We start from the raw sequence: 72,089 nt of genomic DNA on the forward strand, positions 1-72,089 counted from the left end.
TTCCAAAGACAAAGACTATAAACCTGAATACTAACAATTTCACAACCGAATTAATTAAGATTTGCCAAGAAACTACATAAAGATGTCAAAGAGGGGCCGATAAATTAAGTTTATACCTACGTACCACCTTGGTCGCGCCATTAGCCGCGTACCTTCTGTCACGGAGCTTAATCGTCGTTGGCTATCAATTATTTGCTAGGAATCCATTTTCAGGACATTTATTACAGCAGGTTTTGTAGAACTTTAAATTCTAATAAAGCCCATTTTTTTATTGAGAATGTAAACAATTGGGAACTAAATGTAACTTATACTAATAGCTTTAATCATGCAACCATATATGAAACAACCACACAGAAATGCAGCCAGTATTCTTGCCACGTGGCAAGAAGCTGCATTTCTGTGTGGCCAGCCAGGCTGATTAGTTTTCGAAAAAAATGAGCCAGCCCTTCTACCACCAGTCGAGGCAACTAGGTGCGGTGAAATAATTCGGAGAAATTGTTTTGGCACTGCGACTCCATGGCCCATAGGTCTCTACGGCAAAATGAAACATATATACTCTCGGTCAGAGGTCGGCATATGTGTGCCACTTACCGGCCTTATTTATTTCTGCTGCGTTAACAGTTTAGTTGCTTAATTTTTAACCGACTTCAAAAAAAGGAGAAGGTTCTAAATTCGAGCTCTTAATTATTGGTACTGCGACTCTATGGCCCAAGGGTCTCTACGGCAAAAGGAACATATTATATAACTCTCGGTCAAAAGTCGGCATATTTGTGCCACTTACCGGCTTTACTTAGCTATTTCTGCTGCGTTGACAGTTTAGTTGTTTAATTTTTAACCGACTTCAAAAAAAGGAGAAGGATCTCAATTCGAGTTTTCAATTATATCTTCATTTATCAAGTTGTAAAGTTTATCGGTCATCTCCTCCCGATGAAGTCGGGTTTACTGGTATTGGTACTCTTCTCGAGGTCTTGCCTCATTGTCCGGGTAAGACGCGTGGGAACTTTCTCCCACAGTTAGGTTCATCCAACACATTCCTTTAATTACTTTAAAGCTATTGTTTTAGCGTTCTCAAACTATGACTATGTGGCGGCACTACTGACTTTTAACTTTTCTGTGTTACGCTGCTAATAGAGATGATGACAGATGAGAAACAGAGGCTTTAGCATGCGGGGTTTATTCTTTATGGGGTTTATTCGTTTGTACCAAAATCTCCAAGCCATCTTAGACCTGCCAAACGGAACTGGATTCGGAACTTAACTTAACTTAACTTATCTGGAGTAGTAGTGATACTTTTCAGAACTGATAGTAGGTTTACTACAAATAGATAAATATTCTAACAATGATGGAATGATAAATTGATATGAGACAAACTGTAAGGGGTTCTTTTAGACTAAAACCTAATCTAGAACAAAATAAAACAAAAAAATCAACAATAGACGCGTTTATTGATTGTGTGACAATATCCTTACTCTTACTAGTGCCACGAAGTGAGATGATAACAGTACAAATATCTATTTAAGTATTGCATTGTTTCCAAATATATTACAAGATTTTTTAAAGAATTTATCTCTGAAAAGTATAATTTAAGTAATTATGAAAACACTTTAGCTCAAACATAGGCTACGGGAAAGGAAACTGCAGTAAAAATGGCGGATTACATCGACAATACGTATGTGCCAATCTCAATTGCCCTTTACCATAGCCTGAGTTTACTTACCCTTATATTTTAATGTTACAGAAAGTTTAAGAAATATCCAAATTTTTATATCACACTTAACATGTCATAGCAGCAACAAATTATCTGCCAAAACTACTTTGAAATCGTGTTTATTGATATGACAGAAAAAAATTGTTTTAACCAATGCGAAACATCTTAAGCTTACCCTTAAATACTGGACTTATTAAGTGTTTAATTATTAATATAATTTTATAAGAAAACTTTATAATAAGTATCCTACAGGACCTCCGACTTTATCTATCAATGATATGCTCGAAGTATTCAAAATATTTATTTACAATAACGTTAAAATAACAAATTTAACAAAATATTTGAATTTGCATCTGTCATGCAAGTTATAATAATGTAACGACTTTAAAGCCCCGAATTTATATTAATTTTTATCCCAATTTTACCCAACTCTCGAATATATTAAAATTGCTTTGGTAAGTTTTTTGACTAAAAAGAGATTACAAAAAAATTCTCTTTATTTAATTTTTGCCAATAAAGTTTAACAATAATTTACAAATGCACCTACTCGACCCAATTCATCCAAAATGTTAAAACTATGTATTTATATTATTTTTTACAATTCCCTACCTACATGTAGAATTCAACACGCAGCCAAATCTTTTTCTATCACAATAATTATATCTAGGAACGCTTTAAATTGCTAACCTATTTAATTTACAGAACTAGCAGTTTTACAATTGTCATGACACCTATGAATCAATATGCACTGGGATATATTTTATTTATTACTTAACACAGTACGGAAGATTAATTTAAAAGTCTATTGCTAAATGGGAAAAGTCACCGTTACGTACTCAAAAGTCTTTTATTTTAAACCATTTTTTGTGTCGCTCATTCAAAAGGCTGGGGCCAAAGTGGTGGAGGCGGCGGCAGCTGGAAGGGCGAGGGCTATGTGGTGATCGCCAACGCTGAGGGACGATGCGGGCCGTGGGGCGTGTGCGGGGAAGTACCCGACGGTGACCCCACTCCAGGGGAGCAGGTTACCTTCCCCATAAATGATCGAATATCATCAAAACACGCGTCCTGCTCAGTATCAGCCGAACTAGGGGAATCGCCGCCTTCCGCCTCATGCTTCTTTAAATGTCGGTCAAGATTCGTTTGCTGTCCGAAGCACCGGTCACACAGTGGACACCGAAAGGGCCGTTCTTTATTGTGAATGTTTCGCACATGGCGCTGTAAGTTCGAAGATATCGAGAACGACCGCTCACAATACTTGCATTTGTACGGCTGTTCTCCCGTGTGGGTTCGGAGATGTCTGGTCAAGTTGGCGCTGCGCGGAAAGACTTTTCCGCAGAATTTGCACGCGTACCGATCTCGAAGTTTTCCCGAACCTGCGCTCAGTTCACGAAACTTTGCGTACGCGCTCGGTTGTCTATCCGGACCGTCAGTACCGAGAAGTGGGGATAAAAAATTGAACGGGCTCGGCACGTACGGGGAATGCGAAGAGCTCAAAAGAGAGTCAGAAGCCGTGTGAAACTGAGGAAAGCGTGGGCGGTACATCGCCTCGATGAGGCTATTATTGTGTTGAGGATGCACTGGCATAGGAAATGCTAAAGGTGATACCATAGGAGATTCTTCTCTCTTTGGTTCTACCGCTTCTACGTCTACGTCAGTCGTATCGTTTTCAGGAGTTTTACTGTCTCTATCTATGGGACTTTCTGGGGGCGAGTACGATTTCACTGATAAATTACGAAAAGAGTTAACATCATCGTTCTCCACATCTGATTCTTTATCGTTGTTCTTTCGTGTGACTGATAAATCAAGTGGTTGATCAATTTGATCCTTCCTTGAATCTTCTTCGACGTCTGAATATACAGATTTTTTATCAGTTTCTCCTCGTAAAGTTTTTGATAAATCTTTAGGCAGCCTCGGTGAAATGGATTTCATTCCTACTTCGTCACTACTCAACTTCATGGATAAGTTGAACGGAGAGTTATGTTTCATTTCTTCCCTCGAAAATCTGAAGGGAGCAACGGCGGTCGGCATTGGCATGACTGGCGATGGTCTTTGTTTTGAAGAAGCTTCTTCAGCGGAGGGCGGTGATTGTTTTACATAGAGATTTTGTGGTGTTGCCACTCTTTCGACATTAGTATCTCTCTTTTTTATTTCAATATCAACGTCCATGGATTTCTTCATGTCCTCAAGCGAGTTCGTACTGTCCATGCTTTTTACTGACATCCTCCCTTCCTGTTGCTTTGCAACTAAATTAGCATTCATAGCCATGTCGTGCTCCATTGCTAGTCTGGCTCCTTGAACATTGAATAGCAAAGGACTTAAGAATTCAGGGGGACAAGCAGCTGCAGCAGCAGAAAATAATGCTGGATAGTGAGCAAACGTGTTGTAGGGCAAAGGCAACGCTGGTCCTCTATACATCGGGAATGGATTTGTATTATTTGGTGTATTCATGACGTTGGATAACGATGGTATCTGTGGTAGTCCTTGTGGCAATTGTCCTCGTAGGTTGACGTTCGCAGCCGTTGCTGTATCACAAAATCGCTTATGCTTCGTAAGAGACGCATAGGAAGTGAATGACTGCCCGCATTTTCCACACTCTACCAAAGCTCTGCACGCCGAATGCATTCGCTTGTGACGGCATAAATTTGAAAACTGAGTGTAAGCCTGGAAAAAGAAAAAGCACTGTTATAGATTGGTTACTTAAAAAAAATCAAAACTAAGTCTGCAGATTTTTTAAAGATCATGTCTATTAAAAAATAACCAAAGTTTAAATAACAGTCGAGGATCTAATGAAATCTAATGAAATTTTCAATAAACAGTATAAATAAATAAATAAATTTCGTTTTGATCAAGTCATTACAGACGTCGTTACAGTCTTAGATCCGAATAAAAAATCTTTACCTTACTGGATTACAAGTATTTTCATTATCAATAACAGTCGATGGACTTCCATTGCTTGACATAGGCCTTTTGCATCCACCTCGCGTCGATGTCCTCGGACCACCTAGCGGGGGGTCAACCGTCACTGTGCTTTCGGGTACGAGGTCACCGCTCCAGTAGCTTGAGACCCAATGGAGCACGCGTGGCTGCGGGCGCCTACGTGCTGCGACGGACGTGGCGCTGGCGGTTGGATGTGGTATAGCACATATACTCACTTTGAAGCACACCTTGCACTGGAAGGGCTTGACGCTGGAGTGGATGTGCGTGTGCTGCTTGAGCCCGGAGGAGGTGGCGAAGGTCTTGCCGCACTCGGGGCACGCGTGGCTGCGGGCGCCTACGTGCTGCGGCGGACGTGGCGCTGGCGGTCGGATGTGGTATAGCACATATACTCACTTTGAAGCACACCTTGCACTGGAAGGGCTTGACGCTGGAGTGGATGTACGTGTGCTGCTTGAGCCCGGAGGAGGTGGCGAAGGTCTTGCCGCACTCGGGGCACGCGTGGCTGCGGGCGCCTACGTGCTGCGGCGGACGTGGCGCTGGCGGTCGGATGTGGTATAGCACATATACTCACTTTGAAGCACACCTTGCACTGGAAGGGCTTGACGCTGGAGTGGATGTGCGTGTGCTGCTTGAGCCCGGAGGAGGTGGCGAAGGTCTTGCCGCACTCGGGGCACGCGTGGCTGCGGGCGCCTACGTGCTGCGGCGGACGTGGCACTGGCGGTCGGATGTGGTATAGCACATATACTCACTTTGAAGCACACCTTGCACTGGAAGGGCTTGACGCTGGAGTGGATGTGCGTGTGCTGCTTGAGCCCGGAGGAGGTGGCGAAGGTCTTGCCGCACTCGGGGCACGCGTGGCTGCGGGCGCCTACGTGCTGCGCGCGGATGTGGCGCTGGAGGTTGGAAGGATCGGTAAATACCTGAAATCATCAGGTTTCGAAATACGTGGTAAATTTTATACTATTTCAAAATCAACTAAAACATAAAACATGCGGCTCCTGGTCTTGACAGAATCGAGACCAGGAGCCGCAGCAGATAAAGCTGAAACCGGTATGTAGCCGTTTAATTATTTACTTAATTAGTATTTTATACACTTTTTTTGTTATGATATTTTAATCTTAATATTTAAATGCTAAAGGTCATCACAAAATCTCAAAAACCGCTTGACGTACAAACGGTACAAAAATTAAATTTGGCAGGGAGGTAGTTTATAGTTAGTCTTAAAGGCGGGCAGTCGCGGGCGGGCTAGTATATGATAACCTTATGTGGCTCCTCATGGGGTCCTGGGGTCATACTAACATAGGCTATTTTATCCCGAAATAATCCATGATTAACACGGCATTTGTGAAAAACTGAATTTTACGTGCATGAAGTAGCGGGCGTCCACTAATCTATATATGTATACTTAATGTTATAAAGCTGAACAGATTGTTTTTTTGAACGCGATAATGTCAGGACCTACTGATCCGAGTTGAAAAATTCTTTCAGTGTTAGATAGCCCATTTATCAAGGAATGCTATAGGTTATATTTTATCCCCGTATTCTTACGGAAACGGGAACCACGCAGGTGAAACCGTGCAGCGTCAGCTAGTCTACACTAATATTATAAAGCTGAAGAGTTTGTTTGTTTGAACGCGATAATCTCAGGAACTGCTGATCCGATTTGAAAAATTCTTTAAGTGTTAGATAGCCCATTTATCAAGGAAGGCTATAGGCTATATCTTATCCCCGTATTCTTACGCAAACGGGAACTACGCGAGTGAAACCGTGCGGCGTCAGCTAGTCTATACTAATATTATAAAGCTGAAGAGTTTGTTTATTTGAACGCGATAATCTCAGAAACTACTGATTCGATTTGAAAAATTCTTTAAGTGTTAGATAGCCCATTTATCAAGGAATGCTATAGGCTATATTTTATCCCCGTATTCCTACGGGAACGGGAACCAGCTAGTATAGATATAAAATCGCACCTTCGGACAGTTCTCGCAGGGATATTTCCGTATGTCGGTGTGCGTGAGCGCGCGGTGCCGCAGCAGCAGCGCGCGGGTGCTGTACGCTCGGTTGCACAGCTCGCAGTGAAACGCCGCCGCGGGCTGCGCGTGCGCCTGCACCAAGTGACGGTCGAGTCTGGAATAAAAAAGAATAAGAAAGAAATATAATATGGTATAAGAAATGAAATAAGAAATCAGTTGTCTGTAAAGTCGGTTTACTGGCAATAGTTGAACGTGACGTCATGAGAAAATACTGCATTTTTCGAAAGAAAATGTTCGTTTTTCTATAATACTGCTTAATAATCTTCACAGACCAGAATATACTTTATCTTGTTGTTGGCAACCCTAGAGCGAGGGAACGACGCATGACGTCATCTTTTTTCGGAACGGCTTCATCAAATTATAAGACGTTGTCAAAAGTGTGCGTCAACTCCGACGCACGAATGGATACTCTTTCAGATCGATTGTCTAAATAGGTGTATGTTGCCCCGCAGCATACACTATGTACGTCTTAATAGTAACGCCTGAAAAGTGAAAGGTGCGCAACCGAGAAGCAGCAGGCCGCGGCGTGCAAGCCCGCCAACAACACGCTGTTGGCGGCAGCGCACGATGAAAGGTGCGCAGAATAACTTGCGCAGAAAAACGTAACGCTGTCATTCGTTCATCGAATTTTACTGCTCATATTTTTTTCATAGGGGGGGCTATATATGAAAAATCGATTCTTAAGGAGTAAAATCCAAAAATTGCTTTAAAAGTTTGATCTATAGAATTAGTACTGTTTTATTTTGTTGAAAATTAAATGGAGTTCCAATAGAGGACAACGGATACACACGGCAAGTAATCAAAAACTATACTCAAGCGTACATATATAAAGTGGAATGGAACTTATAGAATCATCATAAACAACCCATATTCGGGCTCTGAGCACAAATCTCCTCTCAGAATGGGAGGGGTTAGGTTAGAGACACGTAGAGAATTAAGAAAATTCTCAGGTATGCAGGTTTCCTCACGATGTTTTTCACCGTTTGAGACACGTGATATTTAATTTATTAAAATGCACACAACTGAAAAGTTGGAGGTGTATGCCCCAGACCGGATTCGAACTTCCAAAATCGAAGCCAGAAGTCATATCCACTGGGCTTCTTCTTCTTTCCGTTGTACGTAATCCACTGGGCTATCACGACTTTAGGAACTTCTAGAATCAGGACTCTATTTTACGATAATGAGGGTCGCAATATGGGCATTGCCATTATTCTATTTTCCAGTAAAACAGGACCTCGGATGGAGAAGACAGGGTTTTCTAGAAATCTTTCTCCATAAAAAAGACGTTTAGAATATTTTGTAGCATCGTCGCTACTAGGATTTTTTGTTTTTCGCTGAAGTGTCACAATTTTTACAGTATTAGGGTACATCATATCTATCGCTCCACAAATCGCAATAGCTCCGTATAGCTACAGGAATAAGGGATTTATGCAAACACGATCATCTAGTTCTATTGTAATTTCTTGCAAACTAAATTGTGCAATTTGATTTAATATTCACCGAGCAACATGAGATTCCGTCAATATCCATAATAGAAAGTGAAAGATAAGCTTAACGAACTGGTATCGGCAAAGCTGCATTAAACGTCTCGGATGCAAGTACAGGAAGACAAAATAATATCTATATCTAGACCCAAGATCGCCTACGCAGACGACTTATAGCCACCCGGTTCATACATAATTCAAACGTGTTTTGATTCCACGCAGCAAATGTTCCAATTCATTTTTGCCATAAATCCTACGTGTTTTACATGTCAATGTAATATCATACACAAATTCGCGCTATTACTCATAGCTATTCTGGCATCTTCTGCTAACTGCCTCTTTGGTTAGCCTAATAAGTCTTCGCATTAAAAGATCCGATATATACGAGCTCTAGGCTTTTCTTTCTTCCAAAAAAAAAACATTTTCACTGCAAGTTCTCAGCCCGAAGTTAGGAAGTTGACGTTACCCCATTGCCTCGGAGAGCACGTCATTAAGCCTTCGGCCATTATCATTGTCATTGACACTTGATAAAGCCTGGTTCTTTGTCTAGCTTGCTAAGCCCGCCTACACTGGAGCAGCGTGACGGCTCTAAACTCCTTATCCCCGCCCTAATAACGAAGGAATCCTGGTCTGTTAAATTAAGCTAATGATGATCATATCAAACTCCAACAAAGGATCAACTATAGAACATAGTCAACCAATTTATACAGGGTGCTCAGGTGTATTTCCCAGAACTTCAAAGTGTTGACGAGACCACTTACAAAGTAATTCAAATAATTCTGACTATCCATGTAACACATACCTTTATCTATGCTTATGCTTGCATTTTAATATATTTTAATACGTATAAGGGGGAACATTTTAAGAACTATTTAAAAAAGATATATTATTATTTATTCCGAAAATATTAATTTTAGAACATTTTTTAATTATTTTTCAGTAAAGAATATAACCCCAGAGTTATGGGAAATACTCCCCAGCACCCGGTATATTACTTTGACTGATAACTGATCCAAGCGCTGTACCTATTATGTCTCATTAAAATTGTATAGAAGTTCGCAAGAGTCGCGGAGCTGGTTTGTCTTTTCGCTTTCCTGTCGTGTCGTGAGATGAATACAGCGTTCGTTTGGCACTAACTGGTCAAGTGGTCCGCACCCCTCACCGCCTCTGGCTACGGTACACCTGTTGCGTGTTACATAAGAAAAACTGTAACTGACCGGATTACACCGCATCTACTGAACTCCTAGTACGAGTTTTGACGTTTGGAAAAGTTTTACGGCTCTAAAAACTGTCTAAGTGGACTTTTTTTATAGAACTATGGCACAATTGTACAAGTATGATAAATTTATTTATAACTAAACTGAAGATTTATGTTTAAACATTTACAAAATATTAAATAAAAAAGCAATATATATTTCGCGCCAACGTTCTGAGTTATACTGAAAATAGAATAATATCAACACGAAGACTCTACTTGCCTCAAGAAAATCACCACTGAAACAAAGTTATCACTGATACAAAAAGCAAATTTAGACAACTAGAACTAATATATAAAACACTGATTTATTGTAGAACTAATCCTCCTTTAACTTTACTAGGAGCTTGATTACCTTAGAAGGACCAAATAGAGAGAAGAGAAATGCAAATAAACTAATTAATATCGAATCGACATATTACTCATTTATCATTTCGATACTCAAAACCATCTCCGAAATAATGTCGTTTCATCTACGTAAACTAAAGCTCGCACTGTTAAGATTTCGTACTAGGGGATACGGATTTATTGAAGACTTTAGAGAAAGGCCATACAATGTTGGCCTGTTCGTTATCCCCGTACCTACTTGTAGCATAGTACTTGTCAATGTGATAAGACTAAGCGTTTTCACTCTCTGCCGCGCCGTATCTTTTAATTAATCTCAGAAATAAAATAACGTCAGTAATGGTTCTATCGGCCGCATGTTACTTCTCGATTGTGTAGTTTTAGTCCTGTACCGAGTAATCCAGATAGCACAGTATACATTAGCTTATTAGGCTCGGATTTTTTAATGTAATACAAAAGGAAATTGCCACAGTTTGCGCATAACTTCTTAGTAGATCGCTTAAATATAGTATAGCATGTTAGGCTTGGTATTTTTATTTCATAGAGAAGACAGTTGCCAGCGACGTAGTTTGTGCATAACTTCTTAGTTCGTAGATCGCCTAAATATTGTGTTACTTTGCATTAGGTTGCATTATGTAAAATACTAAAAATTCTCTGCATTAGGTTGCATTATGTAAAATCTAATCTCTGTTAATTACGAGAGTCATATCAAAATAGGATTTGTCATTATGAAAATTGACAGACAGGCAGATAGAAAAAGAATTAAATATTGCGCGACAGATTACAGTCAAACTATAATCTTATTATATTGAAATTAATTACCAGGTCTGGAGTCAGCTGTTGTTTCAAAACCATTGGTAATTAATAAACATTAGGGTGTATAAAGTTAAAAGGTATAGATTAGAGTACAAACACTGTTTTACGTTTCAGTTAAATAAAGGGTAAGACTTGGGCAAGCTATGGATTAATTATACTAAAGACAGTTTCTTTAGTTAAGTCAAACCAAGTTCTAATGTAAATTAGGGCTAGAGCATACAGGAGAATAGTCAATTATAAGATGTTAATCATTGGAGTGATCTACGTGTTCTGCGATTGATAACATCCAGTGAACAGCTTTCGTTCAAATTCGATCCATTTAACTCCACCCACATGTACTACTGAGATCAGATGCAGCGATAAAATGTAACACTTTCACACAATATTGAGAATTAAAAAAATTACTAAGCTTTGAAAAGTTTTTGTTTCCCTTTTTAGGGAGTGTGAAAATCGACAGATCAGAGCAGGTTCAAATTTCGCTTGTTCACTATTTTTCACTATTACCTATCGGTAAATTGTAGTAAATTATTTCTTACTACAATGGAGATATGTATATGGACATAACATAATATAACTTATTTCCGCACTTTTCCCCGTTGGAAACCCAGGCTTTTTATTTGTCAAAAAATTTTTGTTTTCTGTTCTGTCACATGAAAAAAACTTGTATAAAGTCATATCTGTAATACTCGTAAAATGAACTTATCCGAGGTTCATAATCAAGAGCTGTAAATTTAATAATATTTAATACAATTTTGCACCCAGCCCATTTCCAATATATCAAACCAAATAATTCTTGACTATGATTAATAAACTAATTCAGTGCCTATTTGAATCTTTTGTAAAGTACCTAATTCCACTTTCGCAGTTTTAAAAACCAAACGTCAAAATCTGTTTGAGAATCTCAAAAGTAACATTTTAGCGCCACTGTGGACTAATGACGTACTACTGTAGGCTCCGAGCTTACATTTTAATTATCCATTGTACACTATTTGCTCACAATCAGAATCGATTCTGAACCCATTTGCAACCCAATTGTAATTCATCAGTTGTTAAATAAATTGACTGTTGAATAATTTTGTTGTTGAGACTTTTATTAAATTTCTGCATGCACAATATTCTTGTCTTCTAAAATAAACATTAATATTAAAGTACCTATTTCTACCTACACGCCTGAATTTATTTTATGCGAAATTGTACTGAAACGCTGGTAGAGTTAGAACTGTCCATTGCAGATACGTACTATTAGAGTGCCACTTCTAATGTAGGTTGGCAATCATTTTGGAAATCCAAATTTTGTACAAAGCATTCATAAATAACAACGGAACTGAAAGCATAATTATGCGACTATTGGTACAGACAATACTCTACTACCACAGAAAGAAGTCTACTCTACTACGGAAAGAGTTTGTACTAGTACAGACTCTTTCCTACGCCTCCTCCTATATCTTTGTATATGGTCATCATTTTGTTTCGCTAAGTATTCATATGCTCCAGGTAGGTACTTCAAATCATTTTCTTTACAGTATTCAAAATCTCCAGTCAACCGTATTGCACCGTACCCTAATGGACTCAAGTTGGGAATCTAATTCAGAAAATCTTAGTTATAAAATAACTCTAAAATATTATGAGAAGCGAGATAAATAAATTGCTGTTCTATTAATGAAAATTCTCAAAAGCTGATTTTACGCGCTTTAAACGGTTTTACTGGAATTATGACAAATTATGTTACACCAATAAATAAATTATTTATAAATAAAAACAAGATCAAACAAAAAGTCCGACACGAACGTTGCTCTAAATATTTTAAAATCAATTTTATAAGACAAGGCAATTCATTATGTGTAAATTCGATCATACCGATCGAACGTGAAATATCTTCACGGTAAAAATCCTGTACATTTTATTATTAAAATATGTATTAAATGTCAATGCGTGAAAAAGATACTTTAAATTCAATATTATATTCAATTAATATGAGCTAAACTGGATCTATTTATGAGTATGTATTTTTAACTTATTATTATTGATGAACAAGTGATATTTTTTTGGTGGAACCTTGATATATCTAATTCTGGTCATCATAGACGAAACGGAAAAACATTAATCACATAGCTATATGCATATTAATATAGTCGTTTAACGAGTTAGTATAAGTATTGTAAAATCTTACTCCTTCTTTTTTTAGCATTTTTGTTTACTAGCAAACACTCCGGTCTTCGTCCGCGTGAAAACTTTCACGCTATTTAGAAAGAATTAAATAAGTTCCCACTCATATCCTTACCCTTACAACTGTAACAGTTACATTTCCAAAAACCCTGACCTTGTCTATGTCACAAAAAATAATAAAACATGAAAAAATTGTGAATTCAAGATAACTGTTTTTTTTTCAGTGTTTACAGTGTTCACACGATAATAAAACACAATCAAACTTTATTTTTTGTCTGTCTATTTATGTGTATATCTCTGGAATTAATTAACCGATTTATACCGGTAAATTGCTATTGAATTGTCAGATAGAGGAGGTTATAGACTACTTTTTATCCCGGAAAAATAGTTTCTGCGGGATTTATGAAAAACTGATTGTCAAACTACCGAAGTTGCAGGTGTCCGCTTGTTATATTATATGATTCTAATACGATCGATCCTTGATTTTCTACAATTTTATCCATTAACTCATCACATAGTGATGACACGATAACAGCGAGGATACGATAAAACGGTTGCATGTCGATAATCAAGGTTCTGCATTATTGACGAAGTGACGCGCCGACAGAACATGATGGCACACGCTATTACAACTAAACATCGCCCGTCAAATTGTTTTGTTTATTATGAAACAGTGTCATGTCCACATATATTACTTATTTATGCAATACCTCATCTATACTAATTTATTAAACAATGGTAAAATTTGTGGTATTGCTGGGAATAATCCGTGGAGGTACTGAATCAATTTTGAAAATTCTTTTACCACTGGAAATTCACATTAATTGTAAGTGTCACAAGCTATATTTTATCCCTGTATTCTTACGGGAACAACTACGTAGGTGAAACCGTTACCTAGTGAGTTACAATTTTAAAAGTTGAAAATTTTGAGAGTATTTATTCGTAACTTAGCAAGGAATGTATTATGGTAATATATTTTTTATCAATATAATATAAAAACAGAGTTTATAGGTTGTTTGTTAATATACCAGGCGTGACAATTAATGGCACTTTTCATTGTGAAATTTTATTGTATTAAAATAAAATATCTTTTAGGTCTGAGCCAGAAAATAATTGCTACCCAACATTATGTCAGAGTAGTACAGCACAAAATTAATGTGTGCTTTAGATATTATGGAGATTTGAAAAATTACGATGTTGCGACTTCGCGTGCCCGCAACAAATTATCGACGCGTGTCTTATCGAATGAGTACATCTCTAGTACAGAGAAAATCTTAAATGTAGAGTCGCATTCTACCGACTATCAATACAATCTTTTGGTTCCTTAGAATAATCATTTCAGTACCTAACTCTGAGAAAACTAGACAATTGGTAACAATTTAAATGTACAAAAAAAAAATTAAATTGATCTGTTGTAATTAAATTTTGAGTTTAAATTTTTGCCATTCATTTCTATCGACGAATTTCTTTTATTATGGATTAGTTAGGTAAATAAATGCTTTATTGTTTTTAATTTTAGTTCTAGTTTAGTCATAACATTGCGCCAAGTAAGTAGGCATTTTCATCATATTATTTAAAGTATTATCAAACTTTGTAAACAAGGAAAACAACGACTTGAAGTTTAATAAATTTTTTACTAAACTTCAAGTCGTTGTTTTCCTTAAAACTTAATGCTATAAGCTTTACAGTGAAACATATCGAGCTAAACCCTCATTCGCACGAGAGCTTTTTTAACGAACGTTAAAAAAGCTTTCAAATACAACAAATGCATTCCCAAGTAAGTACATGTGCACACGACAGCGTTTTTAAAACACGATGCATTTTTTTCGAGCAGTATTGCATTTTCAATTTTGGCATTGGAAATAGATCTTAATTTAACTCATACTATAAATTAACGCTTTTTTAACATCCGTTAAAAAAACTCTCGTGCGAATGAGGGCGAAGTGTCGAACGACACTAAGCTCTTTTCAGATGACCGAATAGTTATATCTATTGGGTTAATGGTTGCGAAGACGGTTGAAATTGATTGACTACTCCCGCTCTGAATGGATGCCCGAGATAAGAGCGAAAACGAATGAATGATATGAATTCAATCTATCATTTTAAATCCGTTCGTACGAGTATCTATTGTTTTTCATATAGAGGTATTTTGAAACAAACAAGTTTCTAAGTACAGAGAAGTTCTACTTCTAAAAATAAACGAACGCGTAAGCCAGTACTAGATAATATATTTGTTTTTTTTAATCTCTATTCAATTTATTAGATGACATGGTTCGTTTGCCCGTGAGGACCCTTGGACCATGGAGTCGCAGCGCGAAAAACATTTTCCGAATTATTTCACTGTCGCTAATAGCTTTGACTGGTGACAACAGGGCTAACTCATTTTTGCGCAAAGGATCAGCGTGGCTGAAGCTGGCTGACAATGTGGAAATGCAGCCATATTCTTCTCAACATTCCACGTGGGCATAATTTGTTTAGCTATTAGGATAAAACTGAAAAGCTTTTAATTTTTTGATGAATGGTGCTATTCGGGCCCAGTGGCGTTTGTGAAATGTGATACTAAGGTATAATGTAACTTACGCGTCTATAGTAGGGTATGGTGCGTCGCAAAAGGAGCACCGTGGTTCAGTCTCCTCTCTTTCTTCGTCTTCGGTCAAGGGTTGCGTGCTAGAAGAGTTAGCGCTTGAGCCTTCACGATCTGTAATATAAAATACGTAACTTTAAATACTCGTAAGTACTAATTAATTAAACTAATGACATGTTTGGTACATCATCAATATATTTTGAACAGTCAGGGCAGGAACAGGCATCTCGCCTTATATAGAGGGGATTTTGGTATAAACCGCGCTCATCTAATGTGGGTTGACGAGGCTTGAGGTGACACATTTGAATCAATGTATCAGCCCCTGCATTCTGTAAAGTTACAACGATGTTATATCGCTCATTTTCATAGCAACTTCGTTCTTTGTGACATTTTATTTTTGGCATCCCATAAGTATAAATAAAGTTTAAATTCTAATAAAACTTGTTAGAGGCGAATATTACATCGACGAGTATAAGATAGTGGAATCACACCCAAGATCGCTGATATAGTAATTGTTATGTTCTATGTATCATATGTATAAAATTTTCTACTGAAAAACTCAATTGTTCATAGTCTCACTCAGGACTAGAAACCAAAACCTCACAATCAAAAGACATATAACCACGGTTCACCGTGTTTTTGGCAGATAACTTGAAACCAAGTTTTTACAAAAAAATAATAAAGCAAAATGCATCAACAGTTGACTTTGATATTATTATTAAAATGGAAACTCGTACGAAAGTAATAGCTATAGGTATATGAATAAATGATGAAAGTGCCTCAAAATTCCCGAAACCGTACTGAAAAGATGCTTAATTTTATTTAATTTAAAACTGTATTTTAGTGAAATGAGGCTACGGGGTCAAATATATTATAGTCAAAGTGCATCTTTGTAAAAATGAATCGCTTTTTTGAAGGTGGAAACGTGAAAATTTTAATTTGAGTTACTCAGCATAAATAATGTCTAAATATATTGAAAAAAAGCTGGTTAACGAGCGGTAGAACTCTGTATGAGAATGGTTTTACTTCACTAAAATTTGTTTCATGTAGGATGGTGTAGGTGACAGTTCGTTTCACTCTTGAAAGTTTGCCGCGATTCACGATAATACAGGCGACTGTCGCTGTACCCATGCCATATGAAAAACACTTTAGTACTTACGTACTACGTAGTATGTAACTAATATGAATAGTACCAGAAATTCCTTCTGTCACACCATAGGGGCATTGACTATCTCCACATTAGCATACATGACTAATTATTTCGCAATGAACAAAGACATCATCCGAAATACGTCAAATGTGATTCGAAGATCACGAGTGGGGCGTCGGAAGTATGAAATATGTTACATTGACACACGCAGCATTAATGCTAGTCACGACAAGTGGAACCACGCCTCGAATGTTGTACAGTTGGCCTTCCACCGGGGCTGAGCTAGCCAGCCGACATGGACAAGGATGCCACAGCTAAAATTATAATTTGACTAGATGACGCCGCGCGGTTTTACCCGCGTGGTTCCAGTTCCTGTAAGAATACGGACATAATATACAGCCTATAGTCTTCCTTGATAAATGGGCTATCTAACACTGAAAGAATTTTCCAAATCGGACCAGTAATTTCTGAGAATAGCGCGATCAAACGAACAAACTCTTCAGCTTTATAATATTAGTATAGATTATTTTGACGGCCTCCGCCGCGCAGTATGCGCGGTGGATGTACAAGACGAATGTACTGGGTGACTCGGCTGGGTCGTTTGAGGTTTTCTTAATTAGTCCATTAGCTGGTGGGAGGCATCGGTCGTGACTAGTTACCACCCTACCGGCAAAGACGTACCGCCAAGCGATTTAACGATGTCTTGTAAAAACCGAAAGGGTGTGGATTTTCATCCTCCTTCTAACAAGTTAGACCGCTTCCATCTTGGATTGCAACATCACTTATCATTTGTGAAATTGTAGTCAAGGGCTAACTTGTAAATAAAAATGAAAAAAATATAAGGCTCTTAACAAGCCTCAATTGCTTATAAAGGCGCCAGACTCATCAATGAGAGGTCAGATTCAACCCCCTCCCAAATGGACGCTTTGATTCGAACCCACTCCTAACAGTATTTCCCACTACTTGGAGGGGAACGGTAATACCTATTTAAAAGATATTGGAAATAGTGTTAGAAATTACAAGCTGTTATGAAAAGCTAAGTATGAGGATAGTTAGCTTCTAAATTCAAAAACAACAACTACAAGTAATCTTAAAAACGTTTATAAAAAGTAGCTAAAAATTTAAAATCCAAAGTGACTAAAATTTGTGAAAACAGTCCTAATAATAGGAATACCAACCTGAACCAATCTTAATTTCTCAATACATATATATAAAAAAGTTTCGTGAATGTGGTATTATAAAATTGTTATTATAAATGACATAACACACTAATATAGTTTTAGCTACGGAATCTTAGTGCAGCTAGATAACCCGGCTGCAGTGGATAGCCGCCCTAACGCCTGCATCCGCGATAGCCAGCGAGAGTGATATCATCGCCATAGAATGAACTAGGAACGAAATACAATACGAGCCTAATAAATCAGAAAAATATCTATTTGTAAATAATTTACAATCATTTTGTTTTGTTTCATTGAGAACAGACTCTACAAAAAATGTTTTCTGAATAAAATCAAAGTCGCGGGAGACTTCTAATCTTGAAAATGTGTCCTAAGTTGACAATGGCCTATTTACTATTTTGGTCTTTATTAACAACCTATTAAAATAAACATCAAATCAACCGACAAATGTTATCTACCTACTGTAATATTCACCAGTAGACACCCGATGTCATTTGTTACATAGAATCTCAATTTCTTAGTATGTCAACTAGATTAAGTAAAAGAAGGCCAAAAACACACAATAACAACAATAACAAAATACAGTAAAGTCACTAACAAAACTAAACCTACACTCACCGTTAATGAACACAGTAGAATTATTCAAAGAAAATTGTTCTCGGAAAATGTCATCAACCACGGATCACTAGGATGATACTAACGAAGGTGAGAGGTCAACTGGACTGCACAGGATATCAACACGACACTGGAGTGCTGGTTACGAATTATCAGGGGCATACACCCCCACCCTACCTGACATAGGGTAAATACTTGACCCATTCACAATGGAAACCGTCTATGCGTGACTTATCAACTTTGTGAGGTGTATATAATGAGTTTATCAATTATTAACTTAAATAATTAAATAGTTTTTATTAATTATATTTTTGAAGATGTATTATTAACAATTAAAAAAAAATCTTTTAATGATAATCGACAAATCAGAGCAGTAACACGAGGTCCGACAAATAACTCTCAACGTACGTTCCATTTCGAAACGATCCTCAGGACTTGATTTACTATATCAAAGTTTTCTATTGCAAAAAGTGCAAACTGGGTTGCTTTACAAAGAAAATTATCACTTGTTTAACACTATCTAGCGGAGTATAGCAAAATTGTTTAAAATTTGCTATGTTTTTTGACAAAATTTCATTTAGTACAAGAAAATTTTCAAACCAATAAAGATTGATAATGGTTTTATTGCTATATTGAATTTCCTCTATGCAATACGCATTTAAGTATGACGATGACCAACTGTTATTAGATCAATTATATTTAATGCAAATTGAATATAACATTTATGTGTGGAAATATTCATTAAAGTGGAATTTATTATTTTAATCCGTCAGTTAAAAGCATAAACTAAGTTTAACTATCGAAAGATTATTATAGAAATAAAAGCCTTAAGGCATAACCAAAATGACATTTAATTTCTGACTAATGTTTGCCTACTACACCATAATTCGACCTTAAATAACAAGTCGAAAAATCCTAATTTGTTCCATTTACTATGAAATATTATGTCAATAACTTAATCAAATAACAAAGTTATTATTAAGTTATTTATATTTATAGTTATTTCATTAAGTTAATTATTGTTATTTATTGTACAATAATATATTCTATAAATAAATTTCATGCAAAATAATGTTTATCTAAGACCTAATTGCGTACATAATATTTCATACATTGTATGAATGGGGAAACAAAAAATATACTTAAGTATATATTAATATATTCCTAGTCATAAACTATAAAATATGTTATTGGTCATAATTACTGCATTTAGTATTTGTTTATCGAATACCTTCCATACCAACAATAGCATACATCTACCAATCAATCTACAATCTTAAATAGTTGGAATCAGGAAAAGTGGACTTTTAATCGTTGTATAGATAGGCCCAGTATAACAATTTTTTGTCTTACAAAGAACGCATTGAATGTTATACGTTCATAATCGAGGACCAATTATTTAATATGATAACAGTCCATAATTATTTGAAGAATGAAGTTTTAGATCAGTGTTTTGTATTATACATAGCGAAGTTTCATTTATTTACTACTAGCTATGTACCACATGTTCACACGTTTCCGTAGGAGTCTAAAGTTTCGAAATCATCAATTTTTAGTGAGTATATTTTTACCGAAATTAAAATATATAGTAGTAGATTATATTTTAGCAAAATGGTAAGCTCTATTAACATCAAATTGAATTTTAAAAATTTAAAATATTAACATGAAATTGAATCAAATTGCGTTATTATAAAAGAATAATAAATTTCTACTTAAATGTATGATGATTAGGTTTTGCAAGACAATTATACATAATTTACTAAAACAAAAACATGGGGTGAAAGACGGTGAAAAATTCTCTACGACCTATTAAACTCATCATTATATAACTGTATCAAATATACAAAAAAAAATCGGTAAAGCCGTTAAAGAAAAGTGCGACCACAACCACCCTTCCACGAGATTTTTCACCGACTTCAAAAACAGGAGGAAGTTTCTCAATTCGACAGTAGTTATATATTTTTATTAAAAGTAGCAGTGTTAATCCAGGACACTATCATCCAGCTCAGTAGTGTCACAGTATATTTATCGTAGTGTGGCGTGAAGACGTACCAAATATACATACTTATTAATCACACACTTACAAACAAACTTTCATAATAATAATAGTGTAATTCCTACAGTAAAAAGATACCTACATACGCTTAAAAAACTTAACCCTCTTATGGGAGGCGGGTAAAAATTACGCGTAACCTTACTTTAAAAACCATAACCGCCGGGCATTTCGCGCGATCGTTAAGTTTTCCCACGACGTCACCAAATGGTGTAGATGGCGCTCGCGGTGCGTGACGGTGACTTACCGAATGGTTAAATTAATTCCACTGCCCCTTGTAACTGCCTCACCTGTTATCTTTCGCTGTTGCGAATGATACTTATTACAATAGTATTTTTTTTTGTATGAGAAATTTATTCTTCAAATATTTTAGAATTTGTAAAGGAAATGGAAAAATTACGACTTCCTACAACACTAGCCAACACCACGCAATTTCACTCGCGTAGTTCCTGTTTCCATGAGTATAAGAGGTTAAAATATAGCCTATGATACTCGCAAACAACAACCAGCCGCAGCGGAAGACACCCCGATCGCATTAGCCAATTTAAAATCCTTCATAAAAAAGAAAAACATTCATATGTTAACAATTGAATCCGGGGAACTTTAGTTATAAATTAAAAAAAAAACACAATTATTAAAGTTTATATAATTAGTTAGTATAATTAAAAGTAAAGGACAATAGCTAAAGCTATTCTATAACACATTTCGATACGAATAAGTAGCGAATTCATTTGACAATACATTGTCATTACAACGAATATAAATTAGTCTTACTATATTCATTAAATTGATATTTAATAGTTTATATTGGATTTAACCTTTTGTTAATGCCGTGATTGCAGTGTTACCTATTGGTATTTAATTGAATTTCATTAAAGAATGTACATAGAAATAGTATTAGTAGAAATCTGAATAAAAAAAACAATTCGAGAATATTGTGCTTTCCATATATCTCTTTACTAAAATAATATAAAAATGTTTAGACTACATCTCGGACTTAGTGCTTCCATTGCTTTGTTTCCAAGATAAATATAGGTATAATTTTGAAACCGTGAAATATATTTCACGGTCATAATAAATAAGAGTAATATTAATTAGCACATTGCTTTCATCCAACTCTTTCTGATTATTATGAGCATTATTGCTGTTTGATTATTCTCTACTTTTTTCGTAATAGTTGAAGGAGAAAGCAAATGGAAAACTGACTTTAATTTTCTGAATGCGACTGACTAAGCGAATAGTCGCCTTGATTAGACGAAAACTTTTCATCAAATTATATTTCTAAGCTGATATCAACAGTTGATTAACCCCTAAATGCTCGCGGCGTTGATTCTACGCGCGTCAGGTGCGTCGCACGCTCACCGTTACGCCCCGCGGTGCGAACGGACCTTTGCCGGTGCGGTATCAAACGTTGCAGGATGCTGACCGATTTAAATCTATAATAATAGTTATATTATATATCAGTTTTATTATGCTTTAATATGATTTTTTTTTAATTAAAGGTTACAGATCCCTTTATTTTCTGCTATATAGAATCGGAACCGTGATAACCTAGTTACCTCTGCCTTCTATTCGGAGAAGTTAGGTTTGAATCTGGTACGAGGAAGCACCATCAATTTTTTGGTTTTGTGCCTGTTAAGAAATTAAATTTCACGTGTCTCAAACGGTGAAGGAAAAACATCGTGAGGAAATCTACCATACCCAATTAAAATTAAAATACGCGAGTATTTTGTTAGTTCTCTACGTGTATGAAAACTGCCAATCAGTATTACCTAACTTCTTTCATTCTGAGAGGACACTCTTAATCAACAGTTAGTCGAATATGGGCTTTAAATGATGGTAAAGTATCATCATCATTAACAATCGATAAACGTCCACTGCTGGACATACATATATTTCATATGTACACAATTATGTGCTTAAATGTAATATTTTGTAATCTGGAATATTATCATCGGATTTTGGATTTAACTTTATATTTCAAATGAAATGAAATAAAAGTCATATAAGCTAAATTGACAATGTACTCCTGATTGCCTATTCACTAATTAGGTCGTTATTGATAGCCTATTAAAATAAACATTAAATTAATTGACAAAATGTTATTTACATAATGTTTCATATCCACCAGTAAGCACCAGATGACATTTTTACATAGAATATCAATTTCGTATATGTTAACTTGCATACTTCAAAACTAGTGAATTAGCCTGCAGGATATTTTTACCCGACGGTTTCAATAATTAACTACTACCCGAAAGATGTTGGCTAAGTCCGTATTATAAGTATGTTTTATATTCCATTTCATTCATATGATTATCTGTGGATAGATAGATAATATCTCAAAATAAATTAACCGTATATGGATTATATTTTTATAAAAAGTAGCTGGTGTTATGTAAAATTAATTTTATTTTGTGATCCATCAAGATAGGAGCGCTACCAAATAATCTTCAAACAAAAAAATCGAGACAAATCTCCCGTGCCAGATTTAACCCTTCACTGGGGGCGGGAATATTAAATTGAAATATTTCTATTTTATTGTCGGTAATATTTATTTGATTGTTAAATAAATACGCGATGTGGGACGCTGAGCGATTGTAGTTGGTTTAATGGAGGGTGAGACTATTGTCGTTGGTTAATTTTTTGATTAATCATTCTATTTGTGGGGGATCGTTGCAGTTGCGTAAAATATGTTTTTGTGCAAATGATTCGTGTTGATCTGGTGATATTCGCGTTGTGCAATGTATAGCAAGGTTATTCTACAGTGTCTCGGCATAAAGAGATTATATATAGTACATAAATAGTTTCAAATTGTATTTATAATACACTAAACTTAGAATTTCATTTATAATTTACTCTTTTCTGACTGTTTATGTTCCAAACGAATCAACAGTCTTGTATTGCCCAGTGACATAATTAGTGACATAATTATTATTAACTATTAATTTATACAAGTACGTCACACTTTATTATCTACATTCGTGTACTTCATTGTTTTTTATTATTATCAAGTAAATTCTACAACTCAATTTAGTTGCTACTTAATGTCTTTTATCAGATCAAAAAATATTTTAAATTAACGGCGTGATAATACGGTTTCCACACAACAATAGCGCATACGCTGCGTCGGACAAAGCAACGTCATCAATTTTAATCTGAGCGACAATTGCGCGATGACAAATGTCAACGCGCGACACTCATTCATTACGCGCGCGAACGCACGCGGCCTATTCCGAAAAAGGAACGGCTAATAAAGGGTTAACTTCATATTATTATTAGTAGCGAGGATTATATTTTGATAATATGCACGATTACGTACTGAATAATATTAGTTACTTAAGTTTCTACTCTGAAAAGCATAAATGGGTAGAATCCAAACGTTTTCTATGGAAAATGCATTCGTTTACAAAGATTTAAAGATGGCAGCAGATTTAAGTAAAACGTTCGATAAATGAGGCAAATATTATCATGACCACAGGCGTTAAAAATTGAACTAAATAATGTGTTTATTATTAAACTAGCTGATACCACGTGATTTCACCCGTGGTTACCGTTCCCACAGGAATACGGGAATGATTAGCCTTAAGCCTTCCTCGATAAATGGGCTATCTAACACTGAAAGAATTTTACTAATCGGACCTGTAGTTCCTGAGATTAGCGCGTTCAAGCAAACAAACAAACAAACTCTTCTGCATTTTAATATCACTATAGATAACTGCGGTATTAATACTGGAAGAGTCATTTTAGATGATATTAAAAAGCTCAAGCATAGGAAAATGTTAGATATCTCATAGAAAACCAATTAGATAGAATTAAAAAACCGTTTAATGAAAATGACTTTATATGAACTTAACACGAAGCAACTGAACTTAACATTTACATATTCAGGCATAAACAAAACGGCGGAATAATATACGTAAATTGCTTATAAAAACAATGATCAATCATCTTATCAAAATTCTGTCAGTCAAGCTTTTACTTTCCAAGCTTCGTAGGCATTTATCTTGAACAGATGACGTAAAATTTATTAATCCTTTAGCAAAATTTTGTGTTATCGAAATATTGAATGAAAGGAGCGATAGGTGGCCTCAGTGCAGTCCTCATCAATCATGTCTTGTGCAAGAGAGCCCGGAGCATTTTGACAAATGCTTGAATGGAGCCACTGCAAATCGACTCTAATTAGGGATAATATTTGAGAGTCATTGTGGAATTGTGTAATATTGTGAATTGTGATGCAGCTGATGTTTGGTCAGCCATAAATATAGTATGTGGGTGTCGAAGGTGACTTGACTTATTTCAATCTAAACTTTAGAATAGTGAGCTGTTTATTCGTAATAAAGCAAACATATCAATATTTACTATTATAACTGAATGCCACATTAATTCTAAATAATAAACGCTTTTACGCCACGTCACTCAACCGAAGTTTTGCATATTTGCATATTTTTGCAAAAAAAATTGCAATCGGGTATCTAGTGAAATAGGTAGCACAGGGAAAGAGATTAGAGATTTATTCTGAAAGACATGAAATCCAGTGTAAAAATGCATGTGCATGAAGAAACATACTACGCACACAATTATAATTATATAGTCATAATAAGTAGATAGATCTAAATTATCCAAACTAGATAACAAGTCAACAGCGGATAATTTTATATCAAGTCGGTAATTATGGACAATTCGAATCGCATAAATCACTGAACAACGCCGGCTGCGACGACGCCGTCACCGGAAGTGATGCAGGAAGCCTCGAAGACCACTTATCCGCTTTTATTTATTTCACTAGATATGACAAGTTACAGAACACTGATTAAGACATCACTATCATTTTAACAAATAAAAATAAGTAAATTAGTAAGTAAGTAATTGATGGTTTGCGAAATTTCTTGTAGGATGAAGAAATAAATTGCTTAGGCCTCTTTGTATAATTTCTTTGAATGCTCATCATAGGTTTAGTTTTTTTCTGGTTGTTTATTTGCTGTAGATACGAATCTACAGAATATAAACTTCGTATCAGGACCACCGAGGAGATTAAGCAACCGCTGTAACTTTGACACAGTCAAAACAAACTGAAGGTCTGTGTTAGACCTTCAGTTTGTTTTTGTTAAACGGACGGATGGACAGTGAGATTCGGACTCAGAGTTCGGGGCTCATCAAGGTTTTTGGGCTGAGTGAAATAAGTTTAAACCTACCGCTGACGGTGTTACTGCTCTAGACGGCAAGGTTTATTCTTAAGAATTTATTCGTTGTAATGATGCTTTCTGAATAATACAGGTTATAATGTTAGTCTAACAGGCCATACTATTCACAAATTAAATTTTTTAGTTATTTTTTTTCTTGATTGTAATTCAAATTCAAGTTAAATGAACAGCACGTTATTTTTTTTTTGTTACAGTAATTAAAAGTTCCTAAGTAAAAAACTGATCAGTTCTAGTAAAAAAGTGATCTATACCCGTTCCCCTTATGGTAATAATAACATATGCGTGATTTTTCACATCGACCGTCGCACGTCGCGATTTATCTAAATTAAATATCGCATGCGCGCGTGCCGCCGTGTGCTCGCGCCCTACGATTTTTTACACATACAGCAGGCGCGGGTTAACTTTGTCTTGATAATAAATAACGCGGTTATTTTTCTAATAACTTACTGGTGTGTGGCATTCATGTTGTGTTTTCAGCGATAAAATATTAGTAACAACCATGTTATTGCGGAAAATTCTTTATTTTTTACCCGACTGACAAAAACGGGTTATGAGTTAATTCTATAGCACGCATTGATATTGAAATGATTTAAATGTTAATTAGTAAGAGGTTTCATTAAATTCGTCATAATTTTAGAAATGTATTTACATTAAACGTTGAGAAATTGCAAGGCTCGACTGCATGTTGTACTAGCAAACCCCGCGGTTTCACCCGTGTAGTTTCCGTTTCTGTGGGAATATGGATATAAAAGTCTATATTATTCGCTAGCAGTATCGTTGTAGCTAATGGTTTTAAATTGGTCAATTACCTTTTGAATTCTTCTGCCTATCTACTTGTAGACTGAAAAACTCTATTTTTAAGTAGCGGAAAAAAATGACAGTTGGCATAGGTTGACTGCCGATAGAAGTGAAATATCTAAGAGCATTGTAAGCACAGTACTATACGATATCTGTAAAGCTACAGATATTCTGTTAAGCATATCGGTGTTACGAGATTCACGAGATTTAACCCATCCAAAAAGTGTCTAAGGTGCACAGCACAGCGTGTCGGTGACGCGAACCCATGAGACTTTTCCCTCAACGTGATTAAAGAAGTTTTCACTTGAAAAAAATTGTTCGTCCATTTTTTTAAGTGAAACACGCTTATCTATTTACCTACAAATGTTCAGACAGAACATACACATAGATTTTGATAGTACATAAAATTATATAAATCACAGTAATGTATTTTAAATGTTACAAAATGTAGCAGCCTATATTAGAACGCATGGGGGCAAAAGTCACACGTGGAGGCGGGGCAGGTGACTCCAATTAACTGTCGAAGTCAGCAACGCGTGACGCCGTCTGTGATTCAACAGAACTCGACTGTTGCGAACTACCCGCAACTACATCTACAACCACTGAACTTTACGTTGACTGATGTATGAATATATGAAGCTGAATGTTCGATGTGATGAGATCGAATTTATTTTTAAACTTGCGGACGCCAGGGACTTCGTCCGCGTGTAATTCTGTTTTCACAAATATCGCGGAAACCATGGATTTTTTCGGGATAAACAGCCGCAGTAAGCCGCAGAAGGAACAAACATACACACTTACACACACACACACTTACTCACTAACTTTCGCTTTTATAATATTAGTGCGATGTGTACGAGGAAAAATCAGAAAAGACAGAAAAGTCAAGAAAAGTCCTGTCGTTATGGTGCCATCTCTATTCTCTACGGATAAGAAAATCATCACCTTGAGTTCCTACCTTAGGTAAGTACGGTAGCCAATTATGACGTTTGGGCTGTATTGGCTTTCAAGATGCAATGATAATAATTCTGCCAGCGTATCATCACCATAAGTTCGCCTTGTGAACATTAGACTAGCCCAGGAGTAGCAAACCTTTGAGTTAGTAGAGCCAAAAAGTAAAAAAAAAATACCGTTTCTATAAAGCCACAATTTTTTTTCTCGCATTTTTTTTAATATACCTAAATAAAGGTAGGTATTAGCAGACATCAGCGATTCAGTCTGTAAGAAAATCAGTGTTAAGCCCGCTACATACGGTTAAGTTACTTAGGCAGTGAATAAACTACGAAATATCATGATATCATGATAATTTCTACATTTTATTCAATCAGGTTCTTTTTCATACAAATTTTGCCTGACTATATGTGGCCGATGAAGGCTTTCTTCCCATACGCTACAACCATTGGAAGCTTCGATTTAAGTAAGATCTTCAGTAGGTACGCAGTTCCACATACCCCGAAGGCGATATTGCGTCAGTATAGTATTTACTGCGAACTTTTAACTGAACTTTGAATGATGTATTGCTTTGTATATACTGAATTACATATCAGTTTGATTTCGAGTGATAAGATCGCGAATCGATTAGTATTTAGGACTGTCAAATGACTTGATGTGTCGTGATCGAGATGTTTCTTTAGATCATTCGTCATGTTGAATTTAGACCGTATCTAATATTGAACAGAAGCAGGCGTCGCTGCGAGTTATGTGTACCTACTAATTATTCTTTACCGTAAAAACTCAAATAAATGTTTGAAGCGAAAGTAAAACCTATTCATTGGCAATTTAACGTCGACTAACAATTTTATAAGTATATTTTTATAGTAACTGCAAAAAATAATCAAAAGTAATATAAAAAAAAAATGTTTTACTGATTATTATATAGTAAAAAAATCCCGTTAATACGGCTTAATGTTTTTCACATAACCTGTAAAACATTCTTGTGAATAAATAGAAGCAACTGACCTTGTGGAATGAGTAGATCTTGCAGAGGCAGCGGCGTGCGTGGCTTAAGCAACAATTCTTGACCTGGTGGGATATCCCTCGTCACCTTGTAGTAAACCTGAAAAATGCATTATTAACAATTAAAGCCTTTTAAGAACCTTCATTTTTCAACGGTAAAGAAATCGGGCGCATGGCCGAGGGGTCGTGGTTCTATCCCGGCCCGCTAGACTATTGTCTTACCCACTCCTAACACAGTATTTTCCTACTAGTTAGAGAGGAATAAAAATATTGGTCATATGAAGATACTAGCTGGCGCCGCGCGGTTTCACCCGCGTGGTTCCCGTTCCCGTAGGAATACGGGGATAATATATAGCCTATAGCCTTCCTCGATAAATGGGCTATCTAACACTGAAAGAATTTTTCAAATCGGTCCAGTAGTTCCCGAAATTAGCGCGTTCAATCAAACAAACAAACAAACAAACAAACAAACAAACAAACTCTTCAGCTTTATAATATTAGTATAGATTAGTATAGATGGCAAATATTTTTCTTTTAAAAAAAAAGAAAGCCTTTTAATTATTAGCTTTTGAAAATTGTTTTACAATTTAAATGGTTATCTACCTCTTACATTTATTTATAGTTATTGTGATTTGTTAAGTTATTTGTATCTTGAGAACCCACGAAATGTATTTTATGATGGTGGCTTGGTTAAGGTGCATAACGCCAGCTACCAACATACAACAACATACGGTAATCCCACATGCCGGTAGCGCTAACAGCTTGACATAAAACTGATCGTGTGTTGGTCGCGATCGTCAAACCGTTAGCGCTGCAGTCCCGTGGGCTTACCAATAAGCCCAAATGACAGCAGTATACTATTCTTGGATGGTAGGTAGTTAGCATGAGCGAACAAACTCATAAACAAAACGTTCTAAGTATAGACCACAAGTAGACAATAAAAAAAAATTACCCGATTTTGATTTTCATACACCGGGTCAAAATATCAAATAGCGTTTAACCCGTGGGGTGAGTGAATCTAATCACCGCATCTGTTCCCCCTGACCGGAAGTGGGACACAGTTGTTCAGCCGAACGATTTTCTGTCACCGGAAGTTGCGAACGTTCCACATTCAAATTTAATTGGGGTAGTGACAATGACGCGGTTTAATGAGGGTTGTGATTCGTCAGTTTGCATTGTACACAGCGAAACGTTTGGTGGAAAAGTCTGACATAACAGACTCAAATGAAAAATAATTTTATATTTTTTTTATTACTTTGTGTACTACTAAAGTGCACAATTGACAAACTTATCAATTAATTGTCATTTGACGATTATAATGGCCCGCATGAAGCACATAGTCGAGTACCTAGGTATTAAGTAATTTTACCCTAAAATGCCTTACAAAAAATTTAAAAATAAAGCTGATAGTGATACTCTTACACTGCTAGACCGATATTAACTTTAACTTTAAAATTAATAAACATAGTTAAGAACTACCGGAAGGAAACTGGCTTTCTAATGAAAAAACCGCATCGAAATCGGTCCATTAGTTTAAGAGCCCCATATTTACATATTATTAACCCACAGACAGACTTACAACATCCCTTTTTTGAGTGGAGGATTAAAAATAGAACTTAAGTCGTGACTCGCGATTATAATTACTATAGAAAACACTGCGATGTGGTTTTACGTAACACGTGATGACTGGTAGGTATAATATTACTTCAATGATTATTACTACATTATTGTGTTTAAGTTATTCGTTCACGGTTGCATTCTACGACTTCCTTGCAGCCAAGGACGTGTTTTTTGCAAGCCCTGTTAAATGTTGCTCTGTCTATAGCTTCAATAGTCCACTTACCATCAAGTGGACCATCAGCATGGTCCATTTTTATTACTGTTTTTGGACGGCCTCCGGCGTAGTGGTATGCGCGATGGATTTACAAAACGGAGGTCCTGGGTTCGATCCCCGGCTGGGCAGATTGAGATTTTCTTAATTTGTCCAGGTCTGGCTGGTGGGAGGCTTCGGCCGTGGCTAGTTACCACCCTACCGGCAAAGACGTATCGCCGAGCGATTTAGAGTTCCGGTACGATGCCGTGAAGAAACCGAAAGGGGTGTGAATTTTCATCCTCCTCCTAATAAGTTAGCCCGCTTCCATCTTAGACTGCATCATCACTTACCATCAGGTGAGATTGTAGTCAAGGGCTAACTTGTAAAGAATAAAAAAAAAATAATAATAATATATATATTATATTATATATATTCGGTATAATATTGTAAACGACCATACTTGGCCAGCATGCAGCAAATGCTGTAAGTTGACATCGTGGGGGTAATTCGTGGAGTTGACGAATTTCATCCAGTTGGACTTGTCCTCTCTGCCATCCAGCCAGCCGCGGACGCCATTCTTGCCGACGATCTGGAAGAAAAAAACAATTGAAAATCGCTTTAGACACTGTTTTCAGACATATATAGATCAGGTAGATATAAATAGGTATATTTTGGAAATAAAAAAATAATGTTTACATTAAATTTATTTAGGTTTTTTTAAAGAAATTTAAGTATAATCTTACAGTTATAAGATAGTTGTTTATAACCATCTAATCAATTTAAAGCTTAGGTTTCATTAAATAAACAATACTTTTGTAAACTTCTTTTAAACTAGATCCGGACTTAATGACCTATTTATCATTAAAATTTAAATAAATGACACCAGAAAATATTATTATTAACCAATAAGTTTTAATCTGATATGAAATGGATAATATTAAGATGTTAAATCCTTTTAATAAAAATGTTATAAAAAGTTTTCTAAAAAGCGCCACCTAGTTTGATACCATTGAACTACTCAATAGCGAACTCGGCCGTCATCTTGCAAACTACCTTTGATCTAACTTTTTGTTGTAGTCGCGAGAGAAAAGACACAAACGGAATTCTTTTAATACAATTTTTTTTTAATTTGAACGTTTAAAATTGATTACATTTCACAGAAATTTAATGAAACTCGTTTGTGTATTTTTTAACCATAATAAAGTATAAATATTGATGCAAAAAACGTATCAATATATTAATTACATACATAGTATCACTAATTAGAAACTGATTTATCTATCTTTACTATTTGCTAAATTTCATGATTTTCCAGTCTTATTAAATAAAGTTACAGCGTCATCTCGCGGTGCCAGTGGGTATCTCATATTAAACGGACATCGCGGTTTTACGATAGATGGCGCCATTAGTCCATGCCAAGCTTTGTCTACGGGGTTGTCACAGCTTGGACATTTATCATTGACCACCCTCAATAATTTAATTTTCATCCTAGCTCGGATATTTGTCATGTCATATTAATGACGATTTCAATTTGTATGAAACAAAAAAGGTTTCTAAAGTCTGAATCTAACTGATGGTTATAGATAGGTACATAAGTACCTACTTATTAAATTAATAACTTGAATTTTAACGGCCCATCACAGGGAGGCCTCCCTCCTATAAAAGAGGGGATATGAAGCTTAAACCCACCACGCTGCTTCAATGCGGGTTGACGGGTTACGTTAAGAAAATTTGTCGATACCTAGGTAGGTTAGGTTAGGTTAGCCTACCTACTATAAATTAATTATTCCGTATTTTTATTATTTTACTTGTATTTTTAAATAAATTATTGACTTATTTACAGTTTCCCTACTTTAAGGAAAAGGTGTATACATTAACCAGCTATGATTAGCTAGCTAAGAATTTGATTCTCAGACCTAAACGACATGCACACAAAATTTCATAAAAATCACTCCAGCCGTTTTGATAAGTTTGGCAACAAACGCCGCGACACGAGAATTTTATTTATTAGATATTTGGCATTTTTTTATTAAGTTATCATACCCCAATCCCTAAATTAAAATTAACATAATTTATCCGATAGTACGAAAACAGGGAGCTTTCGATTGTTTCACGCTTTATGGAAATAAGGGGCGCCTAACCTATAATTTCTAGCAGACACTTCATACTCCCTAACGTACAATACTCCGCATAAATTCACTAGTAGAAGAGTTTAGTTTAAACAAAAATATAACTAAATATTTCTGTATTAAGCTTTAATTTTGATTGTCCGAATAAAGAATTGTTTTACAGCAATGCCTTGCGTATGATAATATTTGATTGAGTCATAATTCGAAGGCCAATATTTTATAAAGATGTGTAAACTTTCTTGATTGTGGGTTTGTTCATTGGATGTATTTGAGCTGTTTTTAGTTGGTCTGTTGTTATAGTGAGTAATGCTTTCTAATTAGAAAATACGTAGTTTATTATGGTAAAACTGGGGGTACCAACTCAAACTATTTTTTCGAATCAAATCAACCAATAGAATAATCATAACGTCATTTAAAAAAATGAGGAAGCTTAATTGATTTCTCTCACCAAAGGTTGTCTGGGAGAAAGCGATAAGGCCGCCTTTGCATTCTAATTTCTACTTATCCACAACAACTTATCTTATTCCACACATAATACTTAAACTGCTATCGTTCGTGGTTCTTTACTGAAACATTAAAATATTTTAAAATAATTTAAAGATTATCATAAATATTTTAATAATTACTTATAACTAGCGGACGCCAGCGACTTCGTCCGCCCTTAGACCTTAGTAAAAATTGAGTCACTTCTAACGTTTTCAAAAAATTTCTTTTTTCTTTTTTTTCTTTCTATTTATTATTTCTTTCTTCACTGCTCTGCTTCTATTGATCGTAGCGTGATGAATAGTATGCCCTGCCCAGGAGTATGAAGAATATTTTTTACCAATTTTCGTTAAAATCAGATACATACAGACATATATAGATATAGAGACATACAGACAAAAATTTTAGTGATTGCATTTTTGGCATCAGTATCGATCACTAATCACCCTCTGATAGTTATTTTGAAAATATATTTCATGTACAGAATTGACCTCTCTACAGATTTATTATAAATAGGTATAGATATAGATTAAACAAAAGTTAAGAATAAAGTAAGTGTAAATGTGCAAAGGCGGTTTTATTGTTAAAGCAATCTCTACCAGACAACTTTTGGGGTAAAGAAATCGAATTACCAAAACATGTTTGTGATACTTAAAATTTTTCCCCAAAACTTCTTCAACTAATCCGTGTAACGTCACAACTGTAAAGTTACAGTCATAAATTATATCTATTAAACATCTACGCCGCCCAAACGAGTCTGTTCAAACGGCGCAGTCACGGAAACAAGGTGCATCTAATTCGGCGTAAAATTAAAAACGCTTGTCCCCCATCCTCTTTCCATAAAAAAAAACGCGAAGAAAATTATGTAGCAAAAATAAAAAGCATCTGTTGCACAATGAAAGTAACGTAATAAAGTAACAAGTAAGGTATTAATCAAAGCTATGTCTGGAAACCCTCCTTACGCGTCACCGGCAAGCCTTTCCGCGGCATTTATCACGTTATTAAAACTGCGTTGGGTGCGTTCGGTAAAAAAGATAATTATCTTAGCAACCCTCGTCTTGACTTTTGAGGCAGGGCTGCGCCTTCATGCTCAATTTGGTGGGTGTTCGATTTAACACTACTTGAGTCGAGTCATCGTTTTGTAGAGGCACTACGTAGAAGCACAAGTTTACGAGTAAAAAAATTGTTTTAAAGTTAGCTTCCTTAGACGTGGTGTAAAAAATATCGCATATATAATAAATATCGGTTCGATACTTTTTTTAAATAAATATCTTTTATTTAAAAAAAGTATCGAAGATTTAAAATTTATTTTAACTGACAATCTTAAGCCCGACCTAAAGATTGTCAGTTGAAATAAATATTGATCTTGATCTTGAAGAAAATTAATATTTTACACGACTGCTAAGTTAAATGTTTTTTTGTGCGTAGACAAAACGTGTATGTGTGTTTGTATAATTATTATCTGACAATCTTTGCAGCCAGATTTAACACAATAAAGATGTTAATAGATTCATCTCAGTTTCACAGGTATCAATGTTATTTTTCATATTTTCAATTTTTGATCGCAGTTTGATTTTATTTAATTAATATAATTTTCACTTATTTGAACCATAAGTAAAATTTTCACGTAATGCTAGATTTTGTATGACGAATGCTATCAACCCTAGCCAGGGGTTGTGGACCTGCGGCACATGTTAGCCATCAGTCACCGATGTACTGAGCACTATGAAGGATGCGAGTCGACGGACACTCCGCTGGGGTCAAGTCTCTTGAAATATGACGTCCATGTATCTTTAACTTAATTGACAGTAGGTACCTACGAATATAACATGTCTCATCATTGCTGGAAGGGGCGCCCCGTAGTTTCACCCGCGTAGTTCTTGTTCCCGTGAAAATACGGGGATAATATATAGCCTTTCGCTCCAGAATAGGCTAGTTGACACTTTTTTTTAAATGGTCGTAAACATTCATTATTTATCGATCTACATGAAAATTTTAGTTTTTTACAATAATATACAGATGGAGCGTACGGAACACAACGGTGTCGTAGCCGCTCCAAATACAAAATTCAAAAACTAATACATTCTCGAGTCAGTACGGCACGAACCGTCGCATCAGTAATTTTCAATATTATTCACGAAAAATGGTGTCGTATATTTTTAAATATTTTACAAACTGTTCACAAAAACTAAAAAAAATAAAATGGAGTATTTTTATTTTTAATTGATTATTACATATATTAATTAACTATTTCCAAAGTCAGTTCAGCAGATCCAGAGATGACCCCCTACAATACCACAAATCTCTTTACAATATAAAAATATACTGTTTCGGAATGTTTTAGACTATCAAAGGAGTATAATTCCATAATACATATTTTTTGCATAACTTTAACCTTTTACGCAACGCACGTAATGGAAGCTCTCGAAAGGAATAGTTTTTCCCGTTTGTGCCACTTTTTCAATGATGCTCCGCTCCTATTGGTCGTAGCGTGGTGTTATATCTATAGTCTGTATATCCTTAGTCGATAAAATGGCTATCCAATAAAAAAAATAGTTTGTCTATTAGAACTCGTACATAATTCCTGAGATTAGCGCGTTCAACAGAACAAATATTTCAATTATTACATTATCACGAGCAGTTCCTACAACCTAAAATAAAAGTGAAAATGGAAGGCAAAAGAAATTCTACAGTCGACCTCCATAAAAGTAAAACATAATTCAAAATGTATAAACCACAGTAGAAATAAAACACCATCTCTGAATTTTAAAAAAGTCTAGATATTTTCATCCCGTTGGTTTAGGCGGTGAAATAAAACGACTGCACTGCAGATTATTATAAAAATGTGTTTTTAATTTAAACGTACTGCTGTAGATCTCATATTTTGCGCTCGGAGATCGCAATTTCCCGGATACTCGGAAAAGCTACAAATGTTCGCGAGCTCCCGTCGGAAAATTACATTTCATAAATTTTAGTGTTGTGAACGTTTTCATATCGATCATAGGTCGACTGATATTATTATTTAATGCAAGATATTATTTTTAGGCGTAAGTTCATAAACGTTAATTCAAGATTGGAGTTTAAACTTTATTTGGATCTTTAATACTTTGACGTTCTATGCACACTAGTATTTGTTTCCAATAAACAACACATTCAAAGTTCAAACTTTCTACAAAGCTGTCGTCACTTTTCAATTTTGTAATTAATATACGCCAACTAATTTTCAACCTATTTTCTCTTATAGTGGACGTTCATGTCAATATCACATAACTCTACCACTACCGACAAAACCAAGAAGTTTGTTAATTTTTACGACATGAACTCGAGACCACAGTGGTTGTGGCCCTGCCGTGGACCTTTATAGTGGTACCCCTATGTGTCATCAGAAAGTGATCATCAGATGATGATGATACCCCGTTTGACTTTATAAGTAACCCTGCAAGTTAGTATTAAGTTCACGTATCTCTATGCGTAAAGATATTTTAAAAACTCAACAGTGTGAGATTCGTCTCTATCTCTGTACTTTAACAGGTGATAGGAGATACAGACGAATTCGAAACTCATTATAAATAGTTACAGAATATCCCTACTGTTCACATTTCTTGATGTTTTATAACTGTAAAAGTATCGACATCGCACGAACGGCACATCCCTACATCTCGCTGAAGAGCGTACCGCAGTTGCGGCGAGCACGCGTCGTTGCGCGAATCACACGTCTCGTTTCACAAGATAACAATTTGTGCCCGGTTATTTACCGTACCTACAGCCTGCGCCAAATTGGATCGCGTATACGTGTATTTACATAGCCTATATATAAATAGGAAAATGGAAATTGAATTGAAATGAGAATGATTAGCTAAAAATGCGTTCCAGTTTTGCACGTTCCCTTGCTAATGTACAAAGAACGGTTAGGTACGTAACGTACGTCAGTGTATGAAGTCTTTCAATATCTCCTACGAGTATCCACCTAAGCAGCAGATGTTTTAGTGCACAAGTGTGTGTACTACTAAATGTGCTATTTCTGTATTCTGTTCATTTCATAGTTGCCCGACAAGTGACAGTAGACCGACTATGGTTCTAGTTTCCTACTACCTACGAGTAAAAAGTTATCGCATTCAGAGAGGAAAGTAGTAGGTGTACTCGTTTTTAAAAACAGGGACAATAATATCAATATTAATATTAATATTTTCAAAAATATATTAATATTACCTAAATGAATTAGGCGATAAAACCTAATTGAGGAAAACGGAAAATTCAATGAAGCATATAAAAAATTGAGCAAGGAAACCCCTTAATAAAGGTTTCCTTATAATATGCTTTCAAATGACGCAAAACCTCATCCTTATCTTAATGATTTGGTAAAGGATGTACTGACTAAGTATTGTTGTTTTCAGAGAGGAATAAAAATAGGAATCATGGCAAAAACAGTTAAAATATTAATATTTCAACAATTAATTGAGAATAACAGAAAGGAAACAGCCTCCATACAAACTCGGGGCCCAAAAAGTTCAAAAGCTGAAATTGGCCATAAATTAGAACATAGGTAATTATGGAGATCTCATGAGGTCAATTATCAGAAAAACCTACGTTTGCAAATAAGCTATCAAAGTTTCTAGGAAAACTATCAGTTTGACACATAAAATGAATAAGCTTCAAACTTTTTAGCCTGCCATAAAACTGATATCAGCTTAAAATAAAAATGTTATTATTTAATCAATGACTATTAATTTAGTATGAAAATGTATGAAATAGGTCGGTCTCTTTAGGTATAATTCTCACAGAATCTCGTTTTTCTAAAGTAGGTTAAAAACAACCCTCGTTAGATTTTTTCCGTAATTCCCAACATTTCAAGGCATGTTCTGAGGAACCACGTTTCCTGGAGCCGTCCTCGCTATCAGCCGGAAAAAGAATTACTTCCGCCGTTGTCAACAGATACTAAACCGCACTTTTATAAGGAAACTCTTTTGTTTTATTGCCCTTTTACCTAATAGCGGCTATCTTGTTACCGCACGAACAGGATAGCAAAGAAATATACGTTTACAGGAACTACTAACTTTTATCCATAATTATTAAGTCACTTTTACATTTGAAATTCTTTATTATCTTATCAAGTTAGGTTAATTTTTACCTTTTAAAAATATTTATTGAAAACCTTTGACGGCATCTGTGGCGCAGTGGTATGCGCAGTATATTTACATGACGGAGTTCCTGGGTTCGATTCCCGGCTGGGCCGATTGAGGTTTTCTGAAATGGTCCAGGTCTGGCTGGCGGGAGGCTTTGGCCGTGGCTAGTTTTACCACCCTACCGACAAAGACGTACCGTACGCCAAGCGATTTAGCGTTCCGGTACGATGTCGTGTAGAAACCGAAAGGAGTGTGGATTTTCATCCTCCTCCTGACAAGTTAGCCCGCTTCCATCTTAGATTACATCATCACTTGCCATCAGGTGAGATTGTAGTCAAGGGCTAACTTATAAAGAATATAAAAAAAAACCTTTATTGCTGTTATGCGAAACTGAAGAAAACTCAAGAAAAATAGGAAATTTTGATTTTAAAAGCCTTCTTAAATTAAAAGGCCTCCGGAGCGCAGTGCTATACGCGGTGAATTTACAAGGCGAATGTTCTATGTTCGATCCGCGGCTGGGCCGATTGAGGTTTACTTAATTGGCCCAGGTCTGGCAGGTAGGGGGAAGCTTCGTTCATGGCGTTCCGGTACGATGTCGTGTAGAAAACGAAAGGGGTGTGGATTTGCATTGTACTTCTAACAAGTTAGCCCGCTTCCGTCTTAGATTGCATCATCACCATCAGGTGAGATTGTAGTCTAGGGCTAACTTGTAAATAATTAAAAAAAACATTCTATTATTTTATGCTATGCAGTCTAAGAAATGTGGAAATGTGGAAGGCAAACGGCCACGAGGTAGATCTCCAACCTGATGGTCTAAAGGAAGCAGGAGCCCGAACCTTTTACAGTGCCGTCCAAATGGCCAGTACTCGATGGAGGAGCATTGTAAACCAAACGATAACTCGCCAAGGTGGTCACGATCCTCAGTCATGAGGGACCGACTAGAGAGAGATGCAGTCTAAATTGTGTTTCAACAATTTAGAAGGAACTTGGTCACCTATATCATTATCTTTTATATCCGAAAGTTCTTTTACCTATTCTCACGTTCCTATTATACCACATTTGTATGTCGCCGCTCATTGTCACCGCATCCCGGACAAATTATTGAAAAATTAGGATATCGCCGCACAGTCACGTTTCGACCATTAACGGGAGACAAAACGACCTAATTCCTGACGCGACAAAATATTCACGAACTGCTATCATTGCGCAAAAAACGTCAATGACAAGATTAATTTACGGTCAATTTTGTCGCTGCCACGGGATTTTGAATCTTAATGTAAATACACATGAGTTATGTGTAAAATGTTGGGTACAATCAGTGGGTGTTGCATGCCCCATTGATCCTGTATTAACGGCACCCCATTGATTGTCACAAAAACGGCTATCGTTCGGTGATCGGTAAACAATCAGGCTGCTGCCGTTTGTAGATGTTTTTGGTTTTGTTAGAAATACGTACAAACAGACCTATTTTGTTTATTGTGCAGTATGTTCCAGTATCTTTTTTAGCCCTTGACCTAGTTACAAGTATATCGCATGAGTTACAAATGAGAAAACTAAACTTAGCAAGTCAAATCGGTTTGACAATAAATCCAATATTAAGTAATTTTATTTAAATAAGTTTGGATTTAAATAAGTTTTGGCTGGTGGAAGGCTTCGGCCGTGGCTAGTTACCACCCTACCGGCAAAGACATTTCGCCAAGCGATTTAGCGTTCCGGTGCGATGCCGTGTAGAAACCGAAAGGGGTGTGGATTTTCATCCACATCCTAACAAGTTAGCCTTGTTTGTAGCTTCCGTCTTAGACTTCATCATCACTTACCATCCGGTGAGATGATAAGTAAGGTAAGTGATGATGAAGTCTAAGACGGAAGCTACAAACAAGACTAACTTGTTAGGATGTGGATGAAAATCCACACCCCTTTCGGTGCCTAAACTTATTTAAATCCAAACTTATTTAAATAAAATTACTTAATATTGGATTTATTGTCAAACCAATTTGACTTGCTAAGTTTAGTTTTCTCATTTGTAACTCATGCGATATACTTGTAACTAGGTACACTGTGATACCAGCTATAATAAGATTAGTTGGTTTTTCTGTGGTCACAAAAACCAACTATGCAACTCAACTGGAACAGCTAGTCCATAAAAAACCTGTTACTCATGTCAACCTCACACTTTATGATAATGTACTTGGTGATTGTAATTGACCTGGCACTTGGCTACCGTAATAAATACCTTGGATCAATTGTAGGTATATTATAAAGCGTGAATCAATTCATCTAAAAAGCAAAATGAACCTGACGACTCACCATTACCTGCGAGAAAATTATGACTAAGTAGAATTAATATGGGTGAAATTTAAAAAATATTATACGAGTAACAACTCGTTCTTTATGATCATCAAACGGTCTCAAAATGCAGTCTCACATCTGGTTGCGTTAAAACGGATTAGTGCAAAGATTACAAGCGAAAAAATCCTCCTGACAAAGACACCGGCGGCTGTCAGCGTGACAATTGGCGGGACACGGAATTATTCGGTTAGTTACGTGTTTTTTTTGGCTATCATCGGGGTTTTTTATCAAATCTAGAGCAGTGGGGTGAGGTTTTTTTCTGTTTTCCTGGAAACATGTTTGTTTGTGAAGTTTTGGATCGTATTTCATCCAATTAGTTAGAGCATATATACTATATTGTCTCTTCTATAAAGGAGGAGGACTGGCCCTGTAATAGGCCGTTAAAAAGGTAATGATGATGATGAATGTAAAATTACCTTTAAGTTTAAACATTTGTTGTAGATGTATAGTAGTAAGCCTGCATATCTATATAGTCTGGTAAGTTCGTTGATGAAACTCCCATGATATGCGGGTGACGGGGGGGAAAGACTGCGCGGGTGTGAAATCGTACGTGCGGGGAAGTGAAGTGCATCAGTCGTGGGGTTTTCATTCATCGCTACACGCCCCCCGGCCCATCGGGAGTGTTACAAACGGAGTTGTCAAGCTATAGATTTATTCCTAAAATAGAAATGAGTACTTACCTATTTAATAATAGAATGAAATCGAAGTACAATTGCTCTTAAAAAAACTAATGCTATTGATTAGTTAGATGTAATAAAATTAGTTTACAGTATAATTTACTTTACGGAAGTTTGATAGATTACCCAGAGTTAATTCTTAAATTTTCGTATTCGCTTTATAATTTACGCAAACAGCACGTTTCTATATAATATTTTGACATCCAATACGCAGCGCTCATGCAAAAACAAAACGCTTATAATACTGCGTCGAAAGTTAAGCATCTTGGCATCCCACGCATCAACAATCGCCTACTGAAGTCCATTGTGTAAACACTTCATAACCTAACCCAATAACCAATGCATATATCGCGTTGCTTTCGGAGTATTTCATTATTTTGTCTACACGGATGCTGGCGATCCATCGTCCAGTGAGCGTAGAGCCATAACTCTTGGAGCAGCTTGGAGTTTTATTACTCCCGCGTGGTATTAGAGAGGCCATCGCAAATTGGTTGTTGCCAACATTGTGGCGCGAACGTGCCGTGGCTACAACTCCACGGGCTATTATTGTTCTGGCCAGCTCGGATGAAATATTGCCCCACTGTGTACGCTCGCACTGTTTTTGCGAACGCGAATTTGTTGGTAAAAATATTGGCGGAAATAAGATGCCGCAGACATACGTGTTGTGAGTTTAAATTTATACCGAATGTAATGAAAAATAATCTATATATATAAAAATGAATTGCTGTTCGTTAGTCTCGCTAAAACTCGAGAACGGCTGAACGGATTTATCTCATCTTGGTCTTGAAATGTTCTTGGAGTTATAGGGAAGGTTTAAAAGGTGAGAAAAATTAAAATAATAGCTGGGAAAACCATAAAATCAACCCTTTTCTATTTCCCATATAAACGTTTGAGTTTTAAGCAAGGGTAGGAGTAGGGTAGGGGTAGAATAGAGGTAGGGTAGGGGTAAGGGTAGGGGAAGGGTAGGGGTAGGGTAGGGGTAAAGTAATATAGAGTAGGGATAGGGAAGAAGTGCACATAAGTCAAAGCGAAGCTTGACCGGGTCCACTAGTACAAAATAACTATTACACCATCACCTACAAAAATAAGCTTTATCTCATATCTGAGTAAGTAATCAAATCTATACTAATATTATAAACTGAAGAGTTTGTTTGTTTGATTGAACGCGCTAATCTCAGGAACTACAGGTCCGATTTGAAAAATTCTTTCAGTGTTAGATAGCCCATTTATCGAGGAAGGTTTTAGGCTATATTATCCCCATATTCCTACGGGAACGGGAACCACGCGCGAGAAACTGCGAGGCGTCAACTAGTGTAACTACAAAACTAATTGTTGTTGTTTTGTGTTTCTATAAAGGTTGATCTTTTACTCAGTAAGCTATTAAACTATGTAATTTGTTTAAATTTGATTAAAAGCTGTTACACAATTATTTTTAATCATAGACAAAGATAACGCTTAACAGCAAAATCTCCTAATAATGAGTGGCGATAGCATTCTAACATGCATACGTTAGCGGGCTTGCTAGTAGCTGAATCGCATTGTAGTTGTTCTCCATAGCTAGTTTATCCTTAGTTAGTCAATGTCCCGACCTGCCACTGGAATAGAGCTTATTTGGACGGCCTCTGTGGCGCAGTGCTATGCGCGGTTTACAAAACGGAGGTCCTCGGTTCGATCCCCGGCTGGGTCGATTGAGTTTTTCTTAATTGGTCCAGGTCTGGCTGGTGGGAGGCTTCGGCCAGTTACCACCCTACCGACAAAGACGTACCGCCAAGCGATTTAGCGTTCAGTACGATGTCGTATAGAGACCGAAAAGGGGTGTGGACTTTCATCCTCCTCCTAACAAGTTAGCCCGCTTCCATCTTAGACTGCATCATCACTTACCATCAGGTGAGATTGTAGTCAAGGGCTAACTAGTAAAGAAGAAAAAGAAATTGGAAATTATTTATTTAATTCACCCGAAGTTAGAAACGAACCAAAACCTCAATTTTGAGCTACAAAGGAGTAATCATACGATGCATAGTCCGTATCTAGATAAATAATTACGTAACTTATGCCACAAATATAAAAACATATTGAATCATGCACCCTTAGTATAACGAAATATTCCTTTAACAGGCGCATCGAGGGGAGGCCGGGGCAAAGTGACAATGATCCGCTGGCGAAGATAAATTTCTATCACGCCTGGAGATTAGCTGCTATTGTGCAACGGTGTAAGATTAACTGATAAGTGTATGATTGTTAATAATAAAAATGTTTGGATTGTGTACTTTTAGGGTGAAGCCGCCCTATTGTGTTATATTACTGCTTCTTCATCAGATAGATGCTCGTATGATATAGGTATGAAATATGGTTTTGTCGATACAGGTTGCGATTTATTATTATTAAATATACCAATAGAAGAGGTACTGTAACGCTTTGGAATCGATTTTAGAAGAGGTAGGTAATCTATAAGTCACATCCACTAAGTATATTGTTGTGATATTTTGGTGTAATGAATTAAAAAAATAAAAACATATTAAATAGCTGCAGTTATTAGAATCCTAATAATAATATTAACGCGAAAGTTTGTGTGGATGTTTGTATGGATGTTTATTTATATGTTTGGATGTTTGTTTAGATGTTTGTTACTCTTTAACGCCACAACTACCTACTGAACTGATTTTGAAATGGAAGAAGACTTTACTCTGGAATATCATAGGCTACTTTTCATCCCGGAAAAATCCATGGTTCACGAGAGATTTGTGAAAAACTAAATTTTACGCGGACGAAGTCGCGGGCGTCCGCTAGTATAGTAATATTATCCGCGAATTCACTTCCTCCATTATAAATAATTGTTTCACTTGCAGTCTATGATGGAATGCATTTGTCTGGAAGGTCATTTCAGATTTTTGCGGTATGAGATACGAGGAAACCAATCATACAATAGTAGTCGTCTTCATTAATTATACATACTTAGGTTATCAAAACCACTCAAACATGAACTAAATAAATAAAAATCAAAATGAACACATGACCTACCAGTTGTACAACAATGCTTCCCGAACCACGCCAGCAGTGGCGTGCTCTCCATAAATACAAAAATACCCTGCCTACCATGAGAAATAACTACGAATCTGTTTAAAGAAGAAATTTTACATTGTGTCAAGTTGTGAAGTTTGTACTTTTATTGCATGCATATTGCATACTCTAGATAAAGACTCTGTGCACACCAGTACTAATCATATTAATGTAATTTTTGTATAAACGAAATAAATTAAAACAGCGTTCAATATTTAATTAGTAGGATACAATTTTGCATGTCACATCGATAAAATTGTAATGCTGATTCGTTAATGAATAATTAAATTATCGCTGACATTGGACGACATTTCAATAATTAATACAATATATTTGTATTAGCATTAAAATTTATATTTAAGCATTGTACTTTTAACTTGTAAGGCGATGTTACAAATTAACCGTACTTATCACCCTCACCCTGTCGTCATGCCTGAAAATCAGCGCTACAGTTATTTAAGTTATTTAGCTGTATCATAGAGCTGAGGCAGCCTTAGTATTAAGTCTCATGTTTTCTCCTAATTATTTTTTGTTTTTTAACCGACTTTTTTTTTTTTATTCATTACAAGTTAGCCCTTGACTACAATCTCACCTGATGGTAAGTGATGATGCAGTCTAAGATGGAAACGGGCTAACTTGTTAGGAGGAGGATGAAAATCCACACCCCTTTCGGTTTCTACACGGCATCGTACCGGAACGCTAAATCGCTTGGCGGTACGTCTTTGCCGGTAGGGTGGTAACTAGCCACGGCCGAAGCTTCCCACCAGCCAGACCTGGACAAATTAAGAAAATCTCAATGTGCCCAGCCGGGGATCGAACGAACGAACGAACGATCGAATCTTGTAAATCCACCGCGCATACCACTGCGCCACGGAGGCCGCCTAAAACTTCAAAAAAAGGAGAAGGTTTCTCAATTCGACCGTATATATATTTTTTTTTTATGTATGTTCGCGGATAGCTTCGTCGTTTATGGACCGATTCTGATAATTGACTGAATTAATGATTTTATTATTATTAGCTTAGTATTACTCCTTCATCATTTATCTAATATGATATTTGCACCAATCTTATGCACTAATGGACTGCAGCATCATAAAGTAAGATTATCGTTATGACTCTTATCCGACAGTGTGAGTTTCAAATTCGTCTCCATCCCTCTTTATCTTTAGTGTCATGATAGAGAGAGAGGCATAATGGAAAAATTCGAAACTCATACTGTCGACTTACAAAAATATTTTAACAGCAAATGCTGCTTTGACTTATCAATTAATAAAAAATATTAAGTGTTTTTAAATAAACATTATATTTTGGTTTTTTTTTTTAATATTTATATGGAAAACTAAAAATAAAAATGTATTGGCTTTTTTGATAAAATATTTTAGTATCATGATAAATGCCAGTCTTCATAGAATTTCGCGACTAAACCGTACGAATTTTATTTCGTATCTACTTTTAGCAGATCCATTCACATAACGCATCTGCACTGTAAACGGAGATCATGGAAACTATCAATAAATATAATAACAATAAAAAAAAATGTTATTATTGCTAACAACAATACGAGTATGTCAGCCGCCTACCGTAATGAAGATGTAATAGGGACGCGTTAATCCTTTACTGGAAGGGGGTGGCCACTTTTGAAAAGATGTCACACGAATATGACAGATATTTTGACAGTAATGCAACGGACTCGGGATTAGCTTTAAAATAACAATTAGCGCTTTCTGAATGGAGCTTTTTAATATATATTAATACAGACCTCATGGCATTGCGTTTGATTTCGGGTAGCTGCCTGGTAAGTGGATGTTTTTATAAGATTTAGCTTATTATCGTTAAGTGAGGAAAATAAAGTAATCAGTACCTATGATACGATTCAAGGATGCCTAACGTTCATAACCCGGTTTTATTCAATCTCCAAAAAAAAAAACCTCCTCCTGTTTTTTGAAGTCAGTTAAAAACTTCGTAAAAGGACGTTCCTTAGGATTTAAACACAACACATGTCAACTGGCTACTATTTAAAATTTAAACTCGACTGTACACCAGAAGTAGACAAACTATACAAGAGAACTGCCCCCGTAGCCAAGTGGCTCATTGTTTCTCTTTCTACGATCGCTAACGCTTCGAAAACTAGAAAAATGTATGGGAACGACAGATCTTGATCACGTGACCTGTCGATAGCAAATGTCATTCCCATGCATCTTTCTAGTTTTCGAAGTTTTGATAAAAACAGTCCTTTGAGGAACCTTTCTCTTCAAGCTTAGGTACACCTAATATCATACTTCTTTCGATATTTATTTGATTGAACGTATAAACAAAATGCAATCACATTTGAAGATTAAACAATAAATGTAGCCAATCTATACGCAACGGTGCACAAAATTAATAACAAACATTACAAACGTATTACACGAGCTTCGACGCTTCGCATCGAAAAATAACCGGCAGTTCATAAAACATTCATAGCCAATTCCCTTTGTCAGGCTTAAAGCAAACATCGATGCGTAGCTCGGTTTGATTCGTTCACAATAACATGAAATTGCAATAATAATTAGTGGGATCCATTACTTGCCAATTTCGCATCAATTTTGACGCGCCCCGTTCTATAAAAATAATGCAAATGCTAACGATTAAATTATATTTTGATTGACATCTGCCGAAGCACCCCGTTTGAAACAAGTTTATCTCATACTGTAGTCCGTTTTGGGATGAGTTCCCAGATACTTTAAATAAATAATTTTATATTAACACATAGAGTTATGAATTTATAATCAAGACTAGGTTTATTCAAATATACTTCGGTATATATTTGGTGCTTCTCTACAAGTTTGAGTTTCACAAATTCTTTCATTAATTTTTTATACTGAATAACAAATTAATTTATTATATATAAAATGGTGTTTTTGTTACTGTTAAAATAAACAATAATCAAATAGTTATGTAACAATAACTATAATGACTTTGTTGCCTAGTTCCTTGCCTTTCAGTAAATTTTGCAGTATTTATTCTTTTGAGTTATGCTTCTACGTTAAAGAAAATTTAATATGCAGTGAATGTCTATTTATCGATATCTATACTAACCTACTACAAATGAACTTGACAGCTAATAATAGTTAAAACTTGTGGGAACATTTTACAATCCAACATTTCGCCAATTTCAACTAAAAAGGGAAGCTTTATCAACAAAATGCCAATAACAAATTCAAAGGGAAGAGATGCATTTCAAGAGATTTCGTGACAATTTGATTGTATAAAAACCTCGCCAATCAAGTTTTAATTTTTAAATAAGAATACATTGACATCTCCCGTCGTCGAAACTTCCGTTACTTTCGATTTTTTTGTGTAAAAAAGTGTAAATTTTTCAAAAAAAAAAATTGTTGACGGGGGTCACGCCTTAACCAAAATTAAGGTGTATTCGTACGCAACCTTTTATTGCACTTTGACACGGGATGATAGCATAAAGAATTCTTTTATTACCCGGATCCGTTTTTTTCCTTTCGAAGATTTTTATTGAGATATCAAAATTTGGGAAACGGTGGTTAGATAACGTAACCATATCTCGGAATAAACAATAGGCGTAACCCCTTCAGTTTACGTAGACATGTGAACATTGTATCGATTTAACCTAATCCTTTATATTTTTCTAGGATTCGTGAGATACACGAACGTTGAAATAAATATTGAAAAAAAAAACTGTTGAATCTCATTTTATTGAAATGTTCGTCAATTTTACTCTACCTTGGTGTAGAATTAAACTCTAAATTTAAGTTAAGGTTAAACTTTACAATGTTGTGTAAAATTAAATATGTAGTAAAGATTCTAAATATTATACTCGTATAGTCTAAGGATGTATTTTAATAAAGGGTTAAACATGAAATGAACATTTTTAAGAATTGGAGATATAATCTTTTTAACATATAATGAAATGGGCATGAAAATGAAAAGAGACCCATCTGGAATTATACTCTTTTGAACAAAAAAAGAATTTTCAAAAATGGTTAATAAAGAACAAAGTTGTGAGGTAACAAACATTAAAAAAAACATACGCTTCGAATTGAGAAACTCCTCCTTTTTTTGAAGTCGTTTAAAAGTATCTAGTTGTAAAACAACTACTAGTTAAATAAACTTCGAGTTTATTCGAAAAAATGCCAAACACGCTGACTTGTACCTAGAATAAATTGAAAGTTCAAGAAAACCAATGGAATCAGCTGTAAAAAGTGGCTGCAAAAGTAAACTTACTACAGAAAAGATTTCTCTTCTAATAGGGTAAGGGACATCAAAGGCTTTGCGTCCGATGGAACGGAAGCAGTGCGGTCAGCGTTTAGATTTGAACGTCATAATGACGTGCCCGCAATTGGCTCCTTTACCCTGACATCACGTACTGCATCCTGTGACTTGCTTTGCACTAAAATTTACTATTTTACTTTTAAAGTCAGCAATTCTGAAACTATCTTAGACGAATACTAGACTGAATTTTTTTTTTCATATTTTTTTGTTTTTGACAATACGAGCCAAAACGCCATCATGACGGAATTACAATAAATCCCATACAAATAGAGCGTTTGACAAAAATATTATTTAACAATTAGTTCAACGTTTAGTACTTACATCAAGTGTGTTTTTGACGTTTGGAAAATTTGTTTAAATACGTGATATTTAAATTATTTTTTTTAAGAAATCCTTAACTTTTATTAATTGACATACTTCGGACCCTTATTCCATGTAGGTACTACACAAAATAATATAAGTCAACTACCCTATTAGGAGACATAGGCTAACCAAACTTCCGTTACTTTTCGTTTTTTCACCAATGAGGCCGTTAAAGTCGGATTAGTTGAATTAAAATGAAAAAGATACCAGTACCTAGTTCTATCTAACAATTCATCAATCAGATTCCACTACAAAAAGTCGTTTTATCTGCCTCAATATTTGCACATTCGAATCTTAAGAACCGGAACTAAACGCCTCATATGATCACAATAGAGCGGTTTGACTGTAAAGTGTAACTTGACACCCACATTATTGTACAAGCTATCAACCGATATCAATCGTACATACTTTGAACATCAAGCAATAAAGCGCTTTAGTTCTGAATCGTTTTTATTTCTTAATTGTGTTATACACATACGACGATACGTAGTACGAGTAGGTACAGATAGGGTATATGAGTTTGGGGTGAGAGAATATTTGGTACAAATCAATGTCGCTAAACGAATCTTAATTAATAGTACAAGCAGATAGTCAAAATCTTGGATGGTAAGTCACCAATAACAAAATCATTTGAAACTTAGAGCATCGCCTTGCAGGGCACACTAGCTAAACGCGCTACCGTTTCACAAACAGCTGCTCGAAGATAGACAACAATACAGAAGAATTTCCCCGGAAAAGCTGAATTACAAAGAACTCTACAATCAAGAAGTATTATACTGTGCTAAAATTCAATGCAGTATCCACGTCAACTTGAGTTTAACTTTGTAGCGCTTTCATCGCTTGAATTTATCTTTTGATAGGCGCCTGCGCATCGTGCGTACCAAACATTAGAGCATCACTATTCTTGGATTACGATGCATCCGGCCTTTTGTAAGTTGAGAACATTATTCCAATACCACTAGCGTATGCGAATCTTTTAGATGTTCTTTTCTTCGTCTATGGACACAGGTGAATAATTATATTAATATTATTATCTTTGACGGATTTATACAAGAACTTGACAAACTAAATCCTCTTCATAAATTACTACTATCTATTGACGAAAACAGCATCTACGTAGGAGTATGTTCAGATAATATCACACCAATTGAAAGACCTTATGACTTAACATTTAAGGTCATTCACTTGGTCATACCTATATGTAAAATTTTGATTGATTAATAAACTATCGTTAATTAAAATAAAATATGTAGATATATGATTATTTTTTATATTTATTCCATCAAAAATGCTGAATCGTGTTGTAAATAATGAAATCCTCATTGTACTACTAAAGTAATTCGATACTTTCCGATAAATTTTGCCATAATCCTGGAATCGAGACAGACAATCGATTTCCGCTTCCTATGGGCAGATAACGCCACACCCCTTAAATCCGAAACTTGTATCATTCAGCCGTGAAGATGTATTCATTCATACCATGAATACTGGATAGGTATATCTACTAGAATCTTCACACTAGAGTAAATTTGGTAGGTTTGTTTCTGATAGGTAATGGTTGACGAAATAAAAAAAATACGAATTAAAATAAGCTAAAAAATTTATGACGAATTAAAATAACCTATGCCATAGCCATACCATAGCATACTATACTAGGACTATGGGAAAATCATAGTACCTAATCAACATAACTTTATCCCATAAATAAATTATAATAAGACAGCAACACAAAACAAGCTTTTCAAACATAATGAAGTGTGACGACCGAAAAAAAGTTTTACTCGAAAAAAAACGCAAGTGAAAACAACAGTGCTACTTAAGAACATCAATAAAGTAAACAGTTTACTACCGACGTTGACATTTGTTCCGAAGCTTCAGTTTTAGGGTATTATTTATTAACGAGTCCACTCATTGATGTTTTTTACACTTAATCCACTCTTGAGCCTGACACAAGTGGTCCTTTTAGAGTTCGACACCCTAAACGAGGCTGTCTAATTAAACACTCTGACAAATATCAATAAGGTATAGTAGCTGTAGGTACTTTGATTATAATTTACTCTAAATTATAATAAGTTTTGTCAACATATGAAAACATATCTTTACTCTCGATACAATTCAAAACCGGATTACGCTAATTGAATAATTTTTTAAATGATAGCTTCTTATGTGAGGGTAAACCGCTTCGTAATGTAACGCGTTACGGCGCCACTCTCTGGCTTCTCTTTCTCTCACGCATTATTTGATTCGACTGATGTTATTTTACGTGCTGATTACAACAAAAAATAATTAAAAACCCAAAGGAATACCTAATAACAATCGTTTTATTAAGGGTTTGGAAGTTCACCGGGTCAGCTAGTAGCGATGGTAATTAAATTTTCATTACTTATTGTCAAGTAGAATAAAATTAATTACTCACAAAAATACAAGAACGTCTGATTTTATTACGAAAGAAGTGCCGCTATTATGATTGGCTGGAAAGAATATCTTAGATTTCCATGGATTCACCGTGCGCGTGCTGGGTCCATCGCGTGGTAGAGAGAAAAACTCCGAGCAGACTCCTGAACTTGTGACTACAGGGTGTAGGATTAAGGAATTCCTTGACGATCGATCAACACTCCCCGAACCACTCAATGAAGAATGTTTCCCGCAGGATTAGTGAAAAACAGAATTTTACACTAACTATTTCTCCTTACTTTCAGCTCTATTATTATTGTATGATTTTAGATAATTTAAACAAAACAAGTCTTCTACTTAGCGAAATTTCTTTCGTGAAAAAGAATAAAAATTGAAAAATCGACTTACCGCCCACGCGTATCTTCTGTCGTAAGGCTGTCCAACCCATTTGCCATTAAAAGGTCCATATTTGGTCCCACAAGGGATGTTCCCTCTAGAAAATACTCCTCCAGACTTTAGCACCAATTCGCTCGGCAAACTCAAACTTAACTCGGCCTTATCACTTTCATCATTGAAATCCTCGTTTCTGTCTGGACTTTTCGTTTCTAAGAACCTTTGATTGGGTAAGTCTAAAGGCCTGGGTAAGTAATTGCGGCTAGCGTCGTAGCTTGTGAGATATGTGATATTGAGGCCGAAATCCAAGGAGTTATAGTATTCTTTCATGTCTGTGCCCGGGGCCATCGTCTCCTGCTTGATGTGGACTAAGGTGGGAGCGGATTCTGATGCTGCGGAGTCTGTCGGGCTTGGTGGAGGACTGCCAGACTCCTGGCTGTCGGCCGCTGTGGGCAAATAAAAAAAGATTATTATTATATAGGGTAAAACATAAAACTTCTAAAGTAAAGTGATTCTGCACAGCATTATCATAAATGTAGTTTGATGTTACGCTTTTTTATTTAAAAAAACTTGAAATTAATTTTTTTTAATTATGATTAGTCGAAACGAAAAGTTATGTTATGATTTAATGGTGATAATTAAAGACGAAAACTTAAAATTAAATTTATGAAGGTTCCAAACCCGCCTTGGTCCGGGAAGAGCCCACAACAAACTCAGCCTAGGTTTATTTTTTTTGTTTACCAACATTAACAAAAACTATCTCCAAGGTACTCTATCTAACTTCAGATAAGACATTTAAGTTTTATTTAATGCCTTGGCTTGGCTTTATCATTTGACCTGAATCCTGATATGGATAGTTTAGATTCCAAGATCTTTTGGTATTTATTCTGTATTGATACGGTTGGGCGTCTAGACTCTTATTAGTAAGTAAAGCGAGCAATTCCCGCTCCTTGACAACGCGAACCTGTCTTATATCAGGCTTAAATTAAAAAAAATTGATGGAATGCAAGATGGTCGCATTATGCCTGGCTTCCGCCCGCCACAAAGAACTTCCGCTTGTCTCTTGTCTCTCAGAGCATCCCTCCGAAATGCAAATCAACATGAAGATATGCCTTTGTTTTTTATTTTCGTCTTTTTCCGTCTGTAGCGATTATTAGCTAAATCTATCTTTAGGCATATTTAAAAGCGAAAGGTCACTCACTCATCACGAGATATCTAAAACCGCTTGACTTACGAAAGATTAAATCTGGCAGAGAGCTAGTTTGTAGTTAATAAGCGTCTGCTAAGAAGAAATTTTGCGACAAGACTTTTTGCAGATCTAAGGGAGAACGAAGCAGTGCGAAACCATTGCTGGTAGGCTATTCTGTAACGATATTTTTATAACTCGCAAGTCGGATTTTCGAATTCACCTCTCTCTCTCTCTGTTTAACACGATACTATAGAATGAGAAAGATAGCGGTGAATTCGAAACTTGTACTTGCGAGATAAACAAAACTTCGTTAGAGAATAGCCGTGCTGGTTATCCAACTTGCTAAAACCGCAAAAAGTTTAACTGGTTTCATTTGATTTTACTAATTTAATTTGCCTTGTTTAGTTTTCTTTTTAAGAAAAACAAATAGCCTGTTGATTCTACAGTAAACAACATAATTAAATAAATACATGTAGTTTGTTTTTAAGCTATAATACGAAGCATATAAGCAGAATCATAGAATTTCATACATGGATATCTTCATTGTGATGACGTAACCCCTTTACTAAAAGTTGTTTAGAGTTTGTTCAATGACACTCGTACAACGCATTATTTCTACTTTCGAATTAAAAAGAAATAATAAGTGTGAATTCACTGTTCAAATATAAAAGCTGTGGTTCAAATAGTATTATACTTTTTTAACCGACTTCATTTAATTAAAAAATCTAGACAAATTAAGGAATATATTCCTAGGTACACATTTTTATGAAAACATCTACCCGTAATTCCAATTCATAGTCAAATTGGCTTTACAAGCGACTTTAGATACACCAGGTATGGCCGTTTGTAGAGATTCTACCACATTTGCAAGGCAGGTTGAAATTGAACTTCAATAGTATAAAATTTTAAAATGTAAATTTTAAGTTGCTTTATTAATTATTTAAAAACAAAACAATGCATAGGTTATCTTTTAGGCTTGCTCAGACTTGGCTTTTAAAAGTGCGTTTAATGGAAGAATAATTGAAATTTTATACAAAAACATATATTGATAAACATTTCTGTCTCTATTTTATTCATGACACAAAGGGTAGCATTTTAAAACGGATCTAACTAACAAGGGAATAATAAAAAGGTACAAACGTTTACAAAGATGATTTATTAATCCATTACTGACACTAAAAGTACAAAGACAAACAGCCACCACCAGTGTTTAGCGGAGGAAACAAATTCATTACGCGACGCGAGCCAGCGCGTGTCATCAATAAACTACAACCCCAGGCAAATACAGCTGAAAGAGACACTCCATAAATCATAAACGCCCCGTTACTACTAATATACTTGTTAAAACAACCCCTCTATCTTGTCTATGCGTCTTTTAGCGCGTGGCGGCGAAAAAAATACAATATGTTTTTTTATGAACCTACAACGAGAAATAGACAAATAATAATAAATAGACTAACTACAATAGATACCTAGATTACCTGATATAAAGTAGCAGAAGTATTTATAACATAGCTTCACGACTAAAATATTCAAGTTAGCTCCAGCAATTACACCGACTATATTACTTTATTTATTAAGTATTCTTCAAAATACATATTAAAATTAAGCCTAACCATAGTGCAACATAAACCACAGTTGGTTTTATAGCAATTTTGGATAAACATAGCGGTAGACATCGATCGATGGCGGTAGATCATTTAGAGGCGATCTCTGATTTAGAGAACTGATTAATGGAGCACCTATTAAATACACATTCATATGTTTTACTCGGTGATAAAGGACGAATAAAAAATAGGACATTGTAAAACTAATTTAATTCAAAATTTAACTAACACAATTGTAATAATTTAATTCATTATGTGTTATGGTGATGAATTTATAACTATAATGAATTAGGTAAATCTAGATGTTTAATTTCGACTCGTGGATTTCAAATTTACTAATAATATACTTAAAATAATTAAGTAATTAATAAAATCTGAATTCTTTTGTAGATAAATTAGTACTTATCTATAAAGACGCCCTTACGCCGTCTACCAAATATAATCCCATTAGTAAACACATATGGAATTAATTTTACTACTAAAATGCCTTCCTGCGTTCATATAGTCGGATCAAACAACCCCTATCTCATTAAAGCGTCTAATGCCACGTGGCGGTAAAAAAACACATAAAATTAGACGCTCGATAGACCTCAAATACAATGAGATTATAGGAGGAGAGATAACTGCTTAGCATTATAAAAGTGCAGCTCATACTATAATACGCAGGATGTGTGTGAGCGCGTGTAAAGATTCCCTTTTTTATATCAATCTTGATGCATTCTTTGAGTTCTTTAACTCGGTTGCTATGCCAGTTCACCTGTCGAAGTCAATAAAAAAACTGATTTTTATTTATTTTAATTTATAATATACTAGCGGACGCCCGCGACTTCTTTCGCGTGGAATTTAGTTTTTCACAAATTCCTTGCGAACCATGGATTTTGCCGGGATAAAAAGTAGCCTATGTGTAGGTGATTCGGTTCAGTAGCCAAGGCGTGAAAGAGTAACAAACCATCAAAATCATCAGGTTTTCGCAAATCTCGGAATTCCATTAACTTTTTCGGAATAAAAAGTAGCCTATGTGTTAATCTCAAGTAAAAATTTCCATTCTAAATTCATACTAGTCTATACTTCTCGGTTTTACTCACTTAGTCCCGTTACCGTGAGAGTACCGTGAGAGGGGATAAAATATAGCCTATGACACACACAAATAACGTAGCTTTCTAATGGTAAAAGAATTTTGAAAATCGGTTTCTTAGATATTGAGATTACCTCCTACAATACCACCAACTTTCCCTATTTATAATATTAGTATAGAAGTACAGATTTAAGCTGTCCTGTCTTCCACAATGCGCTTCATTTATGTGTATAGTTTAGTCTGATCCATTCTCTAATGTTGTCTTACCGTTTTTGGTCTTTGCCTTGCCCAGTTCCTTCTAAGAAAAAAATTTGGAAACGATTTTTTTTTGTTAATGCATTTTAAATTACATTTCTACTAGAAAGTACCTTACCTTCTTTGCTTTAGGCCAAAAAGACACAAGTTTTTAACGTTTTTAGGGTAACTACTTAAGGGTAAAGGATATTGAACTTCGTATGTAAATAAAAACTTTTAGTGAAGGTACTTATAATAATGTGACTGGACAGAACGAGGCGTCGTAAAAAATGCGTTCGAATTTCAAATTCAAATTAGCCATCGCGTAGACCGTTTGGAGTTTTGTGAGCGCTGGCTTCGTGCACGGACAATGCAGAGGAGTCGTCGTTAAATCTCCGGTTTCCGCAGAAACTTGCGACGGATTTAAAATGAGAACAAAAGTGAGAACAGGACATGATGTAGAGACATTCTTTGGTGAAAAAATTACTTAATTATCTACTGAAAAATTCGTTTCATAAAAATTCTTTGTAGATTTACGATACAATGTTTACAATAGGTAGACTACTTTACTTTTACTTTACTTACGTGTATGAAATCATTTTAACATTCAGTGATTTTCGTTATTCTTGTAGATCTCTAAAAGCTACCGATTGACCAATATAAGTTTTTTGTTCTGTTTCCTGCATTAAATAGGGAATATCTAAAAAATATCTAGGGAAAAACCTAACCTAAATAAAGTCTAAACCTAAAGGAAAAATGAACAGATACAACCGACAGAATTCAAGAATAAATATTTTTCACCGTAACTTAAGAATGTAGAACTTGGTATAATTATGTAAGCTATCAGTACCTCTATCATTGGATACATATGATTTCGCTGATAATGGTGATGTAGATTCTGCGCCACGAAACAAGTCCCGTAGACGCGGCGCTAATTGTCGTATTGACGCTCATTGTCATTTGGTAATGGCGGTCCTTTTGTTATTTGTTTACAATCAATCATTCAATATATTTAAAATAAAATAAAATAAAATAGCCTTTATTAATGAAGATTTTGTACATTTAAATTATGTCCCTAATCTCATTGTGCCTCCTGGCAAAGGCCTCCTCCAGCTCCCGCCAGTGTTTCCTGTCCAGAGCTACTCTTCTCCAGAATGGGCCAGCTGTAAGCTTCAGCTCGTCTTCCTACCGTCTATGCTGCCGTCCATTTTCCGTTTCCCATTGCGAGGGCACCAATATATTTATAATCACTCAATTTTAGTTCAGGTTTAAGCCACGGGACTACTTTCGTGGCGCGGAGTCTATCATTTGAATTCGTAAATTTTAATCAGTACAAAAGCGAAAGGTATTGAAATTTGGCAGGGAGGAGATTTGAATTGTAAGATTGAAATTTGGCAGGGACACCGTACATAGTTAATATAGACGTCCGCTAACAACTGATTTTGCAAATGAAAAAGTCGCGGGCGCTTGCTAGTTTTTTATGTGCTTTCTAATACAGATAATATATCGAACAGCTTTCGCTTGAAGATAAAAGGGAATTAGCATTTTAGTACACCATAGACTATGTCCGAAGACCTCACGGCAAGGCAATTTCACGTGTTAGTTACGGGGACTGACAATAACCTCAGCTTACCGAGTCTGTCACAGAGTTCACAGGCCGAACATCATAAAATTATTCTCTCGACGCCACAATGACACTCATTATAATAAATTAGCACCTTTATCCACAAGTAATAAGGGTCAAAACGGCGTGCGCGTATTGGAAAATTAAGCAGGCGTGCAAACTGCATGCTTCATCAGACATACATTTGTAAAATAGGTATTCATTTGAGTTTTGACGACCGCGAGTGCTTCGTTGAAAACGAAACTTTCTAATAATAAAACAACTAACTGTCCCTTATAATGTTTAGTGTTTTAGGTACACTGTCGTACAAATATGCGCTTCTTTATTACTAAAAGTTGGTTTCCATTAATCTGGTAATTCAAGTTACAAGTTGCTCGATTACATATAGTATTAACATTCACTATTTAGGTTATCAAAGAGGGAAGGTATCAGTGTTGATATAAATAAGAGGGTATTTGATGACTTAAGCTCAGTTGTTTTTTAGGCAGTGTAGACGCCGTCACGCTGCCAGTTATTCCAATATATATGAAACATTGCCATTACAGGGAACAGGGTGTACCCGTCTGCTAAATGTGTTAAGGTAGGACAACAAAAATACAGCAATAAGCTTGGAGGCAGAAATAAATAAGATGGTATAACTTCCCCTGACGAGAAAAAGTAAGAGAGAAAATAGAAACTCTACTACTGCAAAACAGATTTAAAAAACAAAGATCTCTTAATACAATTCTTAGATTTTAAATTCAACATATAAGATGAAACAAATTCGTATCACAAAAGTCATCAATCAAGCTAAATTATATTTTTTTTTATTACATGATAATTTTATCTTTAACCACAACAAAGGGTAATAAAACCATATAAATGGGCACCTGAGGACCACGATACTTGTAGGTATAAAAACTTTTGCACGAGCGATGTAAACAAACCCTTAACAACTTAAGCTGTGTCAAACAACAAATACAAACTTAACAACACACAGCCGGCGGCCGCCAAAGGCTTGCACCTCCATCTTGCCATAGATAAAATACACAGATTATAATCTGTCATATTTTTGGGTCTTTTCAAGACACTTTCGCACACCCTTAACATATTTGGATAACACTCGATTGGGCTTATAAAAAACTTAAAACGCTTTAAGGGTTTGTGTTTAATAATATTGTTAAACCACTGATGATAATATTATTATTATTAGCTTATTGTAACGGCCTACTACAGGCTTTTCTACTAATTAGCGGACGCCCGCGACTTCGTCCGCGTGGAATTCGGTTTTTCACAAATCCCGCGGGAATCCCATGGATTATTCCGAGATCAAAAGTAATCTATGTGTTAATCCAGAGTAAAATCTTTTTCCATTCCAAAATTCAGGCAAATCGCTTCAGTAGCTGCAGCGTAAAAGAGGAACAAACATACTTACACACTTAACAAAAACTTTTGCCTTTATTACTAATAATAGAAGGAGGGATGTAGAGCGTAGACCCACCACGCTTCTCCAATACAATTATAATAATGTCAGCTACTGTCGATCAAGTAATCTCACATGCCTGCAGCGCTAACGGCTTGACGTCCAATAAAAAAGGTGGCGCGATCGGCATGATGTCATGCACATCGCTTTCGTTATTCACCTATTATTCATTCTCTATATAAATAAGCCTAAACCATCAAACTATATCTCTTTAAATTTTAGCCACTACATCTTGTAGTTATTGCTGGTAATAAGAAAGCTTGAAATAAGATTGGACGTCCCTGATTAAATTGGTACTTACAAAGATATCTACGTACCTACCACACGGTCGTCGGAAGATAACTCACAGGAAAACGACCTATACAAAGCACTGTCCTATGGCCGACGATGCTTGTATCTATTATCTATGTCTCTACTACCATCCGACATCCTACATTCTACATACCACATCCTACATCTTATATCCTACAGCCTACATCCTACATAAATTATAAACGCGAAAGTTTGTATGGATGTTTGTTAACGCCGCATGGAATTTCAAATTAAAATAGTTAATACCTACTTTCAATTATCATATAGGCTACTCTTTGTCCCGACAAAATCCATGGTTTCCCGAGATTTGCAAAAATCTGATGGTTGTCGTGGTATGAATATTTTTTACTCTTTCAGGCCGCCACTATTGAACCGAATTAGCTTAAATTTGGAATGGAGATATATTATAAACTGGATTGAAACATAAGCTACTTTTTATCCCGGAAAAAAAAACGGAAAGTTACTGTCCGCGAGTAACACCGCGGGGCGCAGCTAGGCAATTATAAATTTTCTTCAACTGCCTTGCTGGTCACATAGATATGTTAACCACTATGTGGTGTCGGATCATGACATCGTGAGATTTTTTGATGATTGGTTGTGTGAATAGAAAATATTGAGCTTTTAATTTTTCCAAGAAATTTTCAGTAGCAGTCTCATACCTATTGGAAAATTGGTGTCGTCACTCCGTGCCTCGAAGAATACTTTAATTTTCCTTTCCTTTAAGAAAACTTAAATACGTAATGTTTATAAAGATAAAAATCATTGGTTTATATATATATTCTATCCTTTTTTTGTACAAATATTGAAGTCCACAGTACCTCTCTAGGTTAACTCTGTAGAGGTAGGTACCATAAGATATAAAAACTCATTCGTATAAACGGACATTATCCTAGATAATATTTTTATATTCAATATTTAATATCAGTACCTAATTGTAATTATCTTAATTGTTCACCAATGGTCATCTATAATTCAATTATTCACAAGTATACATAGGTACTCAAATTTTGATTAGGTATCTCGATAGCGATATTCCTCGATAAAAATATTCCTCGATAAAGATATAAGGTATTGATATATAAATCATTGTTCTAAAGAAAACCGATTAAATAAACTGCATGTAATATCCTTTAAATGAAAAATATTCTTTTATTTTTAAGTAACCTTAGCTTTATAAAAATAACTCTATTTAGTATTTAAAAATTTTGAAAATAGAAACATGTAAAACTGAAAGCTTACCGGACATCTTCATTTTCAATTTTCAAACACTCTAACACAGCATTCTAGATTGTCTATAAGTCCATAAACACGCACCAACAAAAATCGTCTATAAACTATTAACAAATTAAGTCACTGTTTATTTTATTAATCCAATCATATTTGCAATAATAATTAAGTATATTTAAAAAAAATCACAGTCTTAATCCTTGGAACACGACACAATAAGAAATTAAAAAAAAAATAGCTTCACGTTTTGAAAATGGAATTACGAGTATCTCTAGTGATGTGTGTTAAGTCTGGTACGCACGATTTGACCGGACCGACGTCGATAGTGCAGTGCCGTCGGTAATCGCAAGATATGTGCGACGGCCGCGACGAGCGCTCCCAGAGTAACGAGAGGAGGCGAGAGCTCATCCCTAGAATCCCGAATCATACCCTCGCCCGGGCCGCCCCTTCCCCTCACACCCCGCCTTGTCTTTGTACCGCACCCCTCTCTTTCATACGAGTTTCGGGGACGCTTATACAAGGTTATCTGAAAACATTGATGCGAATATTTTTCTCTTGATTTTTTGACACTGTATTTACGCGAATATTTATTTTCACAATTTTTATTACTCTAGATACGCCTTTATACAATTATTACTTTTTAGTTAATTAACAATTTTCATTGCTCAGCAGAACAAGAGCTTTGGCTACTGGATTCGATATCGAAATGTTTTCATAATTGTCGTATCGATGACGCCGCAGTAGTGCCTCTGTAACTATGATTTACATCGATAACATTCAAACAATGGCACTACAGTTATCGGCTTCGCTTATAAGAATTCCAGGTACCGATATCCGATCTTTTTGTTCCATTTTCAAACAAGCTTTCTTCTATTCATGCGCGATATTACATAACTTGTAATTGAAGACTATCAATAAACCTCCATTAAAACTAAAAAAAATCTGATACGATTAAAAGGAGGTGCCAATAAAGTACAAACATTTTTTACGTATTAAAACAACAACTCAATAACGAATTGGAAGCCAATCGCCACATATTTACATATATTTCTCAACCAATGAACAGAATTGATTACCTCATTGAGACATTGAAATTTAACTACAAAAAGGTTCAAAGATCATTTGCGCTAATGTAAATTTAATACGAATTAACAAATTTGTAGTCTTATAGACATTTTTAAATTGAAAATGGAACGCTTTTGTCGATCATCGTAACGTAACTAGATTGGTGGACGGTGGAAAATTGATGTTTTCAGCGTTGCATTACACCTTCTGAAAATAGCTAGTGTGGAAAGTGAGACGGCAGATAACTAGATAACGTTTGAGATCAGCGCCCGCGTTCGCGATTGGCCGGTGGCGGCAGTGGGCGGGGCCGGCGACGGATGCACCAATGGGATGCTCCTTATTATCTGCGTCTTTGTCTGTCAGCGGATTCTGTGGGCACAGGTGCCTCGCATCAGACAACGGATTGACTTTTCCACTTTTCCAGTTACTCGTACATGAATAGTACGTAGGTAGGTACATGCATAACTGATTTGTATGGATGCGTGATACGTATATATTTTTAAATTCATATCTAAGTAGTCGCGTATCTGGCTTTTTAATATAGATCGTAAACATCCTAGAGTGCCTAAATTGATGTGAATTTTTAGTAAATAAATACCTACTGTTAAAACTGCGTATGTGTCAACAACGTAACCGTATCCTAGGAATGAAAAGTTAATAAAACATGACATCCAATTAACATCATTCGTAAAGGTGACAAACAAAATTGATTTGCACAGACACGACGCTTGTATATCGATTTTAATAAATGCAATAACCGATTCTTCACATGCTCCTTAGAGGTATTTTTTTTTACGCCAACTAACTTAATTTTCGATTTTGTCATGTTTATGATTTGTATTCACTATGGGTCACACTTTTAGACTAAATAGAAATCCCATCCGTCAGCATCTCAAATTTTATGATAATGATTAGTCAAGTAGATACTAGCTGTAGCTTGTAATCGAATAAAAAAGTTTTATTAACTAATAATCAAAATAACCTATTCAATTTTGTTAAACTTTGGTGGATGTATTATTCGTTATTTTTAACCCCCGACGCAAAAAGAGGGGTGTTATAAGTTTGATGTGTCAGTCTGTGGCATCATAGATCCCGAAGGTATGAAGCGATTTCAATTTAGTTTTTTTTGTATGAACGGTGACTTAAGAGCGAGCCGTTTAAAAGTTCTGGGGGTTGAAAAGTGGGGAAGAATAACTGAATGTCTGCAAATATACTCGAGTGGGGTCTCAAATGAAAGCGCACTAAAATAGAATGTTGATGACTTGATCGAGAGTGTAATTAATAACTCCATGACCTTCGGGGCTTTTTTTTTAATTTTTCAATTTTATGTTATGTATTAAAGTGTCATATAATCAGGTGATAATCAAAATCAATTGTCACAGACACGTTTGATAATATAATCGATTCCAACTGATGCGATAATCAATTTCACGGGCGTATATTAAAAATTGTCATATTAGGTGAAGCGCGATTGTGAGTGAAAATGAAAATATAAAAAGTGATTAAATTTTTACTACACCTTAACACTTTTGTTTTCGACGGCCTCCGTGGCGCAGTGGTATGCGCGGTGGATTTACTTGATGGAGGTCCTGGGTTCGATCCCCGGCTGGGCAGACTGAGATTTTCCGAATTTGTCCAGGTCTGGCTGGTGGGAGGCTTCGGCCGTGGCTAGCTACCACCCTACCGGCAAAGACGTACCGCCAATTTAGCGTTCCGGTACGATGCCGTGTAGAAACCGAAAGGGGTGTGGATTTTCATCCTCCTCCTAACAAGTTAGCCCGCTTCCATCTTAAACTGCATCATCACATCAGGTGAGATTGTAGTCAAGGGCTAACTTGTAAAGAGTAAAAAAAAATTACACTAATAATATGAATTTATTTTGTTTCTTTATTTGTAACGTATAGGATCCGTATACTAGATCGATTTTAAAATTTCTTTCATGAGTAGGAAGCTACATTATCAGCAAATATGCTATGCTATGCTACTCGCAGATAATGTAGTAAATAACGTGGTAATGTAGTATATAACCCCGAAATCCTACCAGAACGGGAAGTAGGGGGAATAAAACCGCCTTCCGTCGTACCATCTTGTATCTGCTAGTGATACTCGTAGGTAGACATAAGATAAAATTAAGACGTAAATTAACGTTTCAAAAGTGCTTGTAAACTAAACTTTGATATAGGTATACTAAATTTTAAGTTCCTAAAAAAATATTTAATACCTATCTATACTAATAATAAAAAGCTGAAGAGTTTGTTTGTTTGATTGAAAGCGCTAATCTCAGAAGCTATTACTCCGATTTGAAAAATTCTTTCAGTGTTAGATAATCCATTTATCGAGGAAGGCTATAGGCTATATTTTATCATACAATAGTACAATATACATAGATTTCGCTTCTCTTCCTAACGATTTTATTAAGATTTCTGGATATATGAAAATTTATATGATGTAATATCGCTGTAAATTTATTATGTGTGACACGTTGCAGCTAAATTATTTAAAATAGCTGTTTCGTGGCCTCATACATTATCGTTTGCAATGCGTGTTCCGTACATTTATGAGGCTTGGCTTCGAGTCTGTTAGATTTTCTCTGAATAGGTAGGAGTGTACATGACATTCGTAATGTTTTTCCGCTTGGCACCAGATATTGGTGAAGACTACACTATTACTATACAAATAACTACATCGTTGTGGTTTGCCTGTGTAGCGATTATTAAGTTCTAGGTTGGGTTTTCTTCTAATACGTTCTTATTGTCAGAAGACTCAGGTCAGTGGTGGTGCCACACCCTCGTAGCTTGGAAGATATGAGTCTTTGGTTCCAGGTCATCATCATTAACTTCTGGTAGCGATTGTTCGTGTCCAACACTATCATCCTAGTCTTCAACATGGAATGAAGCAGCGTCTTGAGTTTAGGCTTAAAAACTAACCGACCCGTTTCACCCGCGTAGTTACCGTTCCCGTTAGATTACGGGGATAAAACATAGCCTATGATACTCACAAATAACGTGGCTTTCTGGTGTTAAAAGAATTTTTAAAATCAGTTCTATAGATCCAGAGATAACCTTCAACAACACCGCTAACTTTGCCTTTTAATATTATTAATTGGTTGATTGATAATATTTTTATTATCAACTGTTTTTGCTTGTATCAGCCACTGGAACAACGTGGTGGGTATTTAGCTCCATATTCTCTCTTCTATAAGGAAGAAGGCCTGCCCCCGTAGCCAAGTGGCACGTCGATTCTCTTTCTACGATCGCAAACGCTTCGAAAACTACAAAAATGTATGGGAATGACAGATCTTGATCACGTGACCTGTCGCTAGCAAATGTCATTCCCATACATATTTCTAGTTTTCGAAGCGTATGCGATCGTAGAAAGAGAATCGACTTGCCACTTGGCTGCCAGGGGTAGCCCTGTAGTGAACAGTCAAAATAGGCTGAAAATTATGAATCGTATAGTAATTAATGTACCATTGAAGATAGAAAAAGACTGAATTTAATGTACAAATCTATACAATATTAGTTTGTTTACCTACACGTACTCATTGCAATACAAAATAAACATATACTCATAGGTATGTAGGCGCATTGTCAAGTTTTCAATAAACTTTCTAAAGAAAATGTTAAGCGAATTTGCTCAACGGGGGGTAGGAGCCGTGCAGCCATCTTGGTTTCACAAAAGACTTCTGCATCGGTCAGAGATTATTATCACGTTCGCTTATAGGTATGTAGGTATAAATATCCCTTTTATAACTTTCAAAAGACTTACAATTACCAGATTTATTGTATTATGTATGAAAACACATAAAAATGAATAGTGAATCTTTATAAATATTTTGTTTTTCCCATATTAGTAGCTATATAAAAGTTTTATTAAGTATGCTGACTATAATAATATAGAATATGAAAACTTCTTGGCATGACAATTTTATCGTCTGTTGTATTTTGTTAAAGTTACTAATTCTTATTTTAAAAGAATTTTTTATCTTTTTAAAATTTCATAAATGTCCTACTCCTACGTTCGCTTATATGTAGGTATAAGCAAAAACCACAAACGACTTTTATAACTTTTCAAAAGACTTACCAGATTCATTGTACTATGTATGAAAACACGTAAAAATAGTTACGAGAACATACCTTCCTATTCATTGATAGTGAATCTTTATAAATATTTTGTTTTTTCCATATTAGTAACTATATAAAAGTTTTATTAAGTATGCTGACTATAATAATATAGAATATGAAAACTTCTTGGCATGAGAAATTTATCGTCTGTTGTATTTTGTTAAAGTTACTAAATAACGTTATTATCTAAATGAATTTTTCGTTTTTTATCGACTTTAAAAAGGAGGAGGTTCTCAATTAGGTCGGTTTTTTTTTATGTATGTACCTACACCGATTACTCGAAGATGCCTGGACCGATTTTAAAAATTCTTTTTTTTAATATTTCAAAAAGGTCCTACTCCTACCTGAACCAAACTTTTCTTTTAGGTGTATCAACGAACGGACGTTTCGTGAAAGGGTAGATGGTAGGTATTATTTGAACAGAATAGAATAGCGTTGATAGCATCAGTTTTCAATTGGACTGAGCGTTTCGATTTCGATTCAACTGCTGGCTATAAAGACAGGATTTAAAATTTAAATCTACTCTCCTATCAGATGGAACGGACAGTAGGTAGTTTATTTGACTACTACCTTAAATCAATTTTCTTAAGAGGCTTCGTAAATCTTGATGTAAGATAATAAAATACAGATAGGTAGTACAAATTTCAGTAGGTATTAAAGACGAGACGACAATTTTTGGACTCGTTAGTCTAGTGGATGGCTATGAATTTCTAAGTTGAGTCGTACTAAGTAATATTGAAGTTTCCTTTCTTCCAAACATTTCTTAGTAGCAGCCCGGAGTCAGGAAGTTAGTAAGCACCCGTACCTCACAGAGCAAGTGGCATAACTAGCTGATAATCTTTATCTTTAACATCACATATTAATCATAATAGACTCGAACATTATCAATCTAAGCCTATGATACCGCTTTGGAGTAATGTACAAGTTAACTCTTTTAAGAAAAAAGCCTGGCCCCGTTGTGGGCCATAATAAATAGGCCTTGATGATCATGATGATCATGTATAGATCTAACTCGAAAATCTAACAAATCCGTTAAACCGGTACACTTTTATTATTAGGAATAAGCTCACGCTTGACCACGATCTCACCTGATGGTAAGTGTAGATGTGGCCTAAGGCGTAACGCGCTTGCCTAGAAGATGCCTATTCACTCTCATATTAAAGATGCCCAAGTTGTAAAAATTAGGAAATACTGACTTCGGGAGAGAGTTCCGTGCCCTAGCCATGCGTATAAGAAACGAAGAAGCAAAACGCTTCGTATGAGTTCTAGGGATGTCAGTGACATAGGGTACCTACCCGGTGTCTTGCAGTGCGATGGTAAAAAGGTAGTCGTACAAATTCAAATAGCTCCTGTGCTTACATACTTACTAATACAAATGCTTTTAACACAGATTTGCTCCCTTATCAAAATCATAAACATTGATACCAGATGTTGACTCAACAATCACTTAAACTCAAAGCCTTTGCAATTCGTTTTCCTCCTACTCTTATTACATGAAAACACAACGAGATTTCTGTTTTATCAACAAATGCTGTCCTTTCGAAAACAACTGTATTGAAAAAAGAAGCAATTTAGTTGGCATGCGAAGCACAAAGTGGGAACGTGAATTACACTGTAATAGCCAACATAAATAGCCACGTCCGAGCCAAGTTGGCGGAACTTTTTTGCTCAAGCATTCCACCTACGTAGAGGGAGACTATCGCGAATTCCCAACAAAGGGAGGTGCCAAATGGGGGGTAGTCCGCAAATAAAATTGTCGCCGCAGAAGTTATGTCTCGCGTAGGGTAACAATGTTAAAGAAATATTCGTATACCGGTCCTTGCTGAATATTTCGTTTGGTAGGTTGTCCTTCTTCGACTCATCTATATTAATATTATAAAGCTGAAGAGTTTGTTTGTTTGTTTGATTGAACGCGCTAATGTCAGGAACTACTGGTCCGATTTGAATAATTCTTTCTGTGTTAGATAGCTCATTTATTGAGGAAGGCTATAGGCTATATATTATCCTCGTATTCCTACGGAAACGGGAACTACGCAGGTAAAACCGCGCGGCGTCAGCTAGTTTACTGATAATAGGAGATGAAAATAAGAGATAGGTTAGCTAATAAACGCAGGTGAATCTGTAGTTTAGAAAGATCTGGTGTCTCAGTTTTTGTGGTCGCAATATTTTGGAGAGGCTTAAACGCTTTTTAATGATTTTTTTGGTAGGAGAGAGAGAAGACGGTCATGAAAATATTTACAGCTCCAACCCTACCTATTTTTAATTACAATTATACTGTTTATGTATAAATAAAAAACTTATAGTTTTACCAGATCAGTTAGTTTTTACTTTTTATACCAGACTTCCAAAAAGGAGAAGGTTCTATGTTCGGCTGTGTTTTTTATGTATCTTCTGTTCAATCAAACTAATTTGTCACACTATAATTTCTATATTTCTTTACATTTCTTTACATAATATAATACATTGATTATTTAGTTGATATTTTAGCAATATTGTAAACATACCCACTAAAACTTGAAAGGTGTTCTCACGAAGACAGTTGAACATAGAATGCCGCCATGACAGCCAGCATCGTCTTCTATAGCCCCACTCTGTGTCAACACCAATATGGCGTCTGCCGCCATTATTGGTGTTTGTCCGTGGCCGGAAGTCATTATTCAACAGTGTTCATTACATTCACTCATGTTTTTTTATTTCAATTAAATCAAATGACATTATTTTTATAACTAAGATTATTATAGATCAGTAGTAATTGAAAGTAATGAAGTGTTAGCTACACTTCATCGATATATTTTAATATAAAATTTAATGTAACTAGGATCAAGTGTCATTAATCCTGGTAAAACTAGTATGGCGTAGCGGTCATTGTGGATTCTGCACGGTGTCTGGCACGCCACCTTCAAGTTTGTTTCGATGGAGGATTTATGTGCGGAATATGTTGAAGACGTGCTGCGGCAACTGTTTGTGTTTGTGCCTTATGCGGACGCTGTCAGGTTGCTTATAAGAAAACCAAACGCCTTGTGGTTTCACCTGCGTAGTTCTCTTGTGAATACTGGGATAAAATGTAGCGTATGACATTCACAAAATGTCTTTCTACTGTTAAGAGATTTTTCAAAATCAGTTCAATAGATCCAGAGATTACCACCTGCAATACTACAAAGTTTACCTGTTTATAATGAATGCCAATGAATAATGTTTATAATGGAATGTATTTGAAAACACTTTGGTTGATTTTCGAACGACTCCAAAAAAAGGGATTCTGTTCTCTACTGATCTCTAAACTAGTGATTTTTGATGGGGTTTCCATTATCTTTGGGCATGCAGGGCAAGGGTAATTACCTACACTTAGGTACTTATGCATATAACATATTCATAGACAATATAATTTTCTATTAATATTCTTCATACTAACCTTATCTATAATAGGTATATAAAGTATTTTATAACAGGAGTTTATATTGAAATCTCATAATGCCAAAATAAATCTGTCATTCTATTTGTAACGATTTTACAAAACAAAAGCTTACATGTAACGCCAATTGACACAAAATATGAGCTTTGATAAAACCAGTCATTCTACCCCATCCCCTTATCGTCCAAATAATAGTGTTTAAACTGTTCCAATTTAAATTGTGCCGATAAAAAGGCGGCCATTTCAATTTTGGGCAGAGTTCTAAATCGGAAGGAGCGATCGCCTCGCAGCCACTTGCGAACCTCCTGGGGCGATCCATCCAATTTATAGCGGCAATAAAACGGCATTAGAAAGTAACGGCCATGGACACTTCTTGATGGATACGCGACGGTGAGTAAACTATGTTTTTTTATTTTATTTTTATTAACGTACTAGCGGACGCCCGTGACTTCGTCAGCGTGAAACTCGATGTAACCTTTCAACTACCCCTATCCTACGCTACCCTACCCCTAACCTACCCTACCCCTACCCTGCCCTACCTCTGCCCTACTCTACCCCTACCCCTACCCTACCCCCTATCCTACCGTACCGTACCCTACCCTACCCCACCCCTACCCTACCCCTACCCCGTTTTTCTAATTATTATTAATATGAACTTTATACAATAACAATAAAGCTCAAATTGACTTGAGACTTAGGGTGGTAAGGTCTCTTCACGATCCCAATGTTGCTATACTACTAACTTCCAAACTCCCTAAGTACTGGTTTTTTTCCTGTAAATTTCTTAGAAAAAAAATAGCTCAATATCTTATAGCTCGACGGATTTGAAGCCAGGACTTCGTGATTGATCCGTATCCAACAAAAACTAACCACAGGACCATCGAGGCAGTTAACATAAGCATTAACGTGTAAAATATTAAAATACTAGACCCCGCATGGTTTTACCCGTGTTTTGGTTCCCGTTACCGTGTGAATATTTAGATAAAATATTGCCCATAACACTCCGGGATAGTGTAGCTTCCCAACAATGAAAGAATTGTTCAAATCGGTTCAGTAGTTTCAGAGCCTAATAAACAAACAAGCAATCAAATGTTTCTTCATTATAATATTGACATAGATATCTTACTGACTGCATCAACAACCAAAGTACTGGAAATAACAGCATATAAACGCATATCTACTGTGGCAAGACACTCGTAGGTTTTCACAATAGGTAGGATAATCCAACGTCTAAAGTAAAGAGAGAAAAAGGGAGCTCGCTAATATTAGACACAGAATACATTTAAACTCAAACTGTAAACAATACCATTATAGAACATAACAAAATAGAAACACCAAAAATGAAAGCGAAAATTTCCAGCAATCGATTAAAATTATCGCTAATTGAAACGATTCAGTAATATGGAACGGAAACAAGCCACCAAAAACTTGAACCCTTAAGTGGGAGCTTCTAAACTCCCAAAGTATCATGTCAAATTAAGTAATCGTGGTGTAATTGAGCCGGCGATCAGAACAAGGGCGGCTCATCAATCAACCTACCCCTCCACTGCCTAAACTACTACCCTACTTCATAAGCGAAAGCGATTTACAATATCCCATTTAGCGTTCCATAAAAAGTACCATACATAAAAAGTACAATGTTATTTATTAAATATATATATATATATATATATATATATATATATATATATATATAAATACATACTATGAAAAACAATAAAACAATCTATTCCTACGAGAGCGTGTTACGCGAGGCAACCCTGCAGCGAGTACGTGAGGCAGCCCTTGCCAAAAGTGCAAGATTGCACCCATTGTTCGGCCGCATTCCTTTGTATGAGCGTCACCTACTCTTTCACAATATGTAATAATTATTTTAATACTTTTACTCCCAACTTTGGAGTAAACAGGCACTTACTTGTAACTTAGCTGTAGTTTTTAATATTAAATCTAATCATAAGTCAAATTTGGGTTTTCTTTGAAATTCTCGGTGCGACCATACATTTTTGGCGCAGTCGGTAGGATCGCTTAGGGAATTAGGGAACTGAAGTACCTGACCCGGCGATCATCGAATCTACATCGTGGTTAGCCGAGAAGAATCCGGACATAGATTCATCAGAGAAAAACCAAATGTAAGTACTTTGAATCTTTAAAGTATTTGCCATCCTTATTTTTAGTATTTCCTATCCTTTATTAATTCCGAGTTTAATTATCGATTTTTAATTAATTAAAATTTAATAATTATTTTTAGTTTTACAAGATTTTCCATTCACGGAAACAACGTACTAGGGTTAGAAATAAGAATAGTAGGAATAGTACAATAGACCAGAATAGAGATATAGACATGTCGAACGATACAGATACTATTTTCAAGTCGCTTAGATTAGTGCCCGAATTTGATGGTAATCCACATGTCCTGACGCGATTTATCAATCTATGTGATCAATTAGTATTAACGCATTTTAAATCGGAGCCTGGTAACGATTTATCCAATTTGGCACTATTTAACGGCATCCTTAATAAAGTAACAGGACCGGCTGCTAGGCTTATAAACTCCTATGGCGTTCCAGATAACTGGCACGGTATCCGAAATGCACTAATTAATAATTTTGCTGATCAACGCGATGAGACCGCACTTTATAATGATTTATCCCTTCAGTGTCAAGGCAATAGTAGTCCCCAAGAGTTCTATGAAAGATGCCAAGACTTGTTCAGCACAATAATTACCTTTATTAGTCTGCATGAAACCATACCAACTACAGTCGAGGCGAAAAGGGTATTATATTCCAAGTTGACGCTACAAGCCTTCCTACGAGGACTAAAAGACCCACTAGGATCTAGGATTCGTTGTATGCGACCTAATTCTATGGAAAAAGCACTTCAATTCGTACAGGAGGAATTAAACACCCTCTATATTCAACAACGCAATGACGGTGGACCGCATAAGAAAGACTTGACAGACAGACAATTACCGCCACCTACTATGAATTTTAGACTTCCTTTTAATCATTTTAACAATGTTCCACCAGTAAAATCTTTTAACCCTCCAATGACACCGGGTTATAATAACATGCCTGGACCATCACGTCAGCAAGGCATGACGAACCAAGGTTCGCAAGGCTGGAGACCTGGTCCGAGCCTGGTACCAAGGGGTACAACACGTACGCAACAAATGTTCCGTGCACCCCCACCTAATTATAAACCGGGAAGTAATGTGTTCAGAATGCCTCCGAGACCTCAGCATCAGACATTCAATTATAACTCCCCGCGTCCTATGAGTGGTGTAACACCTTTTGTTCAGAGACAAATGCCGATGACTGGACACGATTGGAGACAGCATGGCAACCCGCCGCCGTCTAACTATTTCAAATCTCGAGATGTAAATCTCAACGAGCTAGGTTATTTGTACGATTA

At 35.8% G+C, this 72,089-nt stretch overlaps 1 protein-coding gene across 1 annotated transcript; it reads right to left on the reverse strand.

Moving 5' to 3' along the window:
* Window positions 1-1,426: 1,426 nt before the first annotated feature.
* LOC112048943 (histone-lysine N-methyltransferase PRDM16) lies at window positions 1,427-60,446 on the reverse strand. The gene is made up of 8 exons (XM_024086657.2): window positions 60,090-60,446; window positions 51,363-51,793; window positions 30,556-30,684; window positions 28,286-28,382; window positions 15,325-15,442; window positions 6,616-6,772; window positions 5,395-5,565; window positions 1,427-4,369 (listed from the first exon to the last, which is right to left on the reverse strand). The coding sequence occupies exons 1-8, from the start codon at window positions 60,100-60,102 to the stop codon at window positions 2,639-2,641; spliced, it is 2,847 nt and encodes a 948-aa protein (XP_023942425.2). The 5' UTR covers window positions 60,103-60,446; the 3' UTR covers window positions 1,427-2,638.
* Between the last annotated feature and the right edge of the window lie 11,643 nt (window positions 60,447-72,089).

This window comes from Bicyclus anynana, chromosome 19, assembly GCF_947172395.1.
Source record: "Bicyclus anynana chromosome 19, ilBicAnyn1.1, whole genome shotgun sequence".
Taxonomy (NCBI): Eukaryota; Metazoa; Arthropoda; class Insecta; order Lepidoptera; family Nymphalidae; genus Bicyclus; species Bicyclus anynana.

Coding starts and splice junctions, on each gene's coding strand:
- LOC112048943 (XM_024086657.2), bottom strand. Junction 30,685..51,362: donor ACAGAAGATACGCGTGGGCG/GTAAGTCGATTT, acceptor TTTTTCTTCCAG/ATCGTCGGCAAGAATGGCGT. Junction 15,443..28,285: donor AGATCTACTCATTCCACAAG/GTCAGTTGCTTC, acceptor TTTATATTACAG/ATCGTGAAGGCTCAAGCGCT.